The following is a 72,089-nucleotide window of genomic DNA, read 5'->3' as shown; positions in this document are numbered from 1 at the left end:
CTTTGTGACTCGTGGGGCTAGATATGGATCCCTTTTGAGGAGAACCAATCCCACTCACCTCAAGTCATGTGACTTGAAGGGAGCATGAATTTGGAACACCTCCAGGGCTGTCTTTAGCATATGTGCCGCTGGGGTGCAAAGATCCGCCCAGCGCCCCCAAATTTAGTTTAGCCGCCCCTAAATTAACACTTTTATTGAGCTTTTTTGGGGAAGGGGGAAGCCAAAGTTGTTGACCTTTTTTAGGGGGTGAACTCAAAGTTGTCAACTTACAGATTTGAAAATAAGGGAGCAGCAGCCTCAAAAATAAGGGATCAGCAGCCAAAATAAGGGATTTTCCCAGCACAGGTACGTTCAACTTCTGAGCTCCTCTAAGCCAAAGGCAGAAAGCCCAGCCAGCAGCCAAATGCAGCCTCAAGCAGTGGTTCCCACAGCGCAGCAACCTGGCAAAGGGGATGCAGCAAGGAAAACCACCGTCACCTCTCTGCTGGGAAGCGCTGAGCAAACGCAAGTCCCCAGGCAATGCGGCGAATTTGATCAGCACAAGGCATGCAAGCTCCACCCCCCAGTCATTCTTAGACTCCTTATTGGGTGAGCAACACAGCCAAGCAACACAGTTGGAGCCTCCCTCCTCCCTGGCCGGCAGGGAGGGAGGGAGAGGAGCTGCCTCCCTTGAAACCCGGGATATTTAAGGGACATCACCAATAAGGGACTGCAGAGGGACACAGCACTGGGATAAGGGACTTTCCCTCCAAATAAGGGACGATTGACAGCTATGTTCCTGACTCATCAGGAATATTTGATGCTACGGAGTAACAGAGCGATGGAGGAGGGAGGGAGGACTTTCGCTCCATTGCTTTTCACTGCCGCCAATCAAGAGGGACCAGTATACAGTAGGTATACATTTGGTATACATTTGGCGCCCCCAGAATTTGACGCCCGGGTGCCCAGCACCCCCTTCACTCCAGGGTAAAGACGACCCTGAATTCCTCCCTCCTCTCCTCAAGGGTCTGGTGGAGGGAAATGGGCTGGGGTGACCAGCTTTACTCCCTGCAAGATAAGCTCACCCAGTCATGGTAAGCTTAGAAGCCTGAGACGGGGCAGTGAACATTAAAAAAGAAAAAAAATACAGTGGTACCTCGCAAGACGAATGCCTCGCAAGACAAAAAAACTCGCTAGACGAAAGGTTTTTCCATTTTCGATTTGCCTCGCAAGACGAATTTCCCTATGGGCTTGCTTCGCAAGACGAAAACGTCTCGCGACTTTTTTTTCTTTGTCTAAAAACAAAGACATGTTTTGTTTATAAAGTTAATTTATTTTCCCTTAAATTTTTGAACTGCTCTTTACAGTATGTGTGACTTTAAAGAGCAGTTAATAAACTGTTGTTGTACCAAATTTGGCTTTGTTTGGACTGTTTTTGACCATAGGAACGCATTAATTGATTTTCAATGCATTCCTATGGGATTTCGTGCTTCGCAAGACGAAAAATTCGCTAGACGACAAAAATTGCGGAACGAATTAATTTCGTCTTGCGGGGCACCACTGTAGTGCTTTTAATTAAATAAAAAATATACATGACTCTGCTTTTAGCAACAACAACAAAATCACCCAGAGTTCCACAGTGCTGTGTAGGCAGGATTCAGATGGCCTCTCCTCTTGAAAAGGCTGGGACTTAGAGTAGAGAAATACTGAGACATGGGAAATAAATAATAATAATAATAATAATAATAATAATAATAATAATAATATATTTATACCCCGCCTATCTGGCTGAGTTTCCCCAGCCACTCTGGGCAGCTCCCAATCAAGTGTTAAAAACAATACAGCATTAAATATTAAAAACTTCCCTGAACAGGGCTGCCTTCAGATGTCTTTTAAAGATAAGATAGCTGCTTATTTCCTTGACATCTGATGTGAGGGCGTTCCACAGGGTAGGCGCCACTACCGAGAAGGCCCTCTGTCTGGTTCCCTGTAACCTCACTTCTTGCAATGAGGGAACTGCCAGAAGGCCCTTGGAGCTGGACCTCAGTGTCTGGGCTGAACGATGGGGGTGGAGACGCTCCTTCAGGTATATCAGGAAAACAGAGTAAAGAGGATAGAAAAACACAGAACAGTGCTTCCTTCTGCACTTTCCTTCCCCGGCACAAAAAGCTGAGCATGGAATATTGCTTCCTTATCCTGCCCTCTAACCCACAGAAAGATGAAAAATGAAAGACAATGTCATATAGATTGCAAACTGGTCTTTCTCCTTCCCAGTTTCATGCACAGTTTACTGTAACGATAGTAGATGATAAAAGAGAGCTCAGGTTACGTGTTTCATTCCTCCTTTTTTATGTCATCTCTGAAAATTCCTACTAGGCTTTTTGAGAAATGAGAGTGTGCTAAGATATGTCTTTCTACATAGGACCACAGTTCTTACAGTATTATTTCCACCTGTTTCCACCTCTGGAAGTTATAGAGCAGGGCATGAAGACAATGGCACTTTCTGCTCCCAGGCCGGATTTAGGTTTGAGGAGGCCCTAAGCCACTGAAGGTTATGGGGCCCTTTATATGTCCAGCTGTCCTTTGTCAACAACAAATTGTCACTTTTTGTGTTGAATATATGCTATGTGGTAATTTATGGACCTCATAGGTATCTAATGCCATTTGCACATGCAGAATGTAGGCACCCTATATATAGAAATGAGTAAACCAGTGATATTTTAGGGAGCAGGCTAGCAGGCGGGGCCCATTACGTACATCATAGGAGCCTACACAACACAAAACACTGTTGCTGTATGTAGGTTTTATTTTATTTGTTTTTTATCTTATATTTTGGAAATGTACATCCAGGTTTTTTTCCCCTTTACATTTTTTGGGGCCGCCAAGAGAGTGGGGCCCTAAGCTATAGCTTGTTTAGCTTATACAGACCTGGATACATTCTACTCATGTAAAAACATGCTGATTTTCGGACTGCCCGTGGGCCGGATTTAGAAGGCAATTGGGCTGGATCCGGCCCCCATGCCTTAGTTTGCCTAGCCATGGTTTAGACTACAGCGCCACCCACACCCCAAGGCATGTTTACTACCAACAGAGAACGGCACCCAATCATGTAACTGAGTTCTGCTTCTGCTGAGACATTAAATCTCTCTCTCTCTCTCTCTCTCTCTCTCTCTCTCTCTCTCTCTCTCTCTGTGTGTGTGTGCACACGCGTGCAAATGAGAATGAACATCACAATATATAAACATAGATCAGTTGCAATGTTATTGCTAGGTTTATATGCCTTTTGTATTATGATGCTACTTCAAGATTTAGATGCCTTTCACTTCTGATTTGTTCCTTTTATTGGCTGCTGCTATAAACGCGGCGGCTCTTTTTATTAGTTTTCTCTCCTCTTATTGCCATGGCGGCGTCCCTTGAGCATTTCGTCTGTTGCGAGGGCCATTATCATCGTTGTCTAAATGGCTTTGCCATGTCGCTTTTTGATCATTAACATTATTGGGGAGGAGAGCCACAGCAAATTGGTTTTTGTTTTTCTTTGTTTCTCCTCCTCTTTGACACCTTCAGCGTTCCAGTTTACAATCGTTTCGTTGTTTTTCGAGATGTGGCATGAAACGTTTGCGCCCAGGATTTAGCTTGCATTGATCTATCTTTGAGCATGAACTCTTTTAGATGTCCAAGCCTCACAAAATTAAAATTGTGTGCAGGGGAGGGGAGGGCATGCTTGCTGGTTCTGACCCCCTCTGTCACATTTGTCAGAGCCACCCATCAACTGGAGTCAGGAAGTCTGCTGTTTGCATGCAGGCAGTGCTTTTTTTTTTCCCCAGGGGGGTACGCAGGGGTACGCATACCCCTAAACATTTTGTGAATCTAATGGGAGAGGAAACTAAAATTTTTAAAAATTTTAGTTTATTCTCTAGAATGTCAGTTCTGATGAATAGCACAGTGAATCATCAGTTCCTTTGCGGCCCAATGGCGGCCTCCTTTCCTTTCCCAGTGTTTCCTGAGTCTCAGACAGAAGTGAGGGGAGAGACTCCATCAGGCAAGGCCTCTTTCCACCTGCCTTGCTCCACCCTCTAATCTCTGCTTCTCAATTTGTATTGTATGATTTTATGTACTGTAGCTTGCCGTTGTTTTATTGATTATAGTTTAGAAATTATTTATTGTAACTGTTGAGTGGATTTCTGTTTAACTTTTATATGCTATTATTATTTAATACTATTCTAGTGATTGTTGTTACTTTTTTGATTGAGGTTGCCTATTTAAAAGTTTTATTATCGCATTTTTGTATTGCATTCGATTGTTATAAGATGTACATTTTTTGTTTCTTCAGCTTGTAAACCGCCTTGAGTATTGTAAGATAGAAAGACGGTATACAAATTTAAAAAATGACGAAAATGATGATAATGTGCCAAAATGATATTACCTCTAAACATTTTTTAATGGGGGGGATCACTGCATGCAGGCATCCAGCATGATTTAGAACCTTGACAGCTCAGGGTTCTGGATCACTGGGGGAGCTCTTTCTTTCAGATCTTCTGGCATTGCTGTGGGGACTGATGGGATATGATGGAGAGACAGGGACAGTAAGAAGGACCATACTCACCTCCTCCCACAAGTCTGTGTAAGACTTGAACAACTGAACATAGCTTTTCTGTAATCACCGTTTCAGTAAACTAAATTCTTGTTCATGTGCCTTCCGCAGAGCATGTGTTGTCTTTGATGGTATGGATAACCAGCCACTTGTGTTTCTTGTTCAGCGGGGGTCACACTGCCAGTAAACATTTTAGCACCTTTCATATATAGCCTGCCAGGGTCAACTGGGACTTGAGCCAGCGGCATCCGGGTTAGAATGTTGGTGTCCCTTGGGGATGAACATCTCAAAGTAGTAGAGGAAAAGAAGAATGGTGTAGCATTGCCACCCTTCATCCTGCCTAGGCTCATTAGTTGGGTTGAGGTTCAGACCTAGATGTCTAGGAGTTCAGGGGGAGACTCAGGGTTGGAATCTCACGATGGCTGCCAGGTTTGGACAGTGACTGGCCTGTCAGAACACTTAGATCATCTGGGCAGGTTCTACTAGTGTCATCGCAACCTACAGAACATCACAGGGCCGTGACTTGTACTTTCTGCCCTCTATTGAAAGTGGCCATCCATCCAGAGCCAACATAACCTGAAGTACATCTGTAGCCTTATTGGAGTTCACCGATTGGGTCTGCGTTGCTCCGGGACAGGAGGAAGGAAGTCAAATGACACCGAGGTTGGTTCAAAGAAAGAGTTTATTCTGCTCCCCGGATAGCAGAAGGCACTTGCGTGGTGAGTCCACAGCAAGTCCAAAGAAATCAGAGATTACATGTAGTATATATATCCTCCAGGCACCCTCTCCCTCCTTCCCCAGGAATCCAACCGCGTCAGCCTATGTACGCAGGTTGACATCACATATGTTCTTGCTCTGGTATTCTTAACCATAAAAGCATATTCCTTCCTGTACTTCTGACCATAAAAGGATCTTCCTCTTCCTACTCTTATCTTGGAGGAAGAGGTCGTCATCTCCGAGAACACGCTCTGGCGTTGTTCCCGTACTTAGGTCTGTGCGTCTTTTGTGGTCAGGACATAAGATAAGGCACAGATGTGTCTTCTCTGTTCTACTGGTACAGTCAGGGTCATCCCTTGCCGTGACTGATAAAGGAGAGAGTTTGTTTATACAGCTGTGTCCTTGTTATGCATTTGCTCAACAGCTCAAGTTTTATGTATTTTAGAGTGCTCTCTTGGAGAAACAAGAAAAGGGGGGGGGGTGAGTCAGTTTTAAATTGACTGCACAGAACCCCATTCCTTCACATCTAAAGTGTAAGGAGCATAGGAAGCTACCTTATGCCTGTAACCAGCTAATTGGTCCACCCATCTCAGTATTGTCTACACTGAATGGCAGCAGCTCTCCATGGTTTCAGACAGGTGGCACTCCTAGCTCTACCTGGAGATGCCAAAGATTGAACTTGGACCTTCTGTGTGCAAAGGAGATGCTTTACTGCCGAGCTACAAGCCCTTATTCTATATCTTTTGACAGGCACATGGCAAGACATGAGCTAAATGTCCTTCGTATTGATTTAGTTCCCATTAAACCAATGGGACAGGATTGTAGGCAATTATTCTGAACAGCGTTTACATGAAATAATTTACAGAAGGGTTTTGATCATTATAAATACTGAAGACAAATGTTTCTTTTTGGGGCTCTAATGCTCTAGTGTGTAATCCAGATGTTGTTTGTGTGCTATTAAGTTGTACAAGATATTTATTGAGAGATTTATTAAGCGACTCAAATGGAAGGATCTGGAAATATTGCAATGGAGCGTAACACATCACAGTGAAGAATGGCTTATTTGTTCTTCAAAATAATCATAAAGCAAGCCTCCTATTACTGATGGGAAAAACGAGGGATGAGAGAGGGATAAATTTGGGCAATTTGGTGGTTTGCATGATGGTGCTTTTGAGTACATCTGTTTGCTGGATTGACAGCTGGATGCGTATCTTGGAGCAGACAGGATGGTGGATGCAAGCTGACAGATAAACAATAAGAGATTTTAATTTCTTGATTCTGGAAGACTTTGTGATGCTTTCCTTTCAGGCAATTTTTAACAACCAGTCCGTGTGCTGGTTTTTAAAGCCAGACAATGAAAAACACCCTTCCTTAGCCTGTCCTCACTGAATTGTATGGGATAACTGCTTATGGAAAACTGTTCACCTAGAACACTTCTAAAGAAGGTGTGCTAGTAATATTATATTTTCAAGTCTGGAAGGGCATTTTTAAATAATAATAATAATAAAGCTAAGCTGTTGCAATATAAATGATGGGCATTTGACTAGGACATGAGGGATCAGGCCTGCCTTAGATGAATTAGTCTGAATCGGAAGTATGAAACACCACTCAGATTGCCACCCTAGAGTCTAAATAAGGGGGGAAATGTAGTAGCATCAAAGTCAATGATTGAGGGGAAGATGCTAATCCAAGGGAACACCAGCAGTTAACAGGAGTTCAGATGGAAACAATCCAGGAGTTAAGATGGAAACAGGAATTACCGTAAGATAGAGACAATCCAAATGGGTTGTCTCTAGAAGCAGGATGAAGATAGGGAATCAGGGCCACTGGCAGAGGAATGGCAGGGCAGGTGGAGCGCCCCATTATGCCTAGCACCATTGGGGAGGGGAGTTCCATCATGGCCACCCCCCCAGACACGCGCTGCACACTCCCCCATTGTGCCTGGTGCCATGCCCCTGTGGGCGGCACGGCGCACCATGCCCCCAGGACGCACGTCACACCCACATGGGCAGCGTGCTATGCCCCTGGGACGCATGCCTAACCCCCACGGGTGGCATGCTATGCCCCCGGGATGCACACCACACCCTGCGGGATGCGTGCCAGCCACACACCCTCCTTCTCTCCACCCCCGGTGCCATAGCATGCAGCTTCGCCACTCAACGGAGCTGGGAAACAACAGAATGCAGGGGAAAGTATAACTGGAGGCAAATATATAGTCATGTTAGATTTTCTATGTGTTTCAAACTTGAGTCTCCAGATGTTGTTGGGCCACAATTCCAATAATCTCTGGTCATTGGCTAAGCTTGCAATGGGTGATGGACACTGTAGTGAAACAACATTTGGGGACTAAGGGTTGAAAAATGTTGTTCGAAAGGAATAATCAAATATGTACTTCCTCTTTCCATACTTTGAGACCTTGCCAAACGGGGTGTGTGTGTGTGTGTGTGTGTGTGCATGTTTCACTAATATGGGGACTGGGTAGATGGCTTCCCACACAGAGTATGCACCAGGGGTGTGAAACAACCACAAGAGATGGTTGACACTCAGTTTGTTGCTTTGTCAAACCTCCCAGTTCAGCTCAGCCCTTTCTCCACTTTTGACAGAAGTGGATGAAATTTGCTGGTATAGTTACTCCTCCAAAGTGAATAAAACCTGTCAAATTATAAAGACACCTAGTTTTTCTCAACAACTCTAAAATGCCTCCCACAATAAGTAAGTAAATAAATAAGTTGTCCATTCTGAGGGCATGAATTCTGCCAAATTCGAGAAGGACATCTGCAATAGATTTTCTTCCAAGGAGACTATGATGAAGTATTGGGATGGTTGAAAAGCAATTCCTAGTGTTTTGGAGGAGTAATGCATTGGGAAACTGTAGGGCCTGAGACAGGTGTCCCTGGGAATAAACCTACCAAACTGCACAAAAATAGGCCCAGAGACTTTTCCACTAGGCTCCTTTGAAGTTAATTGTGTGGTGGGGAGAACTAAAAAGGAGTTCCTTTGGGGGGTAACATTATTGTCTTTGGCTACAAGGTAGATTTGTCAGTTATGAAGGACCTTATCCTCTCCTCATCCTGGTGCAGTTGCAAAACTGCTCCCTCTTCCATACCACTGGGATTGGAGAGCACTGGTAGCAGCATTCCCTCAGATTATAAGACAGCTGCACCAGTCACATCAAATCTCTACACTCTGGGGCTTAATGTTCTCCCCCACGCCCAAAAAACCACACTGGCTTTCTGCCATTTTGTTAAGCTTTGGAACATTACATTCTCTTTCAGCAGAAGCTTGCCTGCAGCTTTTTTAAAACAACAACAACAACAACACATGGATCACTGAGGTGGCACAAATTAATTATTATTATTCTATATTGATTTATACTCCACCTTTTTTCCTTGATGAGATACAAGGTGCATTACGGATAAAAATGAGAACTGCTAAAAACATAGAACAAAACCTTTTTTTAAAAAAATGATAGAATTAGAACTCTATACATATATCTCCCTGGAAAAGACCCTGATGTTGGGAAAGATGGAGGGCACAAGGAGAAGGGGACGACAGAGGACAAGATGGTTGGATAGTGTTCTCAAAGCTACAAACATGAGTCTGACCAAACTGCGGGAGGCAGTGGAAGACAGGAGTGCCTGGAGTGCTCTGGTCCATGGGGTCACAAAGAGTCGGACACGACTAAATGACTAAACAACAACAACATCATATATAAAATCTATTAAAACCATACTAATGACTACAATAAAAACAGCACAGCACCTGCCCTTTCATCAAGAGGAGTCAATTCGTTCTGCTTCACCTCAAGATTTGAGATTCTTTTCAATCTGAAGCAGAGCCCTAGTATGAACACTTCCCGCCTTTGGGCCAGATTAGGATGCATGGGGAGGGTGAGTGCAAATGATTCATGCTTCCTCTTTTGCCACATCCTTGGAACATCTGAAGCGACTTTCATCTATGGTCAAAGGCATTCATTAGTGGAAGTACACAGCCCAGACATCCTCCCGTAGGGGGGAAGACCACAGCCCAGCAATTTCTACATCCTGCGGGTCTAACTACAATTTCTGCTACCTACCTTGAGAGGGTTGGGGAGGGATCAGGAAGCAGATGATGTAAAAGAATTGTGCCTGAGATTCGAGGGAGATCAATTAAAATAGCTTGGCAGATTCCTGTGTTGGGTGTATGGCCTCCAGATCAAAAGATTTTTGCAAATGGGAGTTCTATTTGACTCCTACTTGGCAATATCACTTCTTCTACTTAAAAGAAAAATGAAAAATGATGAGGAAGAGGTGCTGTTACACCGGGATTAGTATTTTCTATGGCCTTAGTGTGTGTTGGAGCAGGGGTAAATTGCTCTGGGGTTAGATTCCATCTGTGAGTTGCCAATTGGCATTGCCTGCCCTTGAGGAGGAGGGGAAATGATGTTATTATTGCATCCACACTTAAAAAAAGAAAAGAAAAAAAGACATACCTGGAATCCGCTGTGGCAAAACAGCAGGAAAGAAATATCAGTTCCAAAAAGGGAAGCGATAGTGTAAGAAAGCTTATTCTGAACAGGAATCCTATGGTGAGGTATCAGGCAGCACTTAACAATGACTCATTGTGCCAAGAATGCTCTTTCACAAACCACCTGTGTCAGTAATTTAATTACCTAGAAGTGGGTTAGAATTAGTGGCATGTGAGCTCGCACTAACTTGTCACATCATCTGTTGGGTTCTTGCTGAGCTTTTATGGCCAGAAGAATCCCTTGTTACCCAGGACATAGAGCTTCCATGCCTCCCAGACCAGTCAACGAAGCTGGAAGGTCCTAGGAACTCTTAATTCCCATGTTTCCCGGTAGCCATCTCTGCATGCTCAGAAGAAACTAACCAGGTGTGGTATTTAAAGTATGGTTACCAAATCCTTTTCAATGAATCTGGGGATACTTTTTTTTTGGGGGGGGGGAGCTGAGTAGCAACAGGGAGTCAGTAGTGGGGATGGTGAGGCAAAAGGCCCTGGGCCCAAGCACACATGCATATTGTATAAAAGTGCTAAACCCTTCTTTCATACCCTGTGAAACATAAATGCAGAGAGTTTTTTAAAAACTGGTCAATGGTGCGGCATGCGCCCACGACTCCCAAGCCTCCCCCGATCTCCTGCCCCCTTCCCCCTTTGTTTTGACTGATCAGGGGAGGCTCGGGAGTCTCAGGCGGCTGGCCGTTGCCCAGTTTTTTAAAAATTCTGTGCATTTATGTTTCACAGGGTGCAAAAGAAGGGCTTTGCACCAGCGGCGTAGCGTGAGTTGTCAGCACCCGGGGCAAGGCAAGTAATTTGCGCCCCCCTAACCCCTAACCTGCCGATCTGAGGCGAGTTGCCGCTGGCGCTGCCGCCCAAACGACGCCGCTTGCCCGGAGGAGGAGGGGGCAGAGAGGCGAGGAAAATGCAACATGGCCCAGCAGCTGCAGCAGCAGTGGCGGAGGCGGGGCTGTGAGGAGGGGCTGCCTGGCGGGACCGTGACGAGCACTGAGAGCTGCTGCCTGCCGGACACCTTCAGCCCGGGCGCGCACACAGCTCGTCGGTTCCACAAGACATGGGGCTCTGCTACAGCCTGCGCCCGAGGCTCTTCGACGACTCCGGAGGCAGTGAGCGCGCCCCCCCAGATGTTGCGCCCGGTGCGGCCGGCCCCCCTTGCACCCCCCACGCTACGCCACTGCTTTGCACCTTGCCTGGCAGAGAAACCGCACATCTTGCACCCCTCCTGGGCAATGGCTGCCTGCCTGCAACTTCCGAGCCTCCGATCTGTCAAAACAAAGGGGGAAGGGGGGAGGAAATTTGTACCGCCAGACGTTCCTGGTTCCCCCCTGGCAGTGGTGGTGGCAGCAAGCAGCGAACAGCTCCTGAAGCCAGCCAGAGCCAACTGCGCTTCCAGGCTGGCTCCGGGCTGCTGAGGCTGCCGCTGCCACATTTCCCGGGGACAGATTTGCAAATCTGGGGACTGTCCCCAGGAACCGGGAATGTCTGGTAACCCTAATTTAAAGATTAAATTGGGATGGTGGTGTAAGCTCACGTCACCAGTCTTTGCCCACGTATCCCAAAAGAAAGACTTGAGAGATATGAACTGTGGTGGAAAGGTCACAGCTTTATGGATTATAAAGGGCCAATCTTTCGCTCTCAGCCTTACCTACCTCACAGGAATGTTGTGAGAATAAAATGGGAGTGGTATATTGCATTGAGTTCCTTGGAAAAAAAAGGTTGGGATGTAAATGTAATAAAATAAATAAAAGGAGAGAATGATCTATCCATCCAAAGCTGTAACTCAGGCTCGATACAGGAGCTTACATAATTGTATCACCGCGATACAGAAGCTCACATAATTGAAAGCTCCACCTTTTAAAAACAGCTCCCTGAGACTTCCCCAAAGCTAGAACACTAGATCTCCAGGAGAAGGCTGCTAGACTAGCTCTCTCCCTGACAAGTTAGACTTCTATGCAAGGGGATTAGCTTGTTTTTCACTTTGCCCTGACACATTCTGGCCTCTGCCAGTTGCTAGCAGACCACTGGGAAGCTATCTTCTGCCTCCCAAGAAGGGCATCATGGCTTGAGGGAGACCAACCTGGATCCATCCATCAGACATGCAGTGGTTCTGGTGCTTGCTGTCATATTCCTTCCTCATTCCTTTTGTATCTTATCTATTAGGTTATGAGGTTGTGGACAGGAACTGTCTATCACTTAATGATTGTTTGGTGCTTGGAGTCCTGGGGTCCTGAAGGTGCATGGTTCTGAATTTCTCCTTCCTTGGCTGGAGGAGTGTGGTGAGGAGGTGAAATTAAGGCCATCCTCTCTCTCTGCAGGGTAGGCTCACTCAATCACAAAAGGTCTGGGAGTCTGAAATATTATTTGACTGTTTCCCACACATGGCCTCCTTTCCCCTATGCACTTTCTTTTCTTTTCTTTTCTTTTCTTTTCTTTTTTCTTTTATTATCTTTATTGCAAAGCATACAACACAAACAGACAAAAACAATACCACAATAACAACTAAGCATTTATTGACTACACATTGTCTAACATCACACATATTTTTGACTTCCTAATCACCTCATTGTGCTTTCTATTCTTAACCTACAGTGTATGCACTTCCTGTTATATCTATTACATACCAATTTTGTTTTCATGTTTATAATTTTCTTTAATATTCAAGATTCAATCTACTCAAGATTCAATCAGGAGATTTGCATTTTCACAATATTGTTTAAAATATTCTTTAAATATTGTCCATTCTTTGCTCACTTTCTGATTTGAGTTTCCTCTTATTCTCCCAGTCATTTTCACAAGTTCCAGGTATTCTATCATCTTCACCTGCCAGTCAAACTTTGCACTTTCTAAAAATTTCAAGTTGTAATTAATAAAGCCACTCTGGTTAAATACAATTCTTTGTGTCTGGCCAATTTATTTACTAAATCTCCTAATGCAACTGTGTCTGCAAAAAGGAGGGCACTGCATAAAAGGATACACAGAACCAGAGAAGGTATATCCGTTTCTCCACATCTTGCAACAATGCTCAGAATTATGCACTGATAAATACCTGGAGCAGGCAAGATGGGGGGAGATTGACTTCTGTTTCCTCTGCGGCAGAGGAAGTTAATCCAAATGTATCAGACAGCCACTAACTCTGAGTGAAGCAGAACATTACGGGACCACATTTTCTGCTTGGTTACAGGATCACCTATCATTTTATCAACACTACAAAGAAAATTAGATGGGGCGGGGAGGTTTGACAGCTTATCTTGCCACATCACTCTTGGTACCAGAGCTTGTCCTAGTTTCTTCCTCCCTAGCAAACTCTCTGCCCTCGCAAAAAATAGAGAGAGAGAAAAGTCCCCAAACAGGACATATAAGCATAAAAACACTCCCTTATGGCTTATGTGTGTGGTACGGAAGCTGTACTGCCCAGGACAGGATGGGGTTGTGCAGGGTTGTTAAGGCAGCAGAGAGCATTGTTGGCTGCCCACTCTCCACCTTAGAGCAGATTTATGCCACAAGGTGCCATAGGAAGGCACTGGACATAGTAAAAGATCCATCGCATCCTGGTCACTGTCTCTTCGAGCTCTTGCCGTCGGGACAGAGATACAGGACGATGAAGACAAGAACTCCCTTGCTGTATTATACTGTATTGTTTAATTAGTGTTTTTATGGAGCAGTCAAGTAATTTCGTTGTCCCCGAAGGGGGCAATGACAATAAAGATATTGTTGTTGTTGTTGTTGTTGTTGTTGTTGTCGTTGTTGTTGTTGTTGTTGTTGTTGTTGTTGTTATACACTGTACAGGCTATTCTATGGTATGGGCAAACCTGAGAGGGCTGACTAGAACTTGTTCAGCTGGGTGGAAGTGGGCATAATTAGGCTACAGAGAAGGACCACCAGGTGCAAAAGGGGGAAAGTCTCCCACACCTTTAATAATTTTAGAGAAGAGGGGGTTTCAACCAGCATGGCTTGTGTGACAAGCTACATCTGCTGGAATTCTGTCTTCTGCAAAGTGCAACATCTCTCTCCTCTTTAGAATCTTGCTAGCTCAAGGGAAGCCAATAGGGTGCCTTTCATGTGTTCCTGAATGGCAACTCCCATCAGCCTCTGCCATCATGGTCAATGGTCACAGACAATGGGAGCTGTAGTAAAGGAACATCTGGAGGGCACCAGGTGGGCTACCCCAGATCTAGGCCTTTGTAGGCAACCTGGTGGTCCTACCTGCCAACTTCTTCCTCCTTAGCCTCAACTGTTGCCCTTGTAGAAGTCAGCAATGAGGAGGGGAGGAATGGGGACAAAACTAGAATTCGTTGACTCATCTATAATTGTCTCTAGTTCTTCCTACTGTTGGTCTCCCTGCCTTGCCTCCCCTCCACCAGTCCCAGTGGCCACCAGACACACTGAGTGATCCAGGTCACAGAGAGTAGACCTCTCTCTCTCTCTTTAATGAGTAACACTCTTCTTTCTTTTTGGTATTAAAAAAATGACCTCCTCTTTCCAAGGAAGAGATTTTATCAGTGGTGTGTTATTTTCTAGGCTTTATACTCTCCTCCCCCACCTTCTCAAGGTAATCAGTCCTGAGATCCAAAATTCTCACCTGTGGTTGCTGGCTACACAGAATACAGTACTGAAGATCAAACTCTGTCAATAAAAAAGATCAGACTTTGCCATTTCAAGGTAAAGCCAACAGATGCCGTTTAATCTTTCGCTTTGGGTCCAAGGCAGATGGCAAATACTAGAGACGGAAGCATCAAGACTTTAAAAATGTTACTGATCGTCACTTCTCCTTCCATTCCAATGTGCCTCTACCATCTGTGGTAAAATGTTTGCCTTCCAGGCAGAAGAAAAACATAATCAGGGGAAAGATATGTAGATTGGTGCAATTAGGGACTAGGAAGAAGAAGGGAACCATAGAATACTGAGGTCCAGCTCCAAGGGCCTTCTGGTGGTTCTCTCACTGCGAGAAGTGAGGTTACAGAGAACCAGGTAGAGGGCCTTCTCGATGGTGGCGCCTGCCCTGTGTAATGCCCTCCTTTCAGATGTCAAGAAAATAAACAACTATCTGACTTTTAGAAGACATGAATAGGGAGGTTTTAAGTGTTTGATGCTTTACTGTGTTTGATGATTTAATTTGTTGGAAGCTGTCAGAAAGTTCTTCCTAATGTTTAGTCAGAATCTCTTTTCTTGTAACTTTGGTTTGAGTCCTCCCCTCTGAAGCTGGAGAAAACAAGCTTGCTCCATCTTCCATGTGACAGCCCTTTAGATATTTGAAGATGGCTATCATACCTCCTTCTTTTTCTCCTCTTCTCCAAGCTAAACATGCCCAATTTCCTCAACTGTTACTCATAAGGATTGATTTACAGACCCTTGAACACTTTGGCTGCCCTCCTCTGACCACCTTCCAGCTTGTCAATATCTTTCTTAATCTGTAGTGCCCCGACAAAGGCAGAATAGAGTGGGACTATTACTTCCCTTGATCTGGACACTAGACCTCTGCTGATGCAGCCTAAAATGGCATTAGATTTTTATTTTTTTATTTTTTGCTGCTGCATCATTCTGCTGACTTCTGTTAAGTTTGTGGTCTGCTAAGACACTTAGAATAGGGACGCGGGTGGTGCTGTGGTCTAAACCACTGAGTCTAGGGCTTGCCGATTAGAAGGTCGGCGATTCCAATCCCCACAACGGGGTGAACTCCTGTTGCTTGGTCCCTGCTCCTGCCCACCTAGCAGTTTGAAAGCACATCAAAGTGCAAGTAGATAAATAGGTACCGCTCCGGCGGGAAGGCTTTTCCATGCACTGCTCCGGTTCTCCAGAAGTGGCTTAGTCATGCTGGCCACATGACCCGGAAGCTGTAATCTGGCTCCCTTAGCCAATAAAGCGAGATGAGCGCCGCAACCCCAGAGTTGTCCGCGACTGGACCTAACGGTCAGGGGTCCCTTTACCTTTACCTTTTTAGGACACTTAGATCCTTTTCACATGCTCTACTGGCAAGGCAGGTGTCGTTTATCTTATATTTCTGCAGCCGGTTCTTCCTGCCTTAGTGCAGAACCCTACATTTGTCTCTACTGTAATTTATTTTTTAAGTTTTGGCTCAGTTATCTGATAAGGTCAGTGAACCAACTACAAATCCAGCCAACACTTACCTCTTCCAGCCCACAATTTACCAGCTTCTCCACAAGAATATAATATAACTCTATCGAAAGAAAGAAAGAAAGAAAGAAAGAAAGAAAGAAAGAAAGAAAGAAAGAAAGGAAGGAAGGAAGGAAGGAAGGAAGGACATTCAGCTGGCATGACTTGTCTTTGAGAAACCCATGCTGGGTCTTAGTAATCACAGTATTCTTTCCTAAGTGCTCAAAGACTGACTGTTTAATTATCTGTTTTAGGACCTGGTATTGATGACAAGCTCACCAGTTAGTAGTTTCTTGAACTCAATCCCCCACTTATTCTCAAAGATGATAGAGTCTCTGAGGTTATATCTATAAGCTCCTTTGGTACCCTTGGGTGCAGCTCATCAGACCCTGGAGATTTGAATTCATTTAGAGTAGCTAGGGGTTCCCTTACCACCTCTTTTCCTATCTTGGGCTGCAGCTCCCTCCTTGCATCATTTATTCTGTTATTACCGGGTTGAGCGGAGCAAGAAACCACTTCCAGTTTCTGATTATGATGATTGCCAGCACTGGGGCAGAGCAGGCTATAAAAGGTCTTCTCACCTTCTCAGCCCCTTTCTTCTTTGGAGGTCATCAAGACACCCAGCCCACTCTCCTTCCTTCCCTCCTTCCCTGTCTGTATGAAGTGTGAAATTAGCTGGTCATGATATTTGGGGCCGAGTAGGAATTGTTTGGCTTCAACTGTGACTAGGTTCAGCTAGTGAAGTTTTTTGGGGTTTTTTTGCCTACTCCATACTGTACTACAGGTTTTGGAGCAGTTAGAGGCAGCTCGGTAAATAGGTTGATTGGTTTGATTGGCTTTTGGTCACTTAGCAGGTGTGTGTGCCAGGAGAAAAGAGCAGAACAAGAAATGGTGATTACCCCTGAGGCACTTTTCAGGTGAATAGTGATCCCAGTGACTTGCACACAGGGCTCTGTGACTAGCCGAAATTAAGATTGCCAGAAGAAATACCAACAACCTCAGATATGCAGATGACACAACCTTGATGGCAGAAAGTGAAGAGGAAATAAAGGTAATGAGGGTGAAAGAGGAGAGTGCAAAATATGGTCTGAACCTCAACATCAAAAAAACGAAGATCATGGCCACTGGTCCCATCACCTCCAGGCAAATAGAAGGGGAAGGAAATGGAGGCAGTGAGAGATTTTACTTTCTTGGGTTCCATGATCACTGCAAATGGTGACAGCAGTCACAAAATTAAAAGACGCCTGCTTCTTGGGAGAAAAGCAATGACAAACCTAGACAGCATCTTAAAAAGCAGAGACATCACCTTGCCAACAAAGGACCATATAGTTAAAGCTATGGTTTTCCCAGTAGTGATGTATGGAAGTGAGAGCTGGACCATAAAGAAGGCTGATCGCCAAATAAGTGATGCTTTTGAATTATGGTGCTGGAGGAGACTCTTGAGAGTCCCACAGACTGCAAGAAGATCAAGCCTATCTATTCTTAAGGAAATCAGCCCTGAGTGCTCACGGGAAGGACAGATCCTGAAGCTGAGGCTCCAATACTTTGGCCACCTCATGAGAAGAGAAGGCTCCCTGGAAAAGACCCTGATGTTGGGAAAGACTGAGGGCACAAGGAGAAGGGGACGATAGAGAACAAGATGGTTGGACAGTGTTCTCGAAGCTATGAACATGAGTTTGACCAAACTGCGGGAGGCAGTGGAAGACAGGAGTGCCTGGAGTGCTCTGGTCCATGGTGTCATGAAGAGTCAGACACAACTAAACAACATTGAGGTTAACCTATGTCACTCATTCTAAGTTTTGTAGCTTGGAAGCACCGTCAATCATGAGCAGAAGGCTAATGTATTGGAAGGTCTTCCTGCACATGGTCTCATTCTCCTTATGCAGCTTAAAAGTTTGTAAGTTATTGAGTTCTATTGTTCTTAAGTTCTCAAGCTGTATTTAATAATGTGGTCCTGGTTAATCCCACACCTTGCATCTTGCCTTTGTATTTTTGCTTTCCTGATGCAAAACAAATCATTGGTATGATCTCCCCCCCACACACACACACACAAACACACAGAGAGAGGGGGGGGGAGAGAGAGAGGCTGTAGGTCTGCCAACACAAAAAAGGCAACAGTGGTTTAAAAATGTTGACTGCACATATTTAGGACTGCAACTGCAGAAAGCCAGCACAGCATGAGCAGAGCAGCTTAGCCAAGCTCAAGCAACTGTGTCATCCAGCTATGGTCGAACTAATACATCTCCAATTCCCCGTGGCTTTAGTTCTGCAGGGAAAAGGACAGCAAACAGCCCTTGTTTGTGAAACGCACCAGCCTTTTTGGAATTTGTCTGCAGAAGAGGGCTGGGGACAGCAAGAGCTAACTGGGAAAGAAATCCTCCCTGTACATTTGTCGCTATCAAATAATCTTCTCCAGCAACACATACTAAAGCTGTCCACCAGCTCTGTGTATACAGTATTTCAAATAAAGAGGTGGCTCAGGGTTCTACAGGCACAATCTCATGTACTCGAATGGGATTGCACTGTTAAGAAGGGGTGTCAAGGCAGATGAGGGAGCCCCCAGCATTCCGTGCAGCTCTGTTGCCTTCTTTTTTCCAAAAAGTTAAATACACAATTCTCCCTCACCTTTTCTTTTCTCTGTTGCAAGTTTGGTCTTGGAGTTCAAAACGAAGCAGGGCAAAGGCTAATAGAGTTCTGTCAAGAGAACAAGCTGGTCATCACAAACACTCTTTTCCAACAACACAAGAGACGACCCAACACATGGACATCACCAGATGGGCAGCATCAAAATCAGATTGATTATATTCTCTGCAGCCAAAGATGGAGAAGCTCTATACAGTCAGCAAAAACAAGACCTGGAGCTGACTGTGGCTCAGATCATCAGCTTCTTATAGCAAAATTCAAGCTTAAACTGAAGAAAGTAGGAAAAACCACTGGGCCGGTAAGATACAATCTAAGTCAAATTTATGAATACACAGTGGAAGTGAGGAACAGGTTTAAGGATTTAGATTTGGTGGACAGAGTGCCTGAAGAACTATGGATGGAGGCTCGTAACATTATACAGGCGGCAGCAACAACTAAAACCATCCCAACGAAAAGAAAATGCAAGAAAGCAAAGTGGCTGTCCAACGAGGCCTTACAAATAGTGGGGGAGAGAAGGCAAGCAAAGTGCGAGGGAGATAGTGAAAGATACAGGAAATTGAATGCAGATTTCCAAAGAATAGCAAGGAGAGACAAGAAGGCCTTCTTAAACGAGCAATGCAAAGAAATAGAGGAAAACAATAGAATGGGAAAAACCAGAGATCTGTTCAAGAAAATTGGAGATATGAAAGGAACATTTTGTACAAAGATTACCATAATAAAAGACAAAAGTGGAAAGGACCTAACAGAAGCAGAAGACATCAGGAAGAGGGGGCAAGAATACACAGAGGAACTATACCAGAAAAAAATGGATGGCTCGTACACCCCAGGTAGTGTGGTTGCTGACCTTGAGCCAGACATCCTGGAGAGTGAAGTCAAATGGGCCTTAGAAAGCACTGCTAATAACAAGGCTAGTGGAAGTGATGATATTCCAGCTGAACTATTTAAAATTTTAAACGATGATGCTGTGAAGGTGCTGCACTCAATATGCCAGCAAGTTTGGAAAACTCAGCAGTGGCCAGAGGATTGGAGAAGATCAGTCTACATCCCAATCCCAAAGAAGGGCAGTGCCAAAGAATGCTCCAACTACCGCACAATTTCACTCATTTCACACGCTAGCAAGGTTATGCTTAAAATTCTTCAAGGCAGGCTTAAGCAGTATGTGGTCCGAGAACTCCCAGAAGTGCAAGCTGGATTTCGAAGGGGCAGAGGAACCAGAGACCAAATTGCAAACATGCGCTGGATTATGGAGAAAGCTAGAGAGTTCCAGAAACACATCTACTTCTGCTTCATTGACTATGCAAAAGCCTTTGACTGTGTCGAGCACAGCAAACTATGGCAAGTTCTTAAAGAAATGGGAGTGCCTGATCACCTCATCTGTCTCCTGAGAAATCTCTATGTGGGACAAGAAGCTACAGTTAGAACTGGATATAGAACAATTGATTGGTTCAAAATTGGGAAAGGAGTACAGCAAGGCTGTATATTGTCTCCCTGCTTATTTAACTGATATGCAGAATTCATCATGCGAAAGGCTGGGCTGGATGAATCCCTAGCCGGAATTAAGATCACCGGAAGAAATATCAACAACCTCAGATATGCAGAGCTGGACCATATAGAAGGCGGATCACTGATGAATTGATGCTTTTGAATTCTGGTGCTGGAGGAGACTTTTGAGAGTCCCATGGACTGCAAGAAGATCAAACGTATCCATTCTTCAGGAAATCAGCCCTGAGTGCTCACTGGAAGGACAGATCATGAAGCTGAGGCTCCAATACTTTGGCCACCTCATGAGAAGAGAAGACACCCTGGAAAAGACCCTGATGTTGGGAAAGATGGATGGCACAAGGAGAAGGGGACGACAGAGGACGAGATGGTTGGATGGTGTTCTGGAAGCTACAAACATGAGTCTGCCCAAACTGCGGGAGGCAGTGGAAGACAGGAGTGCCTGGCGTGCTCTGGTCCAGGGGGTCACAAAGAGTTGGACATGACTAAACGACTAAACAACAACAACATGATCTCTTCACCTCCCTCTCTCTCTCCCTCTCTCTCTCTCTCTCTCTCACACACACACACAGAGAGGGGCTATAGGTCTGCCAACACAAAAAAGGCAACAGTGGTTTAAAAATGTTGACTGCACATATTTAGGACTGCAACTGCAGAAAGCCAGCACAGCATGAGCAGAGCAGCTTAGCCAAGCTCAAGCAACTGTGTCATCCAGCTATGGTCGAACTAATACATCTCCAATTCCCCGTGGCTTTAGTTCTGCAGGGAAAAGGACAGCAAACAGCCCTTGTTTGTGAAATGCACCAGCCTTTTTGGAATTTGTCTGCAGAAGAGGGCTGGGGACAGCAAGAGCTAACTGGGAAAGAAATCCTCCCTGTACATTTGTTGCTATCAAATAATCTTCTCCAGCAACACATACTAAAGCTGTCCACCAGCTCTGTGTATACAGTATTTCAAATAAAGAGGTGGCTCAGGGTTCTACAGGCACAATCTCATGTACTCGAATTGGATTGCACTGTTAAGAAGGGGTGTCAAGGCAAATGAGGGAGCCCCTAGCATTCCGTGCAGCTCTGTTGCCTTCTTTTTTCCAAAAAGTTAAATACACAATTCTCCCTCACCTTTTCTTTTCGGAGAAAAGAGAATCAAGCTCAAATATTAAAAATTGTGGCGGTGACACATATTCATTTGGTTCCAAAGTTGGATCCTGGATTGAGGTTTCTGACCATCTGTGCAAACTAACATTTGGTTCACACTCAGCATTTCTGTGAAAAACAGCATAGTGTCCTGAAATAGGGTAGCAGGCTTCTTGAATTTTTTTAGCAGGTGGTTTTTTGTTTTGTTTTTTGTTCCACCTCCAACACATTCATTCATTCAGGAAGTGCTTCTCATTGCTATGGCAACTACTACTCTGCATCCTCCGTGCTTCTTATCCCCCTTGCAATATCATGTTGAACTATCTCCAGTAATTTCATCAAGTTGCAATAATCTTCCCAATGGGGGGAAAACGATGCCATCTGAAGATTCCCACCCCCTAATTCTCATATGCATGAGAGAACAACAAGCTGTTTGTTCAACTATCATGACTACAAATCCCATTACACAATGCACTGGTGAGTAAAGCATCCATGTATGCAAATTGCTGGAACTTTTGGGAGTTCAGGCAGCAGAATTAAAACTGGTTGGAGGTATCATTTAAAAAATCTGCTGCTTGGTCCAGCGGAATTGAAAGGCGTGTGTGAGTGTGTGTGTGTGCGTGCGTGCACATGCATATATAAGCAGGATTGTTGTCAGAACCCAGCTGCTGGGGCCCAAACACCCTAACAGGCCCCATAAGCACTGACATCTCCTGGCTGCCTGTGGACAATATGGGAAGGGCATAGAAAGCTGTCTCAAGTTAGACCATTGGTCCAACTAGACTACATTATCTTCAGTGGTGAGCAGCAACCAGACCAGATTCTTTCCCATCCCTTCCTGGAGAGTCTAGGGATTGAACCTGGGTCCTTTTCAAGCAAAAATTCTGTTCTCATCCATTGGTGACCATCGGTGAGGTGGGAGCAACTGCAGATTTAGCCAATGACCAAAGCCACCCACTTGGTTACAGTGCCTCACAGTGCCAGACACTGTGTCTATGTCAGTTGCTCTGAAGCACATAATTAGAGCATGGCTTCCTCCAGCTCCAGCCATTGTGACCAATTAAACCCATGGCCAGGCGTCTCTTAGCAATAGCCACCCTGTTAGGGGCCACTCAGACTTGCAAATCTGACTCTGCCAGGAGCTGAATTTTAATACAAGAGTAGGGATATTCCTAGGGTCGTGGGTGGCGCTGTGGTCTAAACCGCAGAGCCTAGGGCTTGCTGATCGGCAGGTTGGCAGTTTGAATCCCTGTGATGGGGTGAGCTCCCATTTTTCGGTCCCAGCTCCTGCCCACCTAGCAGTTCAAAAGCACATCAAGTGCAAGTAGATAAATAGGTACCACTCCAGTGGGAAGGTAAACGGTGTTTCCGTGCGCTGCTTTGGTTCGCCAGAAGTGGCTTAGTCCTGCTGGTCACATGACCCGGAAGCTGTACGCAGATAAACGCCAGCTCCCTCGGCCTATAGAGCGAGATGAGCACGCAACCTCAGAGTTGTCTGCGACTGGACCTAACGGTCACAGGTACCTTTACCTTTACCTTCCTATTTTCATCTGTCCTGAGGTTGGCACTCCTCTTCAGCCCAAAGGCTGCACTGCATCCTGGGAAACCTTCCAAGGGCTACATGCCATTTTACCTTTGCATGGGGGGGTAGTCTCAGTGGCGTAGCATGGGGGGCAGGGGGGGCGGCTGCACCGGGCGCAACATCTGGGGGTTAGGGTTAGGGGGCGCAAATCCACGGGTTAGGGGGCACAAATTACTTGCCTTGCCCCGGGTGCTGACAACCCACGCTACGCCACTGGGTAGTCTCCCTAGCCTCCATCCATCCAGACAAGCAAGGGGTGTTATCAGAATTCCAAGACAAATTCCACCCAGACGAAAATACTCTGGGGTGTGTGAAGCAGAGCCTGTGTGATGCAAGGTAAGTGAGGGTGTAGCCAAGAAAGGGTCCGAAAGGCCACATACAGGGGCCTGAAGTGTTGCATTTGGCCCCTGGGACTGAGGTTCCCAACCACTATTGGAGGGTATGCACACACACACACACACACACACACACAACCCTACAACAACCTAAAAAGTGGTTTTGCCAACATGCACCTCAATACTGATGGAGCCACATTGGTGGCACTGTAGCAGAAAACTTCACTTTTAGCTCATTTCCTTCAATTGAAAAGTCTGCAAGGTTGGCGGTCTTCCAGCACCATTCCATTATCATGTGCGTAATACCATTGGACAGATGGCAGAAAACAGCGCAGGGCTGAGACGTCAAAGTTTCCCTGAGGGCTTGGCCGAGTAAGTAATGTTTCCTTTGTATTTGATGTGTAATTGAAAATCCAAGGGAGCTTAATATTGCAAATGGCTGCATTAAGGAACCCACCGGCCTTCCTCCCCAGGAGCAGCAGCTGGCAGAAAGGCCTTGATATTCATAATTCAGTTAAATTAAATTAATTGCTTGCATGGAAATGGAAAGGAATGCAGCCTGATCAGGCTTTGAGGTGATTATTTGCTGCGGAAGGGCTGAGGAGCACGGTCTGAAGGGGGCCAAGGGGCAGGCATCTCTCCCACGTTTATGTATCAGGCCACATGCAGCTATTACACTGGCCAAGGCTGTGTCAAAAGGCAGCTGCAGCCAAGTCCAGAACTGGACTTTCCAGTTCTTGAGTGGACCTTCCACTCAAGTCCCCCAGGATCAGTCATCTTGAGCTGGGTGCCGGAGCAATATGTTCTGCTCTGTAGTTCAGGCAAAGGCCAAAAGGCAGAATACTAATAGTTAGTCCAGACTGGTTCCTTCCTTATTGTTCTTCTGCCAGCAAGTGAAGACTTTGTTGTTCCAATGGGCTTTTGGGAACTGACTGCTTTTAATGGTATCATGCTGTTTTTTATTGTAAGTCCACTCACCATTTCTGGTGGGTGGTGCTGTGGACTGACCACAGGCCCTGTGTTGATCCGGCCAGGGGACCAGGGGCTTGACTGACCACCTGCCGGTGATTGGCTTGCACCAGCAGGTCTTGGGCAGGCTTCCCCAGGGAAACTCCTGCGGCCAAGCTGGTGCCAAACATATTGCTCTGCTTTCCTCTGGACCTTATCAGTGAGACCGAGAGGGAGGACTTCTTATTTGGGCAGCCCAGGACCTCTATACACACACTGCCCAGGCTTGTGCCCAGGGGAGGTCACTTTGGTGCTGCTAATTCAGCAGTTTGACTTCACCCCCATAGGTGCACTCCATTGTCTCTCGAAACATATGCATTTCAATGCATATTCTTGGAAAAGCATTAATCTGAAATACACTGTTAATTGTGTTACAAAATGCATATTAATTGTGTTTTGGTTTTAATCAACATTTTAATTGCTTTGCTTTGGAAGGTATCCAGAGAACACCTGTTTTGGGAGGTGATATAAATGTGGTTAACTCCACTTACATAGGAGTAAGCATAGGACTTCAGCCGGGCTCATTCGAGAGTGGACATGGTTGGAAGTGCAGCCTAAGGTAGCCACCAACAGAATTGGCTGGTTCATGTTGCTACCGTTCCATGACCAGATATTCTGTGCTGAACCAATTAATTCAAGTGAGCCTGGTGTCCTTTCATGACATTTATGATTATCCCCTTCCACACTTTATCCTCACAACCCCGAGACATGGACTGACAGTGAATAGCCCAAGGTCACTCAGGGATCTTCACAGATGAGTGGTGATTTTAACCCTGATCTCTTACACTCTAGTCCATTTAATATCCCTCCACATTCCGCAAAGAAAGATTAGAAGTGACTAGGTTGGGGTGGTGCGATAATCTTTTTCCATAGGGCTTCCTGTTTACAGATGGCCTTGTTAAAAGCTCTGTGTGGCGCCCTTAAGACTAACCAGTTCAGGCTACAGTCCTATCTGGGAGACATCTAAATCACTGGGCCTAGGGCTTGCCGATCGGAAGGTCGGCAGTTTGAATCCCCCAACAGGGTGAGCTCCCGTTGCTCGGTCCCTGCTCCTGCCCACCTAGCAGTTCGAAAGCACGTCAAAGTGCAAGTAGATAAATAGGTACTGCTGCGGCAGGAAGATAAACGGCATTTCCATGCACTGCTCTGGTTTCGCCAGAAGCGGCGTGGTCATGCTGGCCACATGACCGGGAAAAACTGCAGACAAACATCGGCTCCCTCGGCCAGTAAAGCGAGATGAGCGCCGCAACCCCAGAGTCGGTCACGACTGGACCTAATGGTCAGGGGTCCTTTACCTTTACCTTTACTTCTAAGTAACGTGTGGTTATTGTGACATTAACTCATGCTAGAAATTGTGATAGCAGGGATCCCCTTCTAAAGCAAAATTAGACACGTTTCAGTTTAGTTAGGCACCAAATACTTATGCAACACCAAAGATTTAGTGTCCACACCTTTGCAGGGAGGAAGATGGGAAGAAAACCAGAACACCAAGATGAACAGAAATTTCATGATAATTGGAAGAAATATTTAATGTATATGGAATCTAAATCTCAGGTGACACTGGTGGGGTTGAAATAACTCTAACAGCGGGAAAGGCCTATGTAAAAGAGTTAAAAAGTACGCGACTATATAATTTATTCGATACTTACCAAAGGAGTGGAGGGAAGTCCAAGGCTCAGTTGAGACTAACTCAGTTATATATTTTATTTATGATTTGTGAAGTGGATATAATTTGTATAAGATATGTGGTGGATTTTTTGTTTATGTTTTTCCTGTATATATGTGCAAATATGAATAAAAATTTATGGAAGAAAAAAAAGAAAACCAGAACACCTTGGTCCTGCCCATGTGACCTCCTTGGTCCCACCCATGTGACCTTATCGAACCCACTCACATGACCTCCTTGGCCACAGGCTGCCCTACCAGGTCCAGGGGCTACCAGCCCCCACTGCCTGTAACTCAGGTCCAAAAGAAGAACAAAGGTATCTATTTTATACCAAGTCAAGCCATCTGGCTCAGTACTGTCAAGACGGATGGACAGTAGATCTCCAAGGCTAAGACTGGGGACAGGTGCCTTTCCCTGTTCTACCTTGAGAATTCAGGGATTAAACCTGGGACTTTCTTCATGCAAAGCCCCTAAAAGGTGAATCCCTTTGATCATCATCTATCACAATGGTTCCACAGAAACTTGTTCTGTTTTGGGTTCACGGATGGCGATCCCAATGCAAAGAAGAAGACATGTTAAAAAGAAAACCCCAGTGGCAAGGAAGGCAGTAGAGGAACTCCATCAGTGATCTCTAGTCTTCATTGACACTAGGTGGCAATGTTTTCTGTCTTTTGCTTTGTAGAAGCCTTGACATTAGCAATACAGCTCATGCCCCTGTGGCATCAAATTCATATATATCATTATTTATAATCACCCCTCATTCGTTCATTCATAAATAATGCAGAAATACACACGCAATTCCCAAATACCTGGGTATCATTGTTTTCCATTCATTCATACTTTTCATTATTGAGAAATGGTTCCACTGAGCATTCTTAGGAATTAAAACAAAATCCCCAGAATGTCTTAAAATACAGCTTTCCAGGCCTTGCCATTTATAATGGAAAGCACTGACAAACACACATCCAGAATAAACAAAGAGGCCAATGGCATTCTGACATGGTGAAGGAATCCAGGAGTCCTAAGGTTCAACAATTCTTCTGTAACTCAATGGCAATAGATTTTGGGTGCAAAAGAAACCAGGGCCAATCCTTGGCATGTCCTGATACGGCTGAGAATGACCCCATCAGAAATCCTAGAGAATAGATGCCAACCAGTTTAAGGCTCGCCCACAGTCCTGTCTGTCCCGTGCCTAGAAAGCAATGGTCTGAGTGGTTTTGCCTTTGCCCCATTGCTTACCCTTGGAAAACCCACTCTTTAGTGCTAAATCTGAACAGACAGCAATCCACAGAAAAACTGGTTGCCATTTGTTCCAATTCAGTGCTAAACCATGGATTTTCCCAGGGGGAAGTGGTGGGGCAGATGGAAGTGTGGATGAGCCAAAAGACTTGCTTTTCCCACTAGGTGGGGGAATCTCTGGTCCTGAAGATGTTGCTGGACTCTAGTACCCATCACCATCTGCCAGCATGGACAATGGTAGGGATATTGGGAGTTATAGCCTACTAACGTCTGGAAGGCCACTGGGACCCCGGCCCTGAGCCTTCCCCAACCTGCTGCCTTCCAGCTACTTTGGACTACAATTCCCATCAGCTCTGGACAGTATGGTAAGTAGCCAGTGATGATGGTGCTTCTAGTCCAAGACATCAGCCAGGTATAAGATTGGGGAAGGTCAGTGTAAACTATGTTGAGCTAAATGGACTGCCTCCGCCTATTAAACCTGACATCCAAATGGATGAATCCTCACTTTTAATTGGTGAGATGCCTGGAAACAAAGGGTTCAATCCAATGTTAATCCCACTCAGAATACACCCATTCAAATGAAGGATGAGGACTAATTTAGGTCCATTAATTGCAATCGGTCTACTCTGAGTAGGACTTAGTTGGAGACCACCCTGAGTTGAAATTTCTCAATAGACTTGCTGGAGGAGGACCCTCACAGGTTTTCACCTGGCGGTCCCAGGGATTGAAGCTGGGACCTTATGCATGCAAAGTAAATTTTCTACTGCTGAGCTATAGCCCTTGCCCTAATAAGAAGCTGCCTTACCCAGAGTCATACTATTAGTTCATTTAGTTTGGTGTTGTCTACCCTGACTAGCAGCACCTCTATAGGGTTTCAGGCAAGGGTCCTCTCCTACACGTAGCTGGAGATGCCAGAGACTGAACTGGGAACTTTCTGCATGAAAAGCAAGTGCTTCTCCCACTACCACCCAGTTCTGCCAACGAGTTCCACCCCAACTGTCCAGAGCAGTTACAAGTAGAATGCTGGACTAGGTGGACTTTTGGTTCAATCCACAAGCTTATTCTCCCACCCCTGGACTTTTAGTCCAATCTAGCAAGGTTCCTCTTTTGCTCTGAATAACAGCCCCTGCCAGACCCATGACATTGAGATGCTCCATTCTCCTGAGGTTCTCCCCACTCATTAGCTGTGATAATATTTACAGATACCTTTGAAAGAATGGAGCATTCACACAGGGGTGGGGGCGGAAACCTAGCAATTGGTGGGCGGCAGTTGCTGGGTGACAGCAAAGTTATGAACAGTGTGGGTGTGGAAGCATAAAGCAAAGAGCTATCCTCTTCAACAAACTGTTGATAAACCCAATTTGTACTTTTACCAAGACTGGGTTTTTTGGAGGGGAGGGAGTCACATCTGAATGGGCTGGCTGGGTACAGAGGAGTGCTGGGAGGCACCAACCGGGGAACCCCCAATGGAAACACACAGAGAGAGAGAGCCCAAGAAAGGAAGCTCACAGCCCAGTGGATTAGTGGTGGGACTACAATGAGTGGTCAGAGGGAGAAGAAGCAGAAGAGGTGGAAGGATTTCGTGAACAGGAATCTCCCCTTCCTGCGGCAACCCGCTCTGCTCTCCCCAGTTTCCTAGAACGCAGAGAGAAATGAAATGAGCAAAGCCAATTGTCTGCACTGACAGTAAGAGTGGTGATTAGAAGTTGGAAGCTTGTGGTTTTTAACCAAACCAGCTTTACACTTTCCTTCAGTATTTTTGCCTTGCTGGGTTGTGTCACTGAAATCTGATGTCATGAATGAGCCAGCCCCCAGGGAAGGTTTGCAGCCAGCTCCCAGTGAAGGAAGTAGCCAGGAAGAGAAAGGGTTAACTGCCAGGCAGGATGAGCATAGGCTAGTGCCAACTTCCCCGCCCCTAGGAATGCTGGTTGATAAGGGGGTGACTGAGGGAGAGCCAGAACCCTGCCAACGCTCTCAAGAAGCGCAAAATGCCGCAAATGCAGAAGGAAGCAGTTTTTCAAGCGGAAAAGAGCTAAGAGACAGCCTCTCAGAGAATGGGGGAAAGGCGAGAGCTGAACCTCCCAGTCCAAGGTCTCGGTCAATGGAAGGGCTACAAGACAGGAAGCAAAACAAGAGAAATCAGAAGTGAAAGTTCAGTTGCTTCTGGTCTCGGAGGAAGCAGTCGTTAGAAGAGTCATCATGATTGATGAGACTGGTGGCTTGTTGGAGCCATCCAGCGAACTGTTTGTTTTTGCAATAAATCTTCCTTTTTAATTAACTACGTTTGCTGTGTTATCAAGGAGGGAACAGGGACTCCTGACATGTGATAATGCTTTTTTCCTTCCTTAGGTGGAAAGAGGGGGCATGTGACTATGTAAAGAAGGACTGCCTACTGTACAATTGTAGTGTACAAATGGCATTCATTGTTCCACCCATTTCATCTCTGGCCCACCCACCACTGGGATGTGGCCCCTAGGACACACCCAGCCCACTGATCAGGCAGGGTGAGGAACCCGCCTGGAGCAGCGAAAAACCCAAGAGCATACTCTACAAACATTTCTCCAATGAAAATAGGGATGTCCTGTTCATAATAATAATAATAATTTCATTATTTGTACCCCGCCCACCTGACTGCAGCTTCCAACATATACAAAAACAGAACAGAACATTACACATTAAAAAAACTTCCCTATACAGGTCTGACTTCAGATGCCTTCTGAAGGTTGCATAGTTAATTATCTCCTTGGCTCAGAGGTCGTATAACTCCATACCCTCCAATGAAAACAGGGAGGTCCATACCCTCCAACATTTCTCTGATGAAAATAGGGACATCCTAAGGAAAAGGGGGGCATTCTGGGATCAAATCATAAACTGGGGTGGCTTCTGTAAATCCAGGAGTGTCCCTGGAAAATAGGGGCACTTGGAGGGTCTGCAAGAGGTGGGGTCCGTCTTGCCTCCGCCTCTTTGCTCTGCCATGTCCACAGGCATTGGAGAAGTGGCGCTTGCAAAAACAGCTGCACTTTCTGGAGAGGTCTCAACGAAACCTTGTGAGATCTCATGGAGCACATGAAATCTCACGAGGCTTGGGCAAGACCTCGCCTATATAAATATCTGATGAGTCAAGGTTCAGCAGTGAAGATCTGGTTGTGTCTAGAATAACCCTGCAAAGGTAAAAAGCTCCCTGATACCAAGGTGAGGGATGTACTGAAATACAGATAAGTTGGTTTCAATTAGGAATAATGAATTATCGTGAGCCTGACAGAAGTCCAAAAAACAAAAGAATATGAAAAATGAAATACCTAAGAAGTGTTAGTTTCTTAGGGAAACAGACGATATGTAAGAGGTAACTGTTTAAAGTGTATGTATTTGGTTTGCAAAGTCTTAGTTTAATAATGATTGAATCTATGATTTTTTCTTACAGCATCTTCATTAAGATTTAATTGTATTACCTTATGTAATTTATTTAGATTTCTTATTTTCTTCTTTCTTTTTCTTCTGTTCTTTGTAACCTTTTAAAATCTTTTTTCTTCTTTTCACATTTAAAAGTTTTGATTTGTATGTATTTGCAATATAACTCGATAAAGATAAAAGAGAGAGATCTCATAGAGCACATGAAATCTCACGAGGCTTGGGCAAGACCTCACCAGAAACCACTGCTGTCGTGAAATGCAGGTAAGAGAGGCATGGCGCCGGTGGAATGGCAGGACAGCAGAGAGGGGGTGGGAAGACAGTGGGGTGGGGAGCAAAACGGGGTGGTTGCTGCCCTGCCCTAGAAGGCTGTCCAGAAGAGCATGCAGCCCTCAATCCAAAAATGGTTCCCTCCTACTAGTACAGAATAAAGGATAGTTGGGTAAGTGGAGTATAGAATAAGTTTGCATTGGCTTTTTTAGCTGCTGCGTCACACTGTTGGCTCAACTTGACATGAGCCAACAGTGTGACGCGGCAGATAAAAAAGCCAATGCAATTCTGGGCTGCATCAATAGGAGTATAGCATCTAGATCAAGGGAAGTAATAGTGCCACTGTATTCTGCTCTGGTCAGACCTCACCTGGAGTACTGTGTCCAGTTCTGGGCACCACTGAAAAACTGGAACGTGTCCAGAGGAGGGCAACCAAAATGGTCAAAGGCCTGGAAACGATGCCTTATGAGGAAAGGCTAAGGGAGCTGGGCATGTTTAGCCTGGAGAAGAGGAGGTTAAGGGGTGATATGATAGCCATGTTCAAATATATAAAAGGATGTCACATAGAGGAGGGAGAAAGGTTGTTTTCTGCTGCTCCAGAGAAGTGGACACGGAGCAATGGATCCAAACTATAAGAAAGAAGATTCCACCTAAACATTAGGAAGAACTTCCTGACAGTAAGAGCTGTTCAGCAGTGGAATTTGCTGCCAAGGAGTGTGGTGGAGTCTCCTACTTTGGAGGTCTTTAAGCAGAGGCTTGACAACCATATGTCAGGAGAGCTCTGATGGTGTTTCCTGCTTGGCAGGGGGTTGGACTCGATGGCCCTTGTGGTCTCTTCCAACTCTATGATTGTATGATTCTATGATTCTAAGTTTGTGGAATCTGAGAGTAGGATAAGGCAGTAGTATTGCACACAGATATTGTAGTCCCAATTGTATATAGTTCACTGCCCAGAGAGCATTAATTCTTGAGTGGTATATAGATGTTGTTCAGAAATAAAATAAATAAAAATAGGGTGCAGTATGCGGTTATTTCTGGCTTGGAAGTGGCACGTCGTCCCCTCAAAAATCACTGCTCAAGACCTCCTTCTCTCTCGCCCAACATTGCTGAATTGTTGCCTTGCCTTTCAGATGACAAGAAAGTAATTACAGCTTTTCACAAAATACAATGGAAGAGGAAAGAGAATTGCAACCATAATATCGACCTGACACAAGAGAGATGGGCCTCTCTCTCTCTCTCTCTCTCACACACACACACACACACAATCTCTCTCTCCCTCTCCCTCTTTGAGTATTACAGTAATTTTCCAATCAAATGGGGTCAGCATGTGCTTAAAGGGTGGGAGGAAACTTTTTGGCCCAGATCACACAGTCATTGGGCAAACACTCATGCGTACAGGCAGGTGAACTGACCAGTTAAGAGTATAGATGACAGTGGACCTTTATCACTATTTTCCTATGGGTATTTTATATTATATTATGCAAACAGAACATGTGTGCAGGCACACAAACACATACACACACCTCCTCCTTATTTTTGTTGCTGTTTTAATTCAGATTTATAAGTAGTAGCAGTAGTACAGTGGTACCTCGGATTAAGAACTTAATTCGTTCTGGAGGTCTGTTCTTAACCTGAAACTATTCTTAACCTGAAGCACCACTTTAGCTAATGGGGCCTCCCGCTGCCACCACGTCACCAGCGCGCGATTTCTGTTCTCATCCTGCAACAAAGTTCTTAACCCGAGGTACTATTTCTGGGTTACCAGAGTCTGTAACCTGAAGCATCTGTAACCTGAAGCGTCTGTAACCTGAGGCACCACTGTATACCCCACTTCATCTGAAGATTTTCTCAGTGGTTTTTCTTTTTAAGTGTCCTTCCCCCAACCCCTAATAATAATAATAATAATAATAATAATAATTTATTTATACCCCGCCCTTCTCAGTTCAAAAAAAGCGGGCTCAGGGCTGCTAACAACAAATTTAAAACACTTAATTGATGCAACAAAAAACAGCATAAAATACAGTATAAAACGTGAATAACAATAAATTCAGAATTCAAAAATCAATTTAGGGGGGAAATCCATCCAGTAAACATTAGATAATCACCAGGGCTAGCTGGCTAAATTAGTCCTATTTGGGCCAGCGAGGAGGCCAGGGGAGAATTAGCTGTGGGATCTCAGAGTGGGTAATCTTCATAAAAAGGGGAGTGGGGAAAGAAGGGGAATAAAAGATCAGGCTAAGTTCAAATTGAAAGCCAGGGGGAACAGCCCTGTCTTACAGGCCCTGCAGAAGGAAGTTAAATCCTGCAGGGCCCTGGTCTCATGGGACAGAGCATTCCACCAGGTTGGAGCCATCACTGAGAAGGCCCTGGCCCTGGTGGAGGATAATTTGACTTCCTTAGGGCCTGGGACCTCTAAACTATTGTTATTCATGGACCTTAAGGTCCTCTGCGGGGCATAACAGGAGAGGCGGTCCCATAAATATGAGGGCCCTAAGCCACAAAGAGCTTAAGACCCCTCAGGGCTGTTGCACCAGGCTGGATATAAAGCAATAGTTCATAGTCTCTCCCCCCACTCTACCTAACTACAAGTTCCTGATTCCTGCTTCATCTATCCTGTCTGCAGCCAAGTCGCCAATTGCGTCCGTGGATTCTGCATTTACTCTGCTAGGTCTGGCTAAGGTCCTGCAACTAGTCAGAAAGTTGTGAAACACCAAATACGTTTTGCCAATAGTAATAATGCCCAGACAGCTGTTGTGTTCGTATCCAGCTTTCTCAGGCATCTGGTCTGCCACAGTGAGAACAGGTTGCCGGACTGGGCCATTGCGCTAATCCAGCACGCTTTTCACGAGACAGATGTTCATATGTACAGAACTCCTGTGTAACAAATAGCTTGACGCAGAGATAAGACTTGCGCAGGGCTTTCACCAGCACTTCCAAGGACATCAATTCTAAGGTTAGTGAAATAATCTGTGTTGTGACTGGGCAAATCTCTAGTTTCGTTTCTGTATGACAAGAGTGAGTGGGGAACCTTCACCCCCTCCCCCTGAGCCTGAGGGACATGTTGCTCCATGGACAACTTTCCAGGAGCTAGTTGCCAGTGATTGAGGTGTAGGATGTGAAACACAAGAGAGGTCAAGTACAACATTACTAGAGTGAACATGTTTACAGATGGGGAGGAATGTTTGTCCAGCCAGCAGGTAAACTTCCTGTTTCCTTCTGGGCTGGGACAGACTTCCTCTGCATGTGACTGGAGGTGGGTGTGGCCTCACCTGTGCAGGTAATGACAAAAGCACAGGGCAAGGCAGCCATCTCTCTCTCTTTCACCACATGCATCGAAGACACAACATCTACTAAGCCAAAGATGCCCTCTTGGCTTCCAGCCAAGAGAGGACAAAGGGACTGTCTTCTTATGAGATAGATTCCAAGTGTATGTTACTTCATTAAGCTAAGTCTGCCTTCTGGGATCTGATTGGGAAACAGAATGTGAGTAAACTCTTTTTATACTTTTGTAAAAGACTGTGTTGTCTCTTATATTTTATGAGGGAATAAGGGGAAAATACCAGAACAGTTATTATAGAGGCTTTAGCGAGCCTCAGCAAACGCATCCGTTGCAAAGTTTAAAATACAGTAAGGGGAATGTTACTCTGCTGAAATTGTGGAACTTGTTAACACAAGTTGGATAAGGATATAATCAGACAATATATCCTTTCCTTCATCCCTGAACATTCCCACATGAGGAAGGGGGCACAGGCAAAAACTGAGTTTGATTGTTACCTTTGTGCAGCAGGCTGTGTTGGAGTCCGATGTTTCTACACTCCTGTGCACATCTCCCCAGGCAGGAAAGCAAAAGGCAATGTCACTGTTAAGTTGTGGGTGAACATATCAGATGACACAGCGATTCTTCAAACAGCTTTTGTTTATTCACAGGCCCAGAACAGAACTGAACTGAAGGGTTCAGCCAGCCTGCTTATATAGAGCTCCACTACAAGGCAACAGTAACAACTTTCTGTAACTATCCAATCACTGAACGTCACTTTCAATTCCTTATTTGCATATGTGGACCTGAGTGAAAACTATCTACAGTATCTCCCTGCTGGTCCAGGGTGAGAACTTCAGTACATAACAGTCACAGTTCAATCCAGCCAAGAAAAATACAGAGTGGAAAGGAACGGAGTGGGGTGTGGCCTGCGGGGGGGGGGGAATTCTTGGGGGCCAGAGAATGAGGTCTGGAGGGTGACAATTGACATGAAATTTTTCACCTAACCCTGCTTCTTAAAACACATTTTTCTCATAAGTTTCATTACGCTGGGAAAATATCTCTGTGCCACAGAAAATGTCAGCGATCTTCCTCAGCACACCACCAAATCTAGTCAATATTCATAACATGAATTCAATTTCATTGAAGAAACTGTTATTGTTGGTACTCCTTTTCTTCGAAGAAGAAGAAAAAAGAAAAACCCAGAACAATGTGTTTGCTTAAAGGTCAGCAAGGAATAAAGAGAAGACTGAGAGTATATTAATAAAAATAATAATTGCTTTTCAGGCCTAAGAGGTGCTGTCTTCCTTGCTATGTCTTCTATACCTCTCCTCCCCCTCCCCCGGTGAAGTTATGAGCCTCTAAAATCTCTTGGAATGAAAAGCAATATTTTTAATAATGATCGCCTGGTTCAATTATTATTCTTTTATGAGTTTCTGTTGTGACAAAAAAAATATATTCAACCCCCACACCTGTGAAGCATTTATCTAATGTAATCTTGACTTCAATGTCTCTATGCATAAACCATTTTTCCTGGCATGTGCATAGGTCCTTTATGTGTCTACTCAGATGTAGGTCAATTGAGCTCACTTTGGGCTCACAAATAAAAAGTTGTTTTAAAAAATGTAGCAAACCAATAAATAAAATTATATATACCTTTTTACATGCATTTGAGGGGGTTGGAGATTTGCATGACCAAATTAAGAGAAATGTAAATCCCAAAGAATGCTCAAATTTCAGTTCACATCTTGTTTTGGGGAGTACAAATTAGGTAGGTGTGCATTAAAATGTGAGCCAAACAAATTTCTCCTTAATTAATTACCTTAATGAATTTCATCCTTAATTAACAACTTTCATACCAACATCTCCATGTTTGAGACAATCGTTGCATTGCAAGCAGAATGTGAAATGAGGGAATCCAAGCAATGTTCCCACTCTCCTCTGCCAAGGACTGCAGATTTTCAAAACGTCTCCCAGCCACTGAGAAAGGAAGTGTTTCTTTTCTCTGTCACCTGTCATCATATCAGCAATCAGGAGATAACCAGTAAGTTATTGACCCTCAACCCTTTTGAAAACAAGGATCTATTGAAGCAGTTCCCATGGAAGCTGGGAACCAACCCTTCTGAAATATACTTGGAGTCCTGCAGTGATTTTGTGCTCTTTATTGCAGCTTGTGCAACAGTGATTGAACCCCCCCCCCCAAAAAAAACCCTCAGGCTTTTATATACATTATGTATACAATGAGTACCATCTGATTGGCTGATTCCGCTTCCCTCCTGGAGCCTGATTGGTCTTCTCCTACAGGCCAATCAGTTGTTGCATTCTACAATAAAAGGTAAAGGTAAAGGTAAAGGGACCCCTGACTATTAGGCCCAGTCATGGCCGACTCTGGGGTTGCGGCGCTCATCTCACTTTATTGGCCGAGGGAGCCGGCATACAGTTTCCAGGTCATGTGGCCAGCATGACTAAGCCACTTCTGGCGAACCAGAGCAGCGCACGGAAATGCTGTTTACCTTCCTGCCGGTACCTATTTATCTACTTGCACTTTGACGTGCTTTCGAACTGCTAGGTTGGCAGGAGCTGGGACCAAACAACAGGAGCTTACCCCGTCGCAGGGATTCGAACCGCGAGCTTCTGATCGGCAAGTCCTAGGCTCTGTGGTTTAACCCACAGCGCCACCGCATCCCTTGCATTCTACGATCCTACCTGCCTATTGTTCTAGGATCCAAGCTTAGTACATAACACCTTCCCTGCGTTCTCTACTTCTATTACTAATGCGGTTTCACTTTTCAACTAAATTCCCATTCCCAAGTAGGGTTTTGTTTTCCCTCTAGCCTTGTATGAATTATTTGTAATTAATTACAATGAAAGCCTTACGCTTTACAGGTCCATTAGCCCCTTTAATTAGCAGGAAAGTGGGTTTTGTCAGACCCCAGTACTCCATATGCGAGCAGGATTCTTATCAAAGAGGGGGCCAGGCCCCCTCAATATTCTGCGGCGGGTCCCAGTGGGCCTTGCCACAGCTGTGGCAATATTGGGAGATGCTGTGCAGGGACCAGTGCAGCCTAGCAGAAAGTTGCACTAGCCTGTGTGGCATCACGAGACGCACATGATGTCACATCACATGTGCATGCTGGGCCCCTTCAATCTTGGGGGCAACCCGGCACCTGTGTATCAGAGTATGTTAGGCATTTCTGCCTACAAAGTGTCTGTGATAAAAGGGACCAAAGATATAAAAGAAATAGGTATATCATCACCCAGCAAAGTAGATCAACACATCCAAGTCACTTCTCAATGTTGTTGTTTAGTCAATTAATCATGTCCGACTCTTCCTGACCCCATGGACCAGAGCACACCAGGCACTCCTGTCTTCCACTGTATCCCGGAGTATTGTCAAACTCATGTTGGTAGCTTCTATAAGACTGTCCAACCATCTCATCCTCTGTCGTCCCCTTCTCCTTGTGCCCTCCATCTTTCCCAACATCAGGGTCTTTTCCAGGGAGTCTTCTCTTCTCATGAGGTGGCCAAAGTATTGGAGCCTCAGCTTCAGGATCTGTCCTTCCAGTGAGCACTCAGGGCTGATTTCCTTCAGAATGGAGAGGTTTTTTCCAGAGAGTCTTCTTCTCAAAGTAGCTTCACTCAAATTGGGAAGCAGGTGCATAAATTGGATGCAGATGTGCATTTGAAGTTTCTCTTTAGAGGACTATCTTAAGAACCTTTCAGCAAACCAAATGGGTAAAATCACAGCTAAAGAAATATTTTCTGCATTCTTTTTGCTAAATGGTCCTGTGGTTACCTTTGAGGCCAGACTAACTCATCTGCCTGGAACTATGGCGCTCTGGTTGGTGGTGAGGCAGCAAGACCTTTCTGCTCACCTTCATGTGTGGTCTGGTAGGAGGAGTAGACTAGACAGCAGTGCCTCCATTGCCTGCAAGCAGGTATTTGGATTGCCTTAGCGGCTGCAGTTTTAGCTGGTGGGAGTTGGAGCCCAACAACTTCTGGAGCATCAGAGGACATGGCCTAAATGCTTCTTTCTTTTCTTGCCTGGATCAAAAATAACATTGCCAGTTAAGCATTTGCAAGGAAGATTTGGGTGATGAGGATTTAATGCTCATCTCTGTGATGGCATGACAAATGCTCCTAAGTGTCAGCATGATCTTCTGATAAATTGGTCCAGAAGTCAAAACATCTATTTCTCTACGGCTTGAATAAAATTGCAGTATGTTTCTCTATCCTTTTCTCCTGTCTGCGGCTCTGAGGTTTTGCTGTTGGGATGCCCAGATAACATCTTAACATCATTACCATCATCCCTGGAGTCAGCTGAGCTTCAATTAAGGCTTCTAGTAAACCTTTCTATAAAGAGGTGCTTCCCTTGCACAGACCCACAGCCTGGATGTAAGTGGAAATGACACCTCTTTTGTTGTGGACACAAGCTTTGCAGAGCATACGCAGCTTTCAGGAAGGAATCCAATAGACGTGGTCAATCTAGCTGCAGGCTTAGTACTGAGTACCCGGTGTGCTTCCTGACTGAAGCCTGCAGTCATTGGAAATGAAGGTTTAATCGATAACTTGCATCCTCATTAGCTAGGTCTTGGGAGATTTCTGTTTCCAATAAAAAGGTTTATTATTATGGCTTGGTGAGGGTTCATATATTTTAGAAATGTAAACACAACCTGATGGAGGGGGGTGTAGCTCAGTGGTAGAACACAGGTTTTGCACGTAAAAGGATCCATGTTCATTTCCTCCTTCTCTCCTGGAAGATGACCTGCATAGACCTATAGGTCGCTTTCCCAGCTAACTCCAGTTGAAGACTCTGAGCACAGGACCAGGCTATGGAACACAGTGGCCTAAATGGCATTGAGACGTTGGTAGGGGCAAAAGAAGGGTCAGAAAGGCCAACCTCGGTTGCTCATTTAGGAGAGAAAGGCTAGGAAGGAATGCTGGAAGGACCAGTAAAGTCTTGGGTCACAACAAAAGATCAACTTGTGCATTTAATGTATTTTCAGAAATTTTACTTTAACCTTCTCAACTCTCTGTGACAGCCACTAGTGAAACTGCAGCTCAGATTTCCCTCTCTCCTGGAGCAACTATGGAGCTGTCCAACAGTACAAAGAGTAGGTTTCAGAGAAAGGGTGCTTAGACAGTAGGGGGGGTGCCCAAGGAGCTGAGCAGAACATGTACTATCAACCACAAGGCAATGAGCGGGTGCTTTCTTTTTCATAGCTAGCCTGGGTGTCCCACACTTTCACAGAGCCCCAGTTTGACCTTGATCCAAGGTATAACCTGATTCATTGCTGGTCTTAAATAGGGTTCAGAAACAGATGGTTTTCCTGCCACCAGCCATGCCATGAGTCTCCTGGTCTGGGATTCAGCTTAGATTTATCATTTTTCTGCATCTGAGGTTCTAAGTGTATGTGTAACCAGTGGCGTAGTGTGGGGGGGTGCAGGGGGGCCGGCCGCACCGGGCGCAACATCTGGGGGGTGCGCGCTCGCACTCGCAGCTCTCTGCCCCCTGCTAAAATCCACGGGTTAGGGGGCGCAAATTACTTGCCTTGCCCCGGGTGCTGAAAACCCACGCTACGCCACTGTGTTTAACGAGGGAGAGAGGGAGAGTTGAAGGGTTTTGCATTAAACTGAGCAGGATTTAACCCCACCCAGAACAGGCACATCCAGCAAATGCAGGATTTAACCCTGTCTTTCCACCCATCAACTGACATTTTGAGTGATGAACAGCTGGTGAACAGATAGGTGTGGCTTGGGGAATATGGCATCATCAGCCACTGGGGCCCCTGGTGGACCATGAATTTCTCCCCCGTCCCTAATTCTGACCCTTCCAAAATACAAAGGGTCATCGGTGCTGAAACTCTCCCTTCTGTCTGAATTTCAAGTGGATTAGGGCATAAGTCCCTCTAGCCCAGCCCTTTGCTGACAGTGAGGGAGAAAATCATACACTGTCTTAAATCTTCTTTGCTGAAAACTTCTAGGTAATCAATAACATTATGAGAATACTGAAAATGGCATATGAGGCCAGTGCCTTGACAAATTAAATTACCTTTTCTTAATTTTATGATCTTTACAGGGGAGAAACAAGATAAACTGTGGCTCCATGAAGCCTTAAAAAAAAAAAGATTTACCACAGTCACATCAAAATAAATTAAATTATAAAGATTTGTAGCACAAAAGGCAAATGCAAAAGAGATGGAGCCAGAGGTAGGAGTGTAGTTTTCCTCATTTTAATTAAGAAATGGTCTTTTGTGTCTCTGAAATACCAGGGAAATTCAGGTCACTGTTAACTCTTAAGGAATTTAAAGCCCTGGAGAGTTGGCTAATACACAAATCCTACAGATTTGAATAAGTGGTGTTTTCTAAGGCTGTGCACAGGATTCAGATGAATCCTGAACAGAACTGAGCAGATTTGGGAGGGATCCAGGCTTTGCCTGAGTCAGGTGGAGACAGCCCTGAGTTTGGTTGGGCTGCCCAGAGCAATCCAAGCTTGTTGAGGGAGGAGTGTTGGGTAAGAAGGCAGCCCCAAGATGCTTCCCTACACAGGAAACAGAACCCAGAATGGCTGAATACTCCACTCATCAGCTGATGAATGGAGGATTCAGTCCAGTGTAGACTGCATGGTGGTGCTTCGCAAGTGCCTTCCCCGCTTGTGAGACAGCACCCTGCAGGATTGAATACTCCTTGTAGGACTGCTGTTGAGGGAAGGAGTGAAGGAGACACTACATCTCCTTCCTCCTTTTGACCACATGTTTAATTAGGGTTTCAAAACTCCCAATTAAACACTAGCCCTCACCTGAACTCAGATTGCCCTATGTTGCAGGCAGTGGGGGGCTGCGCACAGTCTGAGTGCTTTCACATTAAAGGATGCTGTGGAGAGGTGAGACCACAGGGACTTCTCTAACATTCTGAACAGGACGAGTTGCCAGTTGGCTTCTCCCTTCCCAGAGCTGTTTCCATATCTTTCCAGCCCTGTATTGGGAAGATTTTAATGTTTGATGTTTTAGTGTGTTCTGATATATGCTGTGAGCTGCCCAGAGTGGGGAAACCCAGCCAGATGGGTGGGGTATAAATAAAATTATCATCATCATCATCATCATCATCCGTAACTGCAGCCAATCCAAATGGCCACTGCAGAGAGACCAGTGGGATAGCAAAGACCCCTCCATCAGCCTGGCTGGACCAGTTGGCACTGGGCTTCTGCCCACTCAGAACTATATCCCTTGATAGTCTCTCTACCAGACTGCAGCAGCAGGTGCAGTGAGATAATCAGGTTCCTTCCCTAGGTCTGGTTGAGAACAGCTACTGTTATGTACTGAAGTTCTCACCCTGGACCAGTAGGGGGATACTGTAGATAGTTATGCAAATGAAGGATCGAAAGTGACGTTCAGTGATTGGATAGTTTGTATGCAAATGAAGGATCAAAAGTGATGTTCAGTGATTGGCTAGTTATAGAAAATGGTTACTGTTGCATTCTAGTGGAGCTCTATATAAGCAGGCTGGCTGAGCTCCTCAGTTTAGTTCTCTTCCAGCTTACAAATAAAGAGCTGCTTTGGAAGAATCGCTGTGTCGTCTGATATGTTCGCCCACAACTTAACAGCTACCATTTTCAGAACTGCTTCCCCAGGGTCCATTATACTGGTTGTTACACAAGCGGAAAGTTTTGCCACCTGCAGTTGCTTCCCCCCACTCTTCCCTATCCATAAAGGTAAAGGTTAAGAGACCCCTGACAGTTAAGGCCAGTCGCAAACAACTCTGGGGTTGTGGCGCTCATCTCGCTTTACAGGCCGAGGGAGGCAATGTTTGTCCGCTCCGCATACAGTTTTTCTGGGTCATGTGGCCAGCATGACTAAGCCACTTCTGGAGCAAAGGAACACTGACACCAGAGCAATGCACGGAAACACTGTTTACCTTCCCGCCGGAGCGGCACCTATTAATCTATTTGCACTTTTGGCGAGCTTTCAAACTGCTAGGTTGGCAGGAGCTGGGACCAATCAACGGGCACTCACCCCGTCACGCAGATTCGAACTGCCGACCTTTTGATCGGCAAACCCAAGGCTCTGTGGTTTAGACCCGGGGAGGGCGGGGTATAAATAAAAATTTATTATTTATTACTATTATAGAAATGATTTGTACTTGTTTAGCAGAGAAAGCTGAGAGGCCTGAGGAGCTCAGTTCAGTGTCAGAGCCAGTCCTACACAGGGTGTAGCTGAGTGGGCATGGGTGGGTGGCTGGGGGGGAGGCATATTCTGTGAACGTTTCCCATGGTACATTCTTTTCGGCTTGCTATTTTCCTGGTGGAACCCTTGATATTTTCAGATGTTCATGTGAATTTGAATTACATTCTTGCAGCACTGCGGATTAACAGCAAAGCAACAAAAGTGGGTTTTGCAAGCCCTTGTTGTTGCTAAGAGATTTCTACCTGGAAGGATAAACACTCAGGTCTGCAAAGCAATGGCCTGAGGACCTCGCTGCTCTGGCTAGATTTAGACATGTTCCTAATGAACAACTGCTTTGTGTCTGGCTGACTTATACTGATCCATATGTGTAATGGGTATTGGGTTGCTCGTGCGTAAGTTGCCGCCTCTCCTGGCTATGTTGCCTTGTTAAACCTTTCTGTCTGGACAGCCCTTCAATTCGTGGCTGCCTCAGTCGCTAGCAGAATCCGTCAGTGGGCGTTTCTTAAACCTCTTCCAACATAAAAGTTGTTTGACTCCCAGTCTCCTCCTACTCTCTCTGCGTGGAAGTCTTCTGCGCAGGGAGGGCGTGGGTAGCGGAGGACCCGTGCTCTCCCCGCTGGTGTCCAGTGAAGAGTCCTGGAGCCCTCTCGCCGATTCCCTCATCTGCCCCCCTTTATCCCTGGTGTAACGTTGATTTGCTTCCCCCTCTGCTGAACTGCCTCTCTCCCTGCTTGGTCCTTCTCCAGCATCATTTGAGAGCTTTCCCTCCGACTCAGGCTCCGATGTCAGTTCCCTGACAATATGTTTAGATGTATTGTTGTTTATTCATAAAATCTAGTCCAACCCCCTGCAATGCAGGAATCGCAGCTAAACAACCCCTGACAGCTGGCCATCCAACCTCTGCTTGAAAACCGGCAAGGAAGGAAAGCCTACCTTCCAAGGTAGTCCATTGTCGAACAGCTTCTACCATCAGAAAGCTCTTCCCAATGTTTATTGTATTCTCAATACAGAGGGTTGGACCAGATAGCCCTATGATTCAATGTCAGCTGATTGGTTTCCCTCTCATCTCCCTGCCTCCTTCCCTCTCTTCCTTTTTCTTTGCTAACTTGCTGGTATTTGTGATAGGGAGGTCTTGTGGACCACATCAGTCTCGTGGGCAGGAGGTTCTCCGATCCTGTCCAGGGAGTTTTTCCATTTCCCCTCCCAGTCATAAGTTCAACCAATTATCAAATATCATCCTACTTAACATTTTATAGTGCTTTCAAGCGTTCAGAGCACTTCATATGTGCAATTGAGTTGTAATTAGATACTCCATTTCATTTGATTTCTGGTCTATGGAAACCTTGCCTGTATTCATTCATAAATCCCTTCCATCTGACTGCAGCATTGAGACACACAAGAACTTCAGAAGAGCCCTGATGGATCAGGCCAAAGTCTCATCTAGTCCAGCATCCTTTCCTTTCACAGTGGCCAACCAGTTGCCTATGGGAAGTCCACAAGCAGAACTCTCAACACTTGCAGACCTTCCAAGTATCCCTATTTTCCAGGGACAGTCCTGGATTTACAGAAGCCACCCTGGTTTCTGATTTGATCCTGGAATGTCCCACTTTTCCTTAGGACGTCCCTATTTCCATCGGAGAAATGTTGGAGGGTATGGAGCTATCTGACCCCTGAGCCATCTGAAAGCAGCCTTGTATTGGAAATATTTTTAATGTTTAATGTTTTATTATTATTATTTTTAGACTTTTATTGATAAATACAATACTCACAAATGCAAAACGAAGCACAAAATGAACTTATTATACATACATACATGCATACAGTGGTACCTCGGGTTAAGAACTTAATTCGTTTTCGAGGTCCGTTCTTAACCTGAAACTGCTCTTAACCTGAAGCATCACTTTAGCTAATGGGGCCTCATGCTGCCGCTGCGCCACCACTGCCCGATTTCTGTTCTCACCCTGAAGCAAAGTTCTTAACCCGAGGTAATATTTCTGGGTTAGCGGAGTCTGTAACCTGAAGCGTCTGTAACCTGAAGCATCTGTAACTCGAGGTACCACTGTATTATTATTTTTTCTTTCTGTTTCTTTTTCAGCTGCCACACCAGTAATTTCCCTGGCTTGTTGGCAAACTCAAACGCCCTTTGTTTCATCCACTTTATGTTATTTTCTATCTCATAGTTTAATATTGATGAAATCTGCATTTGCAATATTTTGAGTTTTTGTTTTGCAATTTCATTCTTTGAGTCTCTTGCTAATTTGAGCCATCTGAAAGCAGCTTTGTATTGGAAATATTTTTAATGTTTAATGTTTTATAATGTTTTTATATAGGTCGGAAGCCGCCCAGAGTGGCTAGGGCAACCCAGTTAGATGGGTGGGGTATAAAGAAAAACATTGCTATTATTAATATTATTATGGAATAGGACGTCTATATTTTCATTGGAGAAATGTTGGAGGGTACTTCTGCTTCCCAGCAATTGGCAGACAGAGGCATAATGCCTCTGACATTGGAGAGGATAATTGTGATTCAACCGAGATGTGCGCAAAAGCACAGCCAGTGATGGGTGTGGTCTGGGTAAAAGAGGTGTAGCTGGGCAGAGTGTGAGGCCTTGGTGAGTCCCAAGGGCCAGCTGGAGAGGTCTGGAGGGCTGCACGGGGGTCCTGGGTCTGAGTTTCCTGATCCCTGCTTTAAGCCACCTTGTTGTTGTTTAGTCATTTACTCGTGTCCGACTCATCGTGACCCCTGGACCAGAGCACGCCAGGCACTCCTGTCTTCCACTGCCTCCCGCAGCTTGGTCAAACTCATGCTGGTAGCTTCAAGAACACTATCCAACCATCTCGTCCTCTGTCATCCCCTTCTCCTTGTGCCCTCAATCTTTCCCAACATCAGGGTCTTTTCCAGGGAGTCTTCTCTTCTTATGAGGTGGCCAAAGTATTGGAGCCTCAGCTTCAGGATCTGTCCTTCCCGTGAGCACTCAGGGCTGATTTCCTTCAGAATGGATAGGTTTGATCTTCTTGCAATCCATGGGACTCTCAAGAGTCTCCTCCAGCACCGTAATTCAAAAGCATCAATTCTTTAGCGATCAGCCTTCTTTATGGTCCAGCTCTCACTTCCATACATCACTACTGGGAAAACCATAGCTTTAACTATATGGATCTTTGTTGGCAAGGTGATGTCTCTGCTTTTTAAGATGCTGTCTAGGTTTGTCATCGCTTTTCTCCCAAGAAGCCTAGTAAGTTCGTATCAGAGGTGAGTTTTGAACCAATAACTTTCTGGTGTGCCGCTTAATAGCTTAGCAACTCTGCTGTACCAACACTACTGAGAACTCTTCACATTTACACACATTTTAACAGCAGCATGCCGGAGCACCTGCACATTTCATTCAAACGTTTTCATTTTCATGCAGTCCCCCCTTCCCGCTGATCATTTCCTGAAGGCTTAGCTTGGCTGTTTTAATTGAAAGAGAAAAGAGCAGCTGCTTATTTGGTCCAAATTATTTATGAAGAGAGTGATCAAAAAATGTGGCCCACAAGTAATTTGGTACCATTGTGGCCCTTTGATGGTTTTTTCGTTTGTTGGTTCACAGCAGCTGTTCTTCAACTACAATCCAGGGATCACTCACCTAAGGCATTTTTAATGTGGTCCTAGAGACCAATAAATGAGTAAGAGAGGGGGGAAAGGTTCCTCTGTGATTTTTGCTACATGCAGAAAAGCTAGGCTGCTTTTCAGTTTATAAGCAGTGCTCACCTCACCTACTTTTTGTACCCGTAGCATCCCAACAGTTCTGTATGGTGTGATTTTTATGAACAACCTTTCCCTCTGAAGAATGGGGAATACACTCCCAGGGTCATGTCAGCCTGGGTAGCTCAGCTGGTTAGAGCGTGGAGCTGAAAAGGTCAAGGTTGCAGGTTCGATTCCATTGCAGGGAGTTGGACCAGATGATCTTCAGCGTCCTTTCCAACTCTACAATTCTATGATTTTATGACAATCCTAGGGCAAGCCAGAATTCCAGAACAAAGAGCAATGGATTTCAGAGGGCAGGCTAGGAGGCAAAACCAAAGAAACAAAAAACCAGCCCAATGTGGTCTCTGCATTTACTTTAGGGCAGAAATGTGGAACTTCTTTCAGCCCAAGAGGTGTGTTCACTTCTGGACAGCTTTCCATGGGCCACATGCCAGTGATGGGTGGGACCAGAGACAAACGTGGGGAGAACAATGGAGTAAATTTCATATATGCAAAGAAGGCTGGTTTCTACACACAAACTCGCATACTTCTCTCTATAGTGGTACCTCAGTTTAAGTACTCAATTGGTTCTGAAGGTCCGTACTTAACCTGAAACTGTTCTTAACCTATAGCACCACTTTAGCTAATGGGTCCTCCTGTTGCTGCCGTGCCGCCGGAGCACAATTTGTGTTCTCATCCTGAAGCAAAGTTCTTAACCTGAAGCACTATTTCTGGGTTAGCGGAGTCGGTAACCTGAAGCGTATGTAACCCAAGGTACCACTGTATTCTCAAAACAGGCAAATGAGAGATACGATCAGAGTTCAAGGACACATTCCAGTCAAGGACATAGTTCCTGGACTAGGGCTACAGTATATGTGTACGCATGTGTAAAGGTTAAGGTAAAGGGACCCGTGACCATTAGGTCCAGTCGTGACCAACTCTGGGGTTGTGGCACTCATCTCGCTTTATTGGCTGAGGGAGCCAGCGTACAGCCCATGTGGCCAGCATGACTAAGCCACTTCTGGCGAACCAGAGCAGCACACGGAAACGCCGTTTACCTTCCCGCCGGAGCAGTATCTATTTATCTACTAGCACTTTGACGTGCTTTCGAACTGCTAGGTTGGCAGGAGCAGGGACCAAGCAACGGGACCCCTCCCCATCGTGGGGATTTGAACTGCCGACCTTCTGATCGGCAAGTCCTAGGCTCTGTGGTTTAGCCCACAGCGCCACCCGCGTCCCTGTACGCATGTGTATATGTATGCAAAAGACCAAATTAGAAAAGTGAGTAATAAACTTTTGCTTTACTGCTTTACTGCTTACATCTTGCATTTAATGGGGTTGGGCCAGATGACCCTTGGGGTCCCTTCCAACTTCCAACTCTATAATTCTGTGATTCTGTGAATATATTCCTTCCATCTGTTTTTCCAGCCTCTGTCAAAATGTCCAGACAATCTGTTCAGCACCACAGATGGTCAGTACCGTGTGTTTTCCTGATCTGGTGTCATTCCTGCACTGGGAAATACTGAGCGGAAAGAGAATTAAGACTGGACACATTAAACTATTTCCCTACTGTTTTGCTGATGGTGTGTGTGTGTGTGTGTGTGTGTGTGTGTGTGTGTGAGAGAGAGAGAGAGAGAGAGAGAGAGAGAGAGAGAGAGAGGCTGTCATATTGTCTTTCTATGTCTCTCTCTTCTGTGTGGTTTTTGAAGAACTGGGTCAGGTACAAAGCCCCGTTTAGCTACTGAAGCAGCCCTTTTACAGTGGTGCTTTAAAACCAACTCTAGGACTTTGCTGTTTTAGTGTGGTTTGAAAGAAACCTCATGCTCACACTTTGTTTCATGTGGTTGTATGCTGAGCAGCAAACTGTTTTAAACTCTGTCTGCTAGAAGGCAAGTTTTATGCTGCTATTTTTATTGCTTCGCCTTATATTGATGTATTTTTAATATCGCATGACGTGTGCGCTTCTGCTTTGTAAGACACATAGAGAATTTCATTCCCGGGTAGCTGTGTGAATTGAAACGACAGTCACAACCACAACAGAGAACTCTGTGCAAGTTTCAGCCAGACATGCTATCGCTAACCTACCTCACAGAGCTGCAAAGGGGAGTGCCACATCTTCTGCCCTAAACTGTTTAGAAGACTTGGAGAAAGGATTGGATATAATAAAGATAATAATCATATTAATAATTATAATTCTCATGAGATTTGTACTACAGACTGCTCTAGTGAGTTATTCCCAGGCCCCTCTGTAGGGTCCCATGCCTTTTCATCCAAAGAGATCTCTCCAGAGACCAAGTGAGACAGGATCCTGACCCTTTCCCCTGACATACTAGCTCTCTATGAGCAAGGAACATCCTGAGTATTCACTCATGCAGTCTTTTCCTACTGTCTGAAACTGCACTGTCTTAGGAGAGCTGTGGAAAGTGATTTTCTGAGCAGGACAATCCACTCTCCCTTGGGTATTTTGATGTCATTTGCAATCAGGGTGGCACTGAGTAGAAAAAAGCGGAACGTTCTTCATCTTGCAATCAAGGCTGACCTTGCCTATGAATCAGGCCACTTTGGGAAGCTGAATCAAGACAGGCTCACCATTTTCCTGCCTCAAATTTCCATCTCAGCAGGAGATTTATAGGGCAAGCCTACCTATGTCTACTCAAAAGAATGCCATACTAAGTTCAATGAGACTTGCTCCCAGGTAAGTGCATATATGAGTGCAGTCTCTTCTGGTTTAAAAAAAAGCAACCCACCACTGTCTATAAAGTGGAGGGTCAGTATATTTTGATCTCCAAATACAAAAATGAGAAAAGTCAACATATGCTTGAAGAAAAGCCCCCCCCCCTCCACTCATCTCTCTTAGGATGCCCTTTTAAGGCAGAGATAAACTAACTTACATTCTCTAACTCATCTTGAGCAGAAATCAATGGGCTGGTTTCAGCAGTAATTTCTCAGCATGCTCTGAGGATTGGGGGGGGGGGAGAGAAGACAACAGGGCACAGAGCTAATTCTTCTGTATTATACTGAGCCTTCAGTTTCTGAAGACAATTTCTACCCTGTGTAGACAAACAACTCATAATGTGGCTGAACTGTTCTTGGGCTGTTCCACATCAGGCTGCTGGAAGTCAGGGTATATTACTTGGTGGAATGCTTCTATTTCTTTCTTTCTTTCTTTCTTTCTTTCTTTCTTTCTTTCTTTCTTTCTTTCTTTCTTTCTCTCTCTCTCTCTCTCTCTCTCTCTCTCCACACACACAATTTTCTACTGGGCTGGATGATTGCCATATTTTGAAGAGCAAAAAAGAGGACGCTATGACGACTCTCATTCATTTTAAATACCCCTACTATATGTAGGCTGTAGGGACACAGGTGGCACTGTGGTCTAAACCACAGAGCCTAGGGCTTGCTAATCAGAAGGTTGGTGGTTCAAATCCCCGTTACGGGGTGAGCTCCTGTTGTTCGGTCCCTGCTCCTGCCTACCTAGCAGTTCGAAAGCACATCAAAGTGCAAGTAGATAAATAGGTACTGCTCTGGCGGGAAGATAAATGGTGTTTCTGTGCGCTGCTCTGGTTTCGCCAGAAGCTGCTTAGTCATGCTGGCCACATGACCCCGAAGCTGTCTGCGGACAAATGCCGGCTCCCTCAGCCTATAGAGTGAGATGAGTGCCGCAACCCCAGAGTCATCCGCGACTGGACCTAATGGTCAGGGGTACCTTTACCGTTATATGTAGGCTATAAAAGCTGTGGTATATTGCTGAGGGGGACAGGAGAAGAGAAGAGGAAAGCAAGTCTTCAAACGCTAGTTACCTATGTCTATGTCTCATCCAGAAAGTATAGCCACATACATTTTGGCAAATTTAATAATACGCACCCAGGCAGACATTTCACCCCTGAAAAAGAGGACGTGTCCGAGGAAGAGAGGACACACGGCAACCCTAGTTGGATATGTCAATTTCGGTTTTTCATTTTTCCAGCCTTAAAGTCAGTTTTTCGCATTTCCACACCAGTTTGCAATTTTATGAAAACCTCATGAAAATTCATCAGAATTTTTATGTGATTCCTATTTTCTTGTCAGTGGATGGTGCCTTTTTGTCTACATAAACATCCACCCCCAAGGTTTGTTATGTAAGATAAATGTAAGCACAATATTCCCATCCTTTTCTTTTATTTTCCTTAATGCTCTGGCCAGATAGAGTTCTATCTAAACTGTGCAGCTCACAAACTCTCTTTCGTAATGCATTGTTGGGTTCTAATAAAGGTTGCTTTTTACTCTCCTGGTTAGCTTTTGTGCCACTATCTTCTGTTGCCCAGACCTTTGAACTTTCTCTTCCAGCATTCAAGAGCAGCAAGCCAGCACATGCCAGCATTCATGCACAGAATTCATTTCGCGGGAGATATCAGCAAGCAGTGCAAGGAGTGACACAAAGCACAGTTCCCACTGACATCTCAATTGATAGCATCAGCCTGCCACATGCAACTTTTAAACTCCCAGCGGCTATGCCAAGGTGACTTCAGAATTGCTTCCTGATCGGAATATATTTTTCTGGGCTGGAGAATCCCAGGATAGAAAATGAGCAGGGTTGCGACCCAAAAAGAAGAGTCAAAGAGCACAAAAAGAATGAAGAGCTATTCATCTTTCCTCTGCAGGGACCTTCTTTTCCCTGAGGACCAAGCTGGCTCAGTTTCTGGATTTCCTCTTTGTGATCACACCCTTGACAAAGGGATGGGGGAACCAGCCTAGTTGACACTGAAGTGCTGCCAGCCCATTATGTATTACACCGGGAATATTATGCAGTGGTAAAAAGGAACTCAGGTACTGACAGGCATCAATCCACAGTTTGACCTGGGAACCTTGGAATCTGAAGACTGGAACTAACTGGATGAGCTACCCAGAACTTTGTAGGCTTGGCTCTCCCAGCCCTCCTAAGGCACACAAGGAAATTGCAGTGTGAAATGTTGATCCACAATTGGCAAGCTCAAGTGGCAGTATCAATATTGGGAGCCAGTCTTTCAGTCCTTGTCTAGTCAGTGGAGCAGAGCTCCCAGTTCCAGGATGAGAGAGCACACACTCTAGAGATTTCTCATAACTGCCTACAGCCCAGACCAGAGATAGCAAGCCCACAGAAGTTGAATCCACTATGTCCATATACAAACTACATGACTAAACTCTGGTCTCTCCCAGACCTGAGTACTCTAACCACTACAACACCATAGGCTTTTCTGTACACCCATTTCAGCCCATGTCTTCAGCTGCGCCAGCATGGGCTGTGTGACGGTAGCATCTTCACTGACCTTCCGATCACAGGAACGCAGAAAACGCAACACAGCATTCCTGAGGAATAGGTCCTGGTGCTGTGGACTCACATTTGCTCATATGAGCACCCAAATGCATCAGAGTAAATGGAAGCAAAGCTGTGGAGGCTTTGTAGCATACCTAATTTATTTCTTCTAATTAAACAAATAAAAGAACATAACAAACATGTACGCGAGAAGCAGCTCTCATATAGCCATCCTGTCTCTAGACAGATCAAAAGAAAAGTCCTGGGGTACTAGAGACGAAAGTCTCAAAGAGTAGCTTCTGCCCCCTCCTTTCTCACAGACAGAAAGTAAAACAACATGATCAGGTGACCCTTGCAATGGGAGGGATGAAAATACTGACAAGGCTCAGGGTTCAAGGACATGTTCCAGTCAGGCAAAAACACCCAAGGGGTGGGTGAAGCAGGGCCTGCAGGCTGGGGAATTGGTGTGGCCTTGGGAGAGTCTCCAGAGCCAGGCAGAGAGGTTGGAGGGCCAAATTTGGCTCCTGTGTATGAGGTTCCCCATTCCTGACCTAGTGACTGTACCCAGAGCTGGTCAAGGCAGATAGTCTCCGCAGGTCTCCGGGTTCCACAAATCTTTCTGTCAATACAGAACGTTTGTGATTCTGGGTCCTGGTCCATGACATTGGATTTCCTGAGTGGCAGCCATTTTGCAGGATGCACCTCCCATGTTGTGATATTGGGCTGCGATAAAGTCAGCACACTAAATCGCCTCTCCCATGCTGCTGTGCCATAAGAGTTTAATAACATCCTAACATTATAGCTTCAAGTTGGAGAGTTATGCACATGGATCTTACAGACTGTGCATAATTATGATTTCATTATCTGTGAACACAGTGGATTTGTCACCTGTCTTTACTTTTTACAGGCCTGGGAAGACTAATGGAGGCAATAAATACAGCCACCTCATGTCTAAATGGCAGATAATTATCTTCGCTGGGAAGATATACTGATGGAGTGAATGAGGTGTAATTCCACCCCCCCTCCCCAAAAGTGACAAAGCAGTGAAGAGTCTGGCTTTTAAAAATATGAACATTTAGGATATAAACCTGCAAATTACATCCTTAAAAACTATCCCAAGATTTTGACAGATGATACTCACTTGAAAAAACTAACCGGCTGGTGAAAACTGATGCACTTCTGCATAGATGTAGGCCAGGATTGGGCCCCCTTTTTCAGACTGAGGGCTACATTCCCTTCTGGAGATGCATCCCCAGGGACTGCTGCCAGTGGTAAGGAGAGCCAGAGGTAAAAGTGTGTGGAGCAATGAATGCAAACTTTACCTTTGTACAGCAGGGTAATTCCTACATCCACTCGCACAGCTCTCTTCATCCTCCAGCTGGACAAGTAAGAGTCATGATCAGAGTCCCGGGACACATTCCATTGAGGCAAAAATAGTCAAGGAAGGCGTGGAGCAAGTCCAGTGAGGGGTGCGGCTTGGGGAGAGTCCTAATAGCCGTATAGAAAGACCTTGAAGCTCTCTGGGCCTGTGGCACCCCTAATGTGGCATCTTTTATTGGTCTTATGGGTGCCTGCACAAATGGGAAGCCACTGCAGAAAAGGCCCATTCTCATATTGCCATCCTCTGGAGGAGGCACACGAAGATGTTCATATGGAAAGAGGTGGTCCTTGAGGTTGGTTGGTTGGTTGGATTCAAAGTGTTTGTAAACTGCTTTATTTTTCTTTGGAAAAAACTCTTAAGTGGTAGTTAAGGAGACTTAATACTGGGATAAAGGTACTCTTAAGTCACCTTAAATTGCCTTTGACTTGACTGGCCCTTTGCGGGTGCTGTTATGGCCTGGCTTGGCCACCTTGAAGAGTGCTAGACAGAAGGACTAGGGTGTGCATGTTAAGTGCACATGCCCAAAGCTCCCTTAGAACCAGGGATGGCTGGTGCCCCACAAGACTGATTGGGTGGAATGCAGGGAGGCCAACAGCAGGTGGAGCTCCAGCCAATGACAGGAGAGCTAAACAATTCCAGTTTTGTTCCCAAATCCTGCTCCCTGCTGAGTTCTACAACTGAGACGGAGGAGGAGCAAACTGAAGGCCACCACCTTCTGCACTGGTTGTACGTAAGAATCCCTGCGGAGATGTCATGGAGAGGATAGACAGGTCAGTGGCGGAGCACGCATAGGGCCAGCCACCCACGGGATATGCCAGATGAGGCAGGATGCTCTGTGGGGCCTCTGAGGAGTCTGCCTCCCTCCTCCCACTCAGCTGCCCTACAGCTGAGGGGGAGGTGGCAGGCAGACCGTTTGGGGCAGCGCTGAGCCTGCAGGCATCCAAGCCACCGCGTCACTCCCAGGAGAGACGTGTGGCTCAGGCGCGCTGCAGGCCCCGTGGTGAGTGCTGCCCGGTGACACCTCAGTGGTGACCCCTGGGGTGCCTGCCCCTACAGCACCTCCCTTCCTCCACCCCTGAGACAGGTCACTCCTGTCCCTCTTGTCAGTAAGGAGCCTCCTCCTGGGGAGGAACCTGAGATTAAGTCAGATATTGAGCTGGCAACTCCACCAACAAGGACACAATGAGGCCAGCGCAAACAAACCTCACAGAAGGCATGTAGCTTATCTTATCTGGTTGATGATCTCCGGCAGGCTAGGGACAAAGGAGAGAGCTGTTTCCTAGTTCTGCTGGATCTCTCAGTGACTTTTGATACCATCAACCATAACATCCTTCTGGACTGTCTTGAGGGGCTGGGAGCTGGGGGTACTGTTATACAGTGGTTCCCCTCCTTTCTCCTGGGCCATGTCCAGAAAGTATTGGGGGGGTGAGTGTTCAGACCCCTGGGCTCTCACTTGTGGGGTGCCTCAGGATTCCATCCTCTCCCCCATGCTCCTCTACATGCAGCCGCTGGGAGAGATCATCAGGGGGTTTGGTCTGGGTGTTCATCAGTATGCAGATGATACCCAGCTCTACCTCTCTTTTAAATCAGAACCAGTGAAGGCGGTGACGGTCCTGTGTGAGTGTCTGGAGGCGGTTGGAAGATGGATGGCGGCTAACAGATTGAGATTGAATCCTGACAAGTGTTTCTGGGGCGGGCAGGTGTGGAGGATTCCCTGGTCCTGCATGGGGTAACTGTGCCCCTGAAGGACCAGGTGCGCAGCCTGGGAGTCATTTTGGACTCACAGCTGTCCATGGAGGTGCAGGCTAATTATGTGGCCAGGGCAGCTGTTTACCAGCTCCATCTGGTACACAGGCTGAGACCCCACCTGCCCGCAGACTGTCTTGCCAGAGTGGTGCATGCTCTAGTTATCTCCCGCTTGGACTACTGCAATGCGCTCTACGTGGGGCTACCTTTGAAGGTGATTCGGAAACTGCAGTTAATCCAGAATGTGGCAGCTAGACTGGTGACTGGGAGTGGCTGCCGAGACCATATAACACCGGTCCTGAAAGATCTTCATTGGCTTCCAGTACATTTCTGAGCACAATTCAAAGTGTTGGTGCTGACCTTTAAAGCCCTAAACGGCCTCGGTCCTGTATACCTGAAGGAGCGTCTCCACCCCCATCATCCAGCCCGGACACTGAGGTCCAGCACTGAGGGTCTTCTGTTGGTTCCCTCATTGCAAGAAATGAGGTTACAGGGAACCAGGCAGAGGGGCTTCTCAGCAGTGGCGCCTGCGCTGTGGAACGCCCTCCCAGCAGATGTCAAGGCAATAAACAACTATTTTACTTTTAAAAGACCACTGAAGGCAGCCCTGTTTAGGGACATTTTTAATGTCTGGTGCTGTATTGTTTTCAATATTCGGTTGGAAGCCACCCAGAGTGGCTGGGGAAACCCAGCCAGACGGGCAGAGTATAAATAAAAATTATTATTATTAATTAATTTATTATTATTATTATTATTATTATTATTATTATTATTATTATTATTATTATTTCACACTTAGTCATGCTATTCACTTGCTGTGCCTCACAAAGTTCATTTGAAATGCAGCCCTTTTGCAGTTTTCATATTCATCCCCAAGAGTCTCCCACTACAGGCATCACATTTAAGAACCTCGGGGACTTGAAATGGATATTATTGGTGCTGTGTGCACTTGGCACAGCTTCAGACATGCTGGCTGAAATTCCCTTGAGGTTTCCTAGGATGATTAGATGAGAGCAGCGAGGTTCCTTTTCTCCAATCAAGCAGTTTGCAAAGCTATTTTGCAAATCTAATGTCTTTCCATTGTTTAGAATGTTGGATCTTTTTTAAAGGATTTTTCTTTGAAAGAAAGTTCCTTCTCGGACAATCAAAATTACATTTACAAATTATCCTCACAGACAATCAAGACTTCTGCAAAATCCCGTGTATATAGTTTGCATGTTCACATCGCAATCAATGGTCCTGCATATTAATCTCCCTAGGACATTGATAATTTATACATAATTACCCAATGTGTGCTTTTCATAAAATATAATTTAGGTAAATAGACAAAAAGAAAAAAGGGGGCAATATGGATTGGGAGATCAGCCCCTCCCACATGGTTGCACGTGAAGGTGGTCAGAGTCACTTTCATGAATATAAAAGTAGTGGGTAATCTAGTAAAACTGAGGGCCTGTAAAGTGGGGCAAAAAATCTGGGCTCTGTGTGTTTTTATGTGCGTTTTTTATATCTATGTTTTTTAAAAATAATAAAAAATAGTTACAAATCAGGTCCTCCCTTAAAGAGGGCACATATTGCGGTGAGACCTGGACAACTGACAGCCTGTGTTGTGGGTGGGTACATTGGTCAGCCACAGCATCCAATTGGCAGGTCCCTCGAAGCTGGGTGCAATCTGACCAATGGGACGCAGTCTAAACAGTTTGTGGGACCTATTTATGCCCATGCACGTGACCCAGAGCTTCCTCTTTTGCTGTGTGCATTCAGAACACCCACCCACCTCTCCCTACTTTTAGGACTTGCTGCGCTTGATCTAGCTATGCCGTCGTGTGTCGTCTGTCGTTGGGACAGGGGCACAGCAGGAATTTCCCCCACTTGGCCGATTGGCTGTTGCCATTTGGGTTTCGCCTGCCGTGTAGCAAATCATCACAACTTGTAAGGTTGCGGATAGGCTCTGGTTCAGGTGATAGGGATGGGAGAACGCTCTTGCCATCCCTATGTGACGGGTTTTCCATTAAAGGAATCCAGGGACTCGAATGGAAGTCACCAGACCCTTATATATAGTGGGGTGGGTTTTTTTCTCAGAAGGGTAGTAGGAGATGGGTGATTCACACAATGGGTATGGTAAACATGTTGACGACTGTTAATGATTGCATTTAGTCCTACAGGGAAAAGCATGGGATGGTATGCAGATGACCACAAATAGCTTTAGCATGTGTGATGAGACAAGACACAAAAGCTTATACCCAGAACAAACTTAGTTGGTCTCTAAGGTGCTACTTAAAAAGCAGAGACATCACCTTGCCAACAAAGGTCTGTATAGTTAAAGCCATGGTTTTCCCTGTAGTGATGTATGGAAGTGAGAGCTGGACCATAAAGAAGGCTGATCGCCGAAGAATTGATGCTTTTGAACTATGGTGCTGGAGGAGACTCTTGAGAGTCCCATGGACTGCAAGAAGATCAAACCTCTCCATTCTTAAGGAAATCAGCCCTGAGTGCTCACTGGAAGGACAGATCCTGCAGCTGAGGCTCCAAGACTTTGGCCACCTCATGAGAAGAGAAGACTCCTTGGAAAAGACCCTGATGTTGGGAAAGATTGAGGGCACAAGAAGGGGACGACAGAGGACAAGATGGTTGGACAGTGTTCTCGAAGCTACCAGCATGAGTTTGACCAAACTGTGGAAGGCAGTGGAAGACAGGAGTGCCTGGCGTGCTCTGGTCTAGGGGGTCACGAAGAGTCGGACACGGCTAAACGACTAAACAACAAGATGCTACTGGACAAAAAATATATATATTATTTTGACTGCCTCAGACCAACACGGCTACCTACCTGAATCTCTGACACTAAGTGGAACTTTCTGACACTATTCAACAGCAGAATAGAATTCCACAACAAGTAGTGGATTCTGCTTCCTTGGAGATTTTAAAGCAGAGGTTGAATGACCATCTGTCCTGTATGATTTAGTTGAGATTCCTGCCTTGCAGGGGGTTGGACTAGATTCCCCTCAGGCTCCCTTCCAACTCTACCATTCTATGACTTTATGATCCTTGTAAGCTGCTCTGAGGGCCATTTTGGCTAAAGTGGGGGATATCAGTGTCTTAAAGAAATGGACAGACTTGCCTGGAATCATTAGATATGGGTTCCTAAAACAACAACAACACTCAAAAACAAAACCTTTAAAAATGAAACAAATACAGAAACCATCTACCACCTCACAAATAATTCAGAGCTTCAGCTTAGCCCCATTCTGCCAGTGTTCACAGCGAGTCTCAAGAGGCAGGTCCTGACAATTGCTCATTTGATTTGCATGAGGGGACCTCATTGGCCAACCATTCTGAATCCAATTACTTCACTTTAACTCCTTTGTGGATAAGGCTGCTGGGAAACTATGGATTTTTCATTTTATCAAATTTTGTGAGGTGATTTCCCTCCCCCCGACACCCTTTCTTTTCATTTCATTCCCCACCCCCCTCGGTGGAAATCAAGTAAGCATAGCCTGAGGTAATTTATTTCCCGAAATAAAAAAGGCCACCCAAGAGAGATTCTTCAACCCTAGTATACCTGTGGCAGAATGATTACAGCAACATATTTTACAGAAAAGTTGGGTTTATCTGTATGCAATGGGTTCCTCCTGGCCACACTGGAAAAGTGCAATATTCACTATCTGATAGACCTGAAGCACTCAAGCTGGTGTCCTCTAGTTTTAATTACTTATTTTATTTTACAAAATGTATATACCACTTGCTTCCATTAAAACCTCTAAGTAGTTTAGTATCTATCTATCTATCTATCTATCTATCTATCTATCTATCTATCATCTATCTATCATCTAGGACTCCAACTCCCATCACCCCCAGTGCCAATGCATAATGGGAATTGTAGTCCACCAACTTCTGGATGGCGAAGCATTGGCTACCCCTGCATGGTAGCTGATTATACTAAGTAAGATTTTCTCACAGATCAGAAATGAGGCTGGTTACATAGAATCTGAGTTTTTTTGAACAGGAACTCAGGGGCAGTGAGTTCACTTACCTTTTTAAATTTAAATAATTAATGGAGGGACTGGAATGGATATACACTCAATGCCTGAGCCAAAAATCCACCTTGATCAGTAATCAATAAGAGTCAACAATTCAGGAATCTCAGCTAAAGCATCCATGACAGATGACCATCCAACCTCTGCTTAAAAATTTCCAAGGAAGTAGAGTCCATAACCTCCAGAGGGAGACTGTTCCACTGTCGAACAGCTCTCATTGTCAGAAAGTTCTTCCATAGCTTTGGTCAGAATCTCATTTCTTGTAACTTGAATCCATTGGTTCGAATCCTACCCTCCAGAGCAGAACCCTTAGAACATGTCCTACTTTGCAATGGACTCTTCTCTATTGGCCCATCAACAACACTTAGGCCCTCTCTCCAGCTGAAGCTGTCATTTGACCATGCGCAATGGCTGCCTCTAATGTACAAACCTCAGCTTACCCGTGCGGTGAATGTGTCTTGCGTTTCCAAATCGGATGGAAGCTGGTTTGAAGGAGAATGTATCAAAATCAAATAGCAGTTCTCAATAAACGATAGGACAGATATGGATTGTACCTAATGTCATGTGTACGTGGCTTTAAATGCCAGCAAACTGGAGCCAGAGTAAATGGCAATGTGTACACAGCGCCAATGTTTCTCCAGAAAGAACAGAATCTGCAGTGCACCAAAAGGCTAGAGCAGGTTAGGAAATACTATTTGACCCCTATAAATGCTTCTAGGTCAGGGAGGAGGACATTAGGTTGTTCCTCCTCCCTGACCTTTTGTCAGGGAGTTTGTGAATTTACTACAAGATAATTTTGTATAAAGAACATCAAACTGATAGATGCTCTGCTTTAATAGACACCACCACCACTATTTCAAATATGTATGATTAAGGAATCCTTTGTCCTTCAAGGCTTTTGTCATGTGGGATATGTGTGGGTAGATGTTGTCGGTTTTTCATTACAGGTTTTTTTATACTCATTTGTTTGATGTTCTGCCATTTTTCTGAACCTTTTATCTTCTCTTCCAGCCTGTTGCTCCTGTATCCTGACTGCTAATTTCTAGCCATATGTCTGAGTGTTTTTGAAGGCCTGCCAATCTCCCTCAAAGCTCCAAATCCTAATCATGGCCTTCCAGGGCTGTAAAGGTTCTATTCCAGCAATCTGGCGCTGCTTGGTTAACGTGGATCTATCCCATCTGCCTTATCAGGGCTCTTCCAAGGAGCAAAAGTACTCTTCGCTACACTTTCTAGAACTAACTCCCGGTCCTAGCCAGAGTTTACCTACTAACCACGGCATGTACTGTGAATATATTTTAAAACTACTGTCTTTACTTGCATTTCGGCACATTTCTGCTGTTTTTAACTTTTGATTTTATCAGTATTTTTTTTTAAGGAATATTATATTTTTTTCATGTAAGCTGCACAGAGGTTTTGGCAATCAAGCAGTACAGTGGTACCTCGGGTTACAGATGCTTCAGGTTACAGCCGCTTCAGGTTACAGACTCTGCTAACCCAGAAATAGTACCTTGGGTTAAGAACTTTGCTTCAGGATGAGAACAGAAATCATGCTCTGGCGGCGCAGCGGCAACAAGAGGCCCCATTAGCTAAAGTGATACCTCAGGTTAAGAACGGTTTCAGGTTAAGAAAGGGGCCTCCAGAATGAATTAAGTTCTTCCCCCAAGGTACCAATGTATGTACCATAGTTTTCCATGTATAAGCTGAGCTTTTTATTATTATTAAAAAAACAGGTTAAAAATCTGGGGGCGCCTTATACACGGATTGTGCACAGTGGGGACATGGGATTGGTTGCTGCCATGAGCCGAAGACTGTAAATGACTACTGGTTGTGAAATTTGTGGCTGCAGCAAGGGCTGGTTTTGATTGGTGGTCACTGCAGCAATTGGGCGTGCGATTGGTGGCTTCTGCCAGTGCCGGGACAGATGATAGGTGGCTTTCACAATGTGTGCGAGTGGCAGTGGGTGAGTGATATTTGTCAATCCCCCCTTTAAAAAAGCTCAACAACTCTGGCCACCCTCCCCAAAACAGCTCAACAACTCTGGGCAATCCTCCCTCTATTTTCTTAATTAGGAGTCCCCCAAAATAGGGGGGATCTTATACACGGGGCGGGGGTGTTATACACGGGAAAATATGCTAAATCCAAGTTTCAGTGGACCCCAAAAAGCAATGGTAGGTTACTGGGTTCTGCAAAAGAGCTTCACCTTAAAGTCTCAAAAATATCAGGCGCCTGCTCCAACAGAAACTCGGAGCAGGACATGTGTGGCAGCAGCCCATCGAGCACCACCCAAATCTGCTGGGAGCCAAACATGAGAAGGTCTAGCTATGAAGGCTGAGACCTTTGCTGGTAGCTCCTGGGGCAGACTCACCCCCTTCGACATTGAGGAATCCTACCCTTGTATTTCAATTCTATTCTAAAAGTGACATGGGTTCACTTTAACTTTGCGAAATAATTCATCCCCATCACTATTTTCTAAGCGAGAGAGAGAGTAGAAAGGGTAGAAAGGATGTGTTTGAATAAAAGATTCCCCCCTAGCTACTTCATAAGTCAGCCATTGCAAAATCCATCATGAGGGGCTGCTCTTGAAACTGACCCAGAAACTCCCACGGGTGCAGAATGCTGTGGCAAGACTCCTTACGGGGTCCACGCCGTGGGATCACATTCACCCACTGCTTTTCCAGCTGCACTGGCTCCTGGTGGAGTACAGGATCAGGTTTAAGGTGTTGGTTTTAACCTTTAAAGCCCTATACAGCCTAGGACCCTCGTACCTACAGGACCGCCTGGTATGCCCCATGGAGGACCTTACAGTCTGCTAACCACAACACCTTGAAGATCCTGGGCCCCAGGGAAATTAGACTGGCTCAACTTTTCAGCTGTGGCCCCAGCCTGGTGGAACACTCTCCCACAAGAGACCAGGGCCCTGTGGGATTTGACATCTTTTCACAGGGCCTGCAAGACGGAGCTGTTCCTCCAGGCCTTTGGGCAGGATGCAGTTTGACTTACTTTCCTTTGTATAAAACAAGCCTGAAGGAGGCCTCCAACCCTTTCCTTGTATGATCAGTGGAAACAGTTGGTCCTAGCAAGTATTAACCACTCTCAATTCCAACATGATAATTGCCACCTGCGCAGATTTTAACTTCTCTGAATTAATTTTAAGATGTATTTTAATTAATTAATTTTTGTGCATATTGTGTTGTTTTTATGATGTTAGCCGCTCTGAGCGCAGCCTTGGCCAGGGAGGGTGGGATACAAATAAAATGATGTTTTGTATTGTATTATTATTATTATTATTATTATTATTATTATTATTATATTGCCAACACAGTTGGGGCTTTCCTTTTCATTAATTAAGCTGGGTATCTCCCCACCATGGTCCTTCCTGCACGGCAACCATGGTCCTACCCCAGCGGTTCTCAACCTGTGGGTCCCCAGATGCTGTTGGACTACAACTCCCATCATCCCTGACCACTGGTCGTGCTGGCTAGGAATGATGGAAGTTGTAGTCCAACAACATCTGGGGACCCATAGGTTGAGAAACACTGTCCTACACCATAACAACCATACATCAACCAGTAAGTTCTTAAGAGGGCTGCGAAAGCTCTGGCTTTCGAAATGGTGTTGGGCTCCCAACTCCCAGCAGCCATCAGCATAACCAATGGTAAGGGATGATGGGAGGTGTAGTGCCACAGCATCTGGAATGTCGGAACTGCCACCTTCCTGAAGTGGGTGTCCTGGCTACTCTTAGGTGAGCAGGGTGAGGGGAGGATGCTGTTTTGACATGACAACACAGGAAGGGTCACCTGGGTCCAATGGGTCCAGCATCCTGTTCTTACAGGAGGTCAACCAAATGACTCTTCTAGGAAGCCTGAGAGCAGGACCTGAGCTCAACAGCACGATACCCACTTGGGACTCCCAGAAATTAATATTCAGAAGCATTCTGCCTCCAATAGTGGAGGGAGAACATTGTGGCTTGTAGGCGTTGATTGCCTTTGGGGATGGGCCATAGCTCAGTGGCAGAGCTTTGCAAAAGCAGAAAGTCTCAAGTTCAGTCCCTGGCATATCCAGGTAGGGCTGAGAATGTTCTCTGCCTGAAACCCCTAAGAGCTGCTTCCAATCAGTGTAAAAAAATAAAATCTAAGCAAGGTGGACCAATGGTCTGGTTCAATATAAGGCAGCTTCCTATGTTCCTAAACTGAACATAATGGGGTCAAATGAGGTAAGTCTACATGAGTTCTGTATGCCCAGACTATTTTGGCATGGCAAGTTCTAGCACCGATCTCCTTCTGGGAGTGCTGTTGGCTGGCCACTGTGAGATCCACAGCAGAGCTCTTTTTACATTCTTCTTACCATCTGCTCCCCATGAACCATATGCAGGGTTAGAAACCTACAACTGAGTTGCTAGATATGACAACATTCCTAGTATAAGGCTCTAAAATTGGCATTAAGACAAATTCAAGGAGGATTGGGGCAACTTGATGGCGTCATACTACCCTCCACTGTCTCTGAATACAATAGAAGGCTACTGTATTCATGTCCTGCTTGCAGACTTCCCAAAGACCTATGGTTGGCTGCTATGAGCATAGGATACTCAACAAATGGGCATTGGGCCTGATCCAGCAGGGCTCTTCTTATGGTCTCCTGTTCAAGGCAGCTCAGATAATAAAACAATTAAACCAAAACAGCATTAAAAAAATATATTACACAGCCCTGGGCTACACTCATAAAGTCAATGTAAGCAATGAAGAGGCTTTTTTGAAAACAACAACACAGCAGTAAACCTGTTAATAAAGTCAGAGGTAACATTTACTCATGTTGAGGCAGTCCTTTTGCCATGTGCTAGCAGGGACCATCTGTTGTTCTCATTCCAGCTTCCAGGCAGCCACCTGCCTGGGGGCAAGGATCTCATAATAACACACCAACCTTTGTGCAGGTAACTGACATTGAGAGTCACACCCCAGCTGGGGAGCCACAGACAAGAGCCCCTTTTGACCTGCCCTTCCTCTTCACAGTTGTCAATTGCTTTGTCATTCATCTACTTCTCACTCTGGCCAGGACAATGTGGCGGGAGGGGGGATGGAGCAAGAAGGAAGCCCAGAAGATGAAACTGCCTGCTTGAATCAAGTAGTAACCATGATGAAAGAGCAGCAGAAGCAACTGGTGATAATGACTGTGAAGCTAAAAGCTGGGTACAGCCCACTCGCCCCACTCCTAACCAGGAAACACCTGGCCCAGATCTGGCCCTGGATCAATTTGGGGCCAGTGCTAATGTTTAAGTGAGGCTTTTGAAACCCTAATAACACCTACAGGTGGTGGGGATACGCTTTGTCTCTTCCCACTCCTGTAACTGAGAGCAGGAGGGTTCTGGGGTCTGTTTCCCCAGCAAGGAACACAGCAAGGACTCCCTGGCTCAACTCTTTCAGCTTGGAATGTTGCAGGAAACTGAGCTCCAGCCCCACCTTTCCCCTCTAGCCTCTCACTCTGGATCCCTCCCCAGCTGTCAGGATTCTGTCAGCAGCTCCTGGCTGGTTGCCCAAGAAAGTATAAAGACAAGGGAAAGTTTCTTACCTTCCTTTTTTATTTCAATCTTTACAGAGATAGGCTATAGAACCCAGCCTCTTGGATAATGGTGTTGTCCCAAGTGAATCTCCACCCTCTGTCTCTCCCACTTCCTCATTTGTCTCCTCTACGGGTGCTGTTACATGCCCTCTGCCTTGGAGCTTTTGCTCTCCTACTTTTAAGGCTTGCCGGGTTCTGGGAGATGTGGGGTCTGGAATGCTTTCTAATGACATCGTGTCAGCTGGGTGTTGTTCCGGCTGTTCCATGATTTTCCAGCTTTTCCCCTCACCTGCCTCTGAGGTGCTACCTCCCTCAAACCCCTGTTGTAAACCTATACTGCCTTCCTGTTCCTCCTCCTTGGAAGGGTCAGGATGGGGAGGTGGTCTCCACCATTCCTCCTCTTCCCAGGCCCTGACATCAACAGATGTAGACAGCAATGGAGTGGTGAGCTCCTCCTCTGGGCTTGCCTGGCTCATTGCTTAGCAACATGGAAGGTTCTTCTAGAGCAGGATGTGAAAGAGGGAGAGACAGCAGGATTGAGGCTGTCCTGCTGCAGGATGGCAGGTGTACCCTCCTATTCCTCCTACATGTGTCCTCTGACCCCCCCCCTTCGCTCCACCCTCCTGCTTCCAGCACCCCCCAGTTCAACCCTTCCCCTTCAACCCTTCTCCACCAGGACCCGGGGTCTAAGTCCTCATCTTGCCTGTCTTCCCTGGAGGGCTCCTGGGCAGGAGCCTCCCCCACCCCACTCCTCCTCATCCAACCAGTTCCTGACAGCAGCCTTCCTGCCCCCATCAGCCCCATATCTCTCCAGAAAGGACAACACAGGGTGATTCAGGACTATCTCTACCCAGTTCAGATGAAGCCTGGATCCCACTAAATCTGCCAAATCCAGTGCATTATGTGCTTGATAATCTGTCACATGATGTTTCCTTTGGACTTATATCCTGCCCAGCAAGCAAACTCAGGACTGGCTAGTATGTCAGTTTCAAAGCAATATTAGCTACAAAGGAAGAGATTTGTAGGACTTCAAAAAGGTGGCAAAGATCCCACATTGTTTAATGAAATGTTGAAACCCTGATGTTGGTAATTTGCTGGAACAAACAGCCAGATAGCAATAGGTTTGTGTGGGTGGAAGATAAATTTGGGCCTAAGTGAGTGATGTGATGCTTGTTAACGAGATGCAGCTGAGGCAAATGGGAGTGAGTCAGAGCTCTTGTCGGGGGGCTGCAGCTTGAAGATAAGTCTTCGGAGGAACACACACAAACAACGTATCTCCTGCAATTTGAATGCATGTTACTGCTGTGCCATTTCCCTTCACTGTCAGAGGCAGTGTGCCTCTGAATGCCAGTTCCTGGGAATCTTGAGTGGGGGGAGCACTGCTGTTCTTAAGCCCTGTTTGTGGGCTTTCCGTGGACATCTGGCTGACTACTGTGAAAACAGAATGCTGAACTTTGGCCTGATCCCTCAAGGTTCTTCTTATGTTTCATAGTTTGGGTGCCACCTCTGAAAAGGCCCTCTGTCTGATAGCCATCTGTCTAATGTCCAGCAGCAGGGTGACTCAAAGATTTTACAGTCATACCTCGGGTTACAGATGCTTCGGGTTGTGCTATTTTGGGTTGCACACCGCGCTGAACCTGGAAGTACCGGAATGGGTTACTTCCGGTTTTCGGCGCTTGCACATGCGCAGAAATGCCGAATCGTGACCTGCACATGCGCAGATGCACGGGTTGCAGGTTATGAATGCTGCGGGTTGTGAACGTGCCTCCCACATGGATCACATTTGCAACCCAAGCGTCCACTGTAATGGGCAGGCAAGTTCATACAGAAGGAAGCAGATTCGTGGATTGTTTCGGCTTTCAGACATCACCATTGTTGCACTCAGCGCTTGTGGGATTCAGCGCTTAGCCACTGTAAGAACAGATGAGCCTTTTTGCCTGATCCATCAGGGATCTTATGTTCTCATCAAGCCTGAGAAAGTCCAGAGATGCCTTTGATCAAGTGCATCCGTTTCGCTTGCATTCAGACAGTCCATTATTAAGCAGGATGCCCTTGATACACTATAGCTGTCTACAGGATGGCTTCCATGGCATAGAGACTAGACAGACCAGATTCAAATCCTTCATCGATGATAGGGATGTAGTGGAATCCAGAATAGCCCAGATCACCAATCAGATTTTGGCAAGGGTGTCAGTGGCGTAGCAAGGTCGTGTCAGGAGTGCATGCAGGAGCCAGGCCCTGTGACTGGTAGGGCTTCACAGGACTGGGGCTTTCCTAAGTTTGTTCTAGAGAGGCAAGGCGTGGCCGCACAGGTGAGGCCAATTGGTAATTCACTGCACCTGGTGGCAAGAGCCGGGAAGGGATATAAGGTCAGCATTTCCCTTTGGCTCTTTGCCACAGCAACACACTTCCTGCCTTGCTGCATTTGGCTTCTTGACTCCTTGCTTCCTGATCCTCAGACCCTTGACTCTGGTTTCCTGACCCTCAGACCCTTGGCTTCTTGACTCACGACTCTCTCACCCTCGGACCCTTGGCTTCCTGACTCCTGGCTTCCGGACTCTTGTCCCTGCTCCCACCCCACCATCTTGCTCCCAGTCCCGACATCCTCAGCAGAGACTTCGACCGCCCGTAAACCAAACAGTGACAGGTGAGGTGGTACCCAGTGCAGAAAAGTTTTTGTCACCTCCTCACATTGACATTCCCCCTTTCTCCCTCCACCCCCTGCCAAAGAAAGCTGTGCCCTGCCCTCCTCCAGCAGCCCAGCAGCGCCGGGGGGGGGGGCAACAGCACACTATCCACCTGTGACTCCCAAGCCTCCCCCAAGCTATCAGGGGAAGGGGGGAGCTGATCTGCTTTGCCAGCAGCCTTCCCCCGTTCCCCCTTTGTTTTGACAGCGCTCTCTCTCTCTCTCTCTCTCTCTCTCTCTCTCTCTCTCTCACACACACACACACACACACACACACACACTGAGGGAAGTGACACTCAGCGTGCTGCCCGCCCACAACTCCAAAGCCTCCCTTGAGTGGTCAAAGTGAAGGGGAAGGGGGAAGGCCATCAGCAAAGAAGTACAGCTCCCCGCCTTCCCCCGACAGCTCAGGGTAGGCTTGGGAGTCTCAGGTAGGCGGCGTGCCGAATGTCACCCCTTTCAGTGTGTGCTCGTCAGTGGCGTAGCGTGGGGGGTGCAGGGGGGGCCGGGCGCACCGGGCGCAACATCTGGGGGTTAGGGTTAGGGTGCGCAAATCCACGGGTTAGGGGGCGCAAATTACTTGCCTTGCCCCGGGTGCTGACAACCCTACTCTACTGGTGCTCGTGCAGCCACGCTTGAAGCTGTTCTGCTGCTCACAAAGAAAGGCAGGTTTCCCCCAAGGGCGGGACATGGACAAGATGGGCAGGGAGAGCCTGGCTGGTCGCTGAGTAGTGGACACTTCACAATACAACTCAGCCCTGCTCCGTTCCACAGGCAGCGTCAAGTTGCATTTTGTCCCTCCCCTCATTGATGGCACCTGGGGCGGTCTGCCCCTACTACAGCCCCTCCACCAGTGAAGGGTGTATTTTGGAATCCATACTGAGAATCTATCTGTTCGGAGTCAGTATGCCACTAAATTCCAGCTGCTGGGGTGCGGCAGTGTGTGAAATTTGCTGCCCTCGTGGGCTAATGGGCTTTCTGGAGCATCTGTTTAACCACTGTTACAAACACTGTGCTGATCTAGATAGACCCCTGGGTGATGTAACAGGGGTCTTCTTGCATCCTTATCCTTTAGATGTCCCTTAGACTTGTCATTTATTGAACTGTGAATGGGTGTCTCCCGTGTAAATTGTTTCAGGGAAATATAAAGCCTTCGGTGTTTTTCTTATAGAGCAGGGGCTGGGACCCTCCAGCTGTTGATGTCTTCCCTTCCACAGGCCATGCTGACTGGGGCTGATGATAACTGGAGTCCAACAACATCTGGAGGGACATTGCTTCCTCCATACCCCATTGTAGAGGATGATTTTAGCAGCAGAACCTCCAACTGGGATATATAGAGCAGCAAGAGCTGAAAGGAGCTAATGTTAGGGTCAATTTGATCCACAGGCCACTAAATTGCCACTGATAGGCTGGCTGATCCATTGGCTGCCTGACAATTCAATGAAAATCTGGCCAAAAAGTAAATTAGTAGTTAATTCACTAAGAGTACAAAACATAGCTCAAAAGCAAAGCCTAAGACAGAATGTGTTTTGTCTTGTAACCAGCATCATGCTTAGATATCTCCATTGGCAATTCTCTCAATTAGGGGGGCCTTAATATAATCAGCCTCTTGATCAAATTTACAAAGCCATATGGCAATGTTTGTGATGCCTTCTCGATATCAGGCTTTATTTATTCATCAAGTTGGATCCCTTGGTGTATTTGAAAGCACCATGGTGTGGTTTAGTGGAGCATGTGAGATCAGCTTTCGTTCATCTTTATTTTATGAAAGGGGGAAATCCATGAAATGAGATGAAGGGAGGGAAGAAAACAAGAAAGCTTCAGTGGGAAAAGAATAGCGCATCTGGAAACTGACACAAACATAGCACAATGTCCTAAGAGCCCCAGCTCCCAATGAGGACACACAATTGGAAGTTTAATTTTTTATTGGCAAAACACTTGATTGCATCGGCTCCTAAGGTGAAAGAATTACAGGTACTGCTCCTGCTAAATAGCTAGCCTTGCATCGTCTTCAGACTTCTTGGAGCAACAGCACAACCACACTTCCATCAGCACTTATATGTCGTGCACGCAATCAACTGGTGACTTACCCAGTTGCAGCTGCTCTTAACACTTTAAACCCCTCCTCATCCTTGGAGACAGTAGGGCTGTGATGGCCAAACCTGGCCCTCCAGATGTTTTGGGACTATAATTCCCATCATCCCTGACCATTGGTCCTGTTAGCTAGGGATGATGGGAGTTGTAGTCCCAAAACAGCTGGAGGGCCAAGTTTGGCCATCACTGCAGTAGGGGAAGGGGCACAGGATATTGTCTCTGTGACTGCCTCTTCCACCTCCACACCTCCCTGCATCTCTTCCCCTGCCTTCTCTTCTCCCATCTCTGACTGTCTGGACCAGGCTTCCTCAACCTCGGCCCTCCAGATGTTTTGAGACTACAATTCCCATCATCCCTGACCACTGGTCCTGCTAGCTAGGGATCAGAGGAGTTGCAGGCCAAAAACATCTGGAAGGCCGAGGTTGAGGAAGCCTAGTCTGGACTCTTACTCTTCCCCCTGCCTCATTGGTGCCACAAATCACTGGCCCCTCCCCCAGACCATCCTCCTGGGCCCCTGCCTCCTCTAACCCTGTCCCTGACACACAATTAGAGGCTGAGGACCAGGAATGGGGGAGAAATTCACTCCTACCTATTTCATACTTAGCAAAATAATACACAAACAGGCATCTGATCGGCCACTGTGAGAACAAGATGCTGGACTGAATGGGCACTTGACTAGATGTAGCTGGTTCTCCTTACATTCTTTTTTTAAAAAAATATTATAGTGCATAAAAAATAATAGAAGAACACACAAAGACCAACAGCCATTTGCACATACAAAAAGAATCTTCCCACTCCCTTGATATCCCATGACCACACCTCCTGACCTCCCTGCACTACAGCTTGACTTCCATATGTTTAGTATTCAATATCCACATTGCAATATTTCAGGTTTTATATTTTAAGCTTTGTATAGTCTCTCTTACTATTATTTCTTCTCCCCCTCTGTTCCTTTAATCTAGGCATATCAGTATGTTCTTCTTTGAACAGTGTTTGTCCATATGTGCTTCAAAACAGTGCCATTCTTGTCTAAGTTTTTGATTTGACTGCATTCTTATATATGCAGTTAGCTTTGCCATTTCGATAAATTCACTTACTTTATATATCCAGTCATCTTTGGCAGGTATTGACTCATTCTTCTATTTGCAGGCAGATGCTATCCTGGTGACGGCTGTAGCATAAAGAAAAATTCCTTTCTTTTTTGTGGTATATCTTTCCCCAGTAGGCCTAATAAGAACGCTTCTGATTCCTTTTGTATAGGTATTTTAAACTTTTTTTTAAGTTCTTCATGTATCTTGCCCCAATATGTCTTAGTTTTTTCACAGCTCCACCAGGTGTGGGACATTGTTCCCTCCACTTCCCCAAATTTCCTTTTGTTTATAAATTTTGGCAAGCTTGGATCGTGTTAGGTACTACCTGAAAAACATTTTCTTGAATTTTTCTTTTATAGCATAGCATGCCGTGAACTAATGTCAATACGCTCTCCTTACATTCTTAGGTCAATATATATTTATTATATTATAAAAAAAAAGATTAAAAAAATTGGCTTCCAGGTGGAAAAATCAAAGTTGGAAACAGAATTGCTAGATCCCAACGCTAAGATACTTTCAAGAATGTATAACTTGCTGTTAAAATGGAATACTCAGGATGAAACGGTAAAATCTGCTATGATTAAATGGGCACAGGATGTTGGACATAACATTATGTTTGCTGACTGGGAACAGTTGTGGACCACAGGTATGAAATTTACGGCACGTAATGCCTTAAGAGAGAATAATATGAAAATGATTTACAGGTGGTACATGACACCAGTCAAGCTTGCAAAAATCTATCACTTGCCCGATAATAAATGTTGGAAATGTAAAGAAACTGAAGGTACATTCTTTCACCTTTGGTGGATGTGCCCAAGGATTAAGGCTTTCTGGGAAATGATCTATAATGAAATGAAAAAGGTATTTAAATATGCTTTCCTGAAGAAACCAGAGGCCTTTCTCCTGGGCATAGTCGGCCAATTGGTGCCAAAGAAGGATAGAACTTTCTTTATGTATGCAACAACAGCAGCAAGACTACTCATCGCGAAGTATTGGAAGACACAGGAGCTAGACACATTGGAAGAATGGCAGATGAAAGTGATGGACTACATGGAATTGGCAGAAATGACTGGCAGAATTCATGACCAGGGAGAAGAGTCGGTGGAGGAAGACTGGAAGAATTTAAAGACTACTTGCAGAAGTACTGTAAAATTAAGGAATGTTAAAACGATGTCTGATGGAAAATAAGTGGTATTGGTAAAAAGATTTCTAAGAAAATGTAAATAAGGATTGATAACTGGAAAATTGATATTTATAATAGGTTAATATCTTGAGTGAGGATAAATGCTAGAGGGTAAGGACTTGCTGCATTTAATATTTGAACTGGAATACAAAATGGGAGGTGTGAGGAGGTCAAGAAACTAGTGAATGAAGTATAAGATATGAAAATACTAATCTATTTTCTGCTTTGTTTTTTTTTTTTTTTTTTGGTTTTTCTTTCCTTACCTTTTTTCCTTCCCTTCTTTTGTTAACTGTTTTTTATTGTGTATTTTTATGTGTTTTGTTTTTTTTCATTTTTGTAGTTTTTCTTATGTTTAAATTTTGAAACTTTTCATTGTTTGTGAAACTTTAATAAACATTATTTAAAAAATATATAATAATACATATAACGATGATGATGATGATGATAGCAATTTAATGACAAAATAGGCTTCTAAGTGGTTTACTAAGTATAAAGGTCAGTTTCACAAACGCTATTTTAACTATGACTGTTTAGATTTTAATGGGATTTTTAAATTGTGCTTTAAGTATAGAAGATTATTTTCTACAATAAAACAATCACATAAAATATAAACATCTATAATCAAAATATGCAATAAAACATTCTCATTAAAGCAACATCACAATTAAAACAGGAGACTGAGGTCAAGAGATCAAGGGGATGTCTGTATAAGCAGCTGTGTCTTCAGAAGTCAAAAGAAGATTCTAATAAGAATGCAAGACCCCGTCCCCCTTCCTTTTGCCAGCGTTGGTCTTTCCTATCTTCAAGATCAAACTGGGCACTAAGAATTTTACAATATGAGTTATCACCCTTCAGAATTCCATATCCCTCGCACATTCCCCCACAGAAAAATAAGAGTATCTGTCAGGAGTGCATGCAGGAGCCAGGCCCAATGACCAGTAGGGCTTCGCAGGACTGGGGCCTTCCAAAGTTTGTTCTGGAGAGGTAATGCGCAGCCGCACAGGTGAGGCCACTTGGTAACTCCCTGCACCTAGTGGCAAGAATCATAGAATCATGGAATCATAGAATCATAGAGTTGGAAGAGACCACAAGGGCCATCGAGTCCAACCCCCTGCCAAGCAGGAAACACCATCAGAGCACTCCTGACATATGGTTGTCAAGCCTCTGCTTAAAGACCTCCAGGAAGAGCCAGGAAG

Source organism: Podarcis liolepis, assembly GCF_965112155.1.
Source record: "Podarcis liolepis genome assembly, chromosome: 15".
NCBI lineage: Eukaryota > Metazoa > Chordata > Lepidosauria > Squamata > Lacertidae > Podarcis > Podarcis liolepis.
Note: the sequence above shows the minus strand (reverse complement) of the source record.